General features: G+C 41.4%; 2 protein-coding genes and 1 long non-coding RNA gene across 3 annotated transcripts; 1 reads left to right on the top strand and 2 right to left on the bottom strand.

Moving 5' to 3' along the window:
- Nucleotides 1-15,330: 15,330 nt before the first annotated feature.
- On the bottom strand, nt 15,331-18,221 carry RGS2 (regulator of G protein signaling 2). The gene is made up of 5 exons (XM_053950333.1): nt 18,097-18,221; nt 17,838-17,939; nt 17,677-17,738; nt 16,671-16,837; nt 15,331-16,301 (listed from the first exon to the last, which is right to left on the bottom strand). The coding sequence occupies exons 1-5, from the start codon at nt 18,204-18,206 to the stop codon at nt 16,107-16,109; spliced, it is 636 nt and encodes a 211-aa protein (XP_053806308.1). The 5' UTR covers nt 18,207-18,221; the 3' UTR covers nt 15,331-16,106.
- An 8,028-nt stretch (nt 18,222-26,249) lies between these two features.
- On the top strand, nt 26,250-48,700 carry LOC128792153 (uncharacterized). Its single transcript, XR_008432327.1, has 4 exons — nt 26,250-26,742; nt 39,391-39,555; nt 41,375-41,421; nt 48,646-48,700. It is a non-coding gene; the product is annotated as an uncharacterized LOC128792153 (long non-coding RNA).
- A 9,514-nt stretch (nt 48,701-58,214) lies between these two features.
- Nucleotides 58,215-64,545, bottom strand: RGS13 (regulator of G protein signaling 13). Its single transcript, XM_053950468.1, is given in 5 exon segments — nt 58,215-58,397; nt 60,438-60,601; nt 61,846-61,907; nt 64,482-64,527; nt 64,530-64,545. Coding segments are annotated over 5 exon segments (471 nt in total).
- Between the last annotated feature and the right edge of the window lie 7,163 nt (nt 64,546-71,708).

Raw genomic sequence — 71,708 nt, forward strand, 5'->3', positions numbered from 1 at the left:
ATGGACAGCCACCAAGCTCTGCCATGTGTTCGTACACCAACCAAATGCTGATACTTGCGACACCTCCATGGAAAGAGATGCAAGAGCCTGCTCCCTTTCTGTGCCAGGAATGCCAGAACTGGCATCCTGATGGGGGTGAGGACGTGTGGGTGAAAGGGTAGCATTGCAGCACCCTAAATATAGATGGGAAGTCCCCAGCTACGCTGCTGTGGGACTGCATTCCAGTCTCTGACAATAGTGCATGATTGTCAGACTGCTTTTTTTGCGGCATAGTGCTGGGTTTGCCTCTTTTTAAAGTGCCTTGTGCTGTGCTCTTCAAGCCCTGGCTGTGCAAGCAACATTGTCATGATGTAGAAACACATCCCTGACATAAAACTGGGCAAGTACTTTCATGTTAGATTGTATGTCCTTGTCTGTGATGTTAAATAAGCTTGTCCTGGACTCCTACAGTGATAATTCAGAAAGAGAACTTTTAATCACACTGATTTTTTTACCCTTTGCGGATGGTTTCATTTTTGCCCCTTCCTTGCAGAATTCAGCAGCTGGCACCACCAGCTGTGTATGCTTATGAGAGTGTACAGGGGGGACATAGAAAATATGAAGCTCCTATGTCCTGGTTACAACCTCAGCAAAAGTCTTGAGAAGCTTTTCAACTTTGCTTTAACCTGTCCCTAGATCCACATGTCAGCTGATCCCTGTAACTCTTAGGGGGGCTCTGCACGGTGGCACAGATCTATGTTCCTTGTCTTCCTCAGCATAACTGAAGGGAGCAAAGACAAGGTGATCCCTCTCTCTTTGCGCTGTGGCAGCAAACCACTGCTTGGAGATTTGTTACAAGCAGGCCAACAGCTCTAGTAATCACTCAGCCTAATCATTTTTTCTTTCTCTCTCTTTTTTTTTTTTTTTTTTTTTTTTTTTTTTTTTTTTTAATCTAGCCAGTCATATCTTAAAGCTGTTGATACTTTCGACCTCTGGATGATCCAGAGTGTAATTACAGAATGTGCAAGGACGTGTTCCCTCTTGTTTGTTTTAGATCTGCCTCCCAGCAGATGCAGTTGGGTGCCAGACGCTTCCCGCATTGTGTGAAGCAGGGAGGGTTGGTTTGGTTGATTTTTTTTTAAACTCCTCTGCACTATTTGCAAAATTATAAACAGGCCCCTCTGCCACCTTTTTTCTTGGCTTAAAATATTAAACCCTGTCAAAACCGGCTGTTGGGGTACAAGGTGTGAAAGCCCTCTTGAGGACAGACCCTCTGCCAGCTCCCAGAGCAGTGCGGAGATGAACATCGGTCTGATTTCACAATCCGGGGCTTTCTGCTTTTTGTCCTGTTCCCATGGGCCTTTCTGTGGGAAGCAAATCTCTGAAAAGGAAAGTTGTGCACTGTGGTAATGGGATTTCTCTTAAGTGCTGGCTGCTGAGGGCAGGGGAGCACAGGGAAGCTAAAATTGCTTTTGAAACCTGTTCTAATGTCTCCTGGGCATTTCGTACGTCTCTCCATTTTCCACCTCCCCCCAGTAACATATGGCAATAAAATAAGATCTAGTGTTAGGAAACTGCTTTAGAGTTAGCTCAGGTTTGTCCAAGATTTAAAGTGATTCCTGAATGTTTGTGTTCCCGGAACCTTACTCCATATGAAAGTCCATTTTAGCTTAATGTATTTCCCTGAATAGGAAATTTCCCTAAGTAAGGAAATGACAGCTGGGTAACAGCACCTGAATATTTCTATCCTGGGCTGAATACTCTGGTTTATTTTATTTCACATTAACTATTCCAGCAAATTCTCTGATGAAAAAAAATGTTTAGTGGAACTGTAGAAAGAATTAAAGCCCTTTTTTTTTTTTTTCCAGTAAATCAAGTAATCACTGTAACCTCATTGAATTGCTTCATATTTTCCCAGACTAAGGGACTGAGAGGATATTTTGGATAGAAAAATCTGTTATGCTGATGTTTATAAATGCCAGTCTTTATACCAACCATCTCTTTTTAGCAAAATCCTATACTCCGTTTTAAAAGGCCTCATTTTAGTTTGAGAAGCAATAAAGATACATAAATAACTTCTCTTTTTGTAACAAGAGTGTGCCAGCCTTGTTGTAGGGCGGAGTCAAGTCAAAGCCAGGGTGTATTTTCTTATTTCTTTGTATTTGTCCCCAAAATGAGGTTTCTCATCTCCATTTCCCACATGCCCATGCAGATGACCGGGTACTCGGGAAGCTGAAAGATCTTTGTGTCACTCACCTTTTCCCCAGACTTTAATTATTAAACATGGTCACCATTTTTCAGGCACAAATACCTTTCTGGAGGAAAGCCCACAAATCTGTAGAGCTGGAAAGCTGATCTTGGCTGGTAACAGCAGGGAGAGTAAAGAGAAAAGCTTTTGGATTACCTGGGGCTGCTCCAGGACAGGAGGAAAGGTGCCTCTGCTGCCAGGGCTGTCCATCATCACACCACACTGGCTGTGAAAACATGACCAGCTTTTCTCCAAGAGGTGAAGTTTTAAGTGACAATTTTGAGTTTGCACATATGCCAAATTAACTCAAAATTAATGGCCCAGAACTTAGTACAAGAGTTGTGCTTAATGTTGCAAAACAAAACCTTCCCTTTTATGTCCAGGGTAATACGTTTTTTCCTAAAACAGTGTTGGCTGGTCTTGAATATAAAAGGATTGTAAGCATAAGTGTAATGTATGCATTTAAATTGATTTAGTTTCTTATGCCCCTTGTTGAGCCTTTCCTAACACCCAGTATTGCATTACTTCATTTTTTTTTGTCTTTACAGCATTAATTTTATAAATAAATAAATATAACTCCCTCTTCAATGTGTTTAGCTGCATGCTTATGAAATCCCTGTACAGATGCTCAGATGGAGCAATGAGAAATGATGGAGTTAATGCTTCTGTGGCTGATTCCTTGATTTGCATTTCAAGCTTTTCTGAAAGGCTAAACTTGAAGGGAATATTATTTATTCAAAAGAGTTGCTATCTCATATATGTTTTATTTTAATATTAATGAGCACTTGTATTTTAAACACAGTCTTTACAGATTGTAACTCCTCTCCAAGCACTAGCTGATAGATAGATGTATATGGTCAGTCACTGAAATGAGTGTAATGATTTCCCTTGGCACCAGACCTAGATAATTAAATTAATAATAAATTAATAACTTGGATTTATTACATAACACCTGTCAGAAAGAAAAATGCTTTAAATCACCTCCAGAGTGCTTCGGTATCTTGTAATGTAACTCCCTGTGCTTTATTTTGGGTCTAAATTAAAAGCTGTACCTGTTAGGCTTTTATGTCAGAGACTTTTTACAAGGGCATGTAGTGACAAGGGAAAATGGCTTTGAACTGAAAGAAAATAGGTTTAGATTAGATATCAGTGTGAGGGAGGGGAGGCCCTGGCACAGAGTGCCCAGAGAAGCTGTGGCTGCCCCTGGATTCCTGGAAGCGTTCAAGGCCAGGTTGCACTGGGTTTGGGGCAGCCTGGGATAGTGGAAGGTATACCTGCCCATGGCAGGGGGTGGGAATGAGATGGTCTTTAAGGTCTCAACCTAAACCATTCCATGGTTTTATGACAAATGAAGGAAAGTTTTGAATCTGAGACTTTCCAGCAGAGCTGTAGGTCTTGGAGCGCTTGATCCTCACCCTGGAAGAAAGCAAGTGGGCATTACTGCAGGTGTGATGTGACTGAAGTGATGTCAGCTGAGCTTCCAAAACCAGTTTCAGACAAAACCTGACTTTTTGTGAAAGGTTAATTGGGAAATGTAAATGCTGCCTGTGTAAGGAATCTATTTTGGAAAACACCAGATGCTCTCCCTGGGCGGAAGGTAGCGGCTGCTGAGGTTAATGGAAAGAAAGCTGTGCTGCAGCTCAAGATGTGCCCGTTAGCAACTGCCATCATTTGGTGACACGGAAAAGTTACATTTCAAAGACATTTCAAGCCAGAAACCTGGCTCCAAGGTGTCACAGTTATTTTCTGTATGTCAGATCCAGCTCTTAGTGACCAAGGACAGATTGGGCTCTTTCTTCATAAGATGATGGAGGGGAAAAGATATCTGATATTGCTGACTTCATTTACTCCTGCTAAGGGGAAAACGTGGGTGAAAAGGTTTCCCTGAGTTTTGTAATACTGCAGCTATGGCAGTAAATAGAAACGGTAGCTGGGGAAGACTGCAAGAGTAGAAATTATTATCATCAATCTTCAGGATCTGGGAATGGGAAATAATCGGCCATGTCAGCTTATCCAAGTCTTTTGGCATTCCTGAAACTGTATCAGGGATCAATCGCAGCATTGCCTTGCTTCATCCCCATTCTCAAGTAATGCATCCCTGCCTCTTTGGGAGAGACTAAAGTAGGAAATATTGGTTGGTTAGGAAGACACATGTGCTGTAAATAAAATTTCCTTGAAACTTGAGCAAATTTAGGTGCAAGTTGAAGCTGTTCAAGCAAGAGCAGTTAAAAGTCCTTGCTTCAATTAGAACTGTTTGGCCCCAGTCAAAATGTAACCAGTAACTACAGTCAATAATAACATCAGCTTCAGCTGCTGCTGCTGAGCTGTGCCTGCTGCCAGTAAACCACTTTCTGTGCTATGAGTAGTGCCTGAGAGAGGCAGAATAGTTATAAACTCTGCAGGAAGAAAGATGCAGCAACACAGTAAGTTAGAACTAACTCTCATCTCAAATATACTGGATCATTGAGTAGATCAGTATGACTCTAAATAGTTTGGGAAGGTATCACTGCTTGGTAAAAGCAGGGAAAAAAAGTTAGCTACTTAATCACTTAAAACAGTCTCCTGGCAGCAGATTTGTAGTCTGATATTTTCCTTATAAAAATCAATACACTGTAGGCAGTGTATCCTATTCCATAACAGCATGAGTTTTACTTGTTCTGGAAACTGCTCATCATCAGAAAGCCACTAAATAAATGAAGATGTACTGCTGGAAGATAGGAATTTCCATCAATGCTTTTCCAGCTCTGTTTGGAAGCTAGGTAGGCTGCTTTTGGAAAAGGATGGTGATGTTCTGAGTAGCTTTGTCCATTGACACTCTTGCCCATTTGAATTACACCAGTGACTCAGATCAGGTCACGTTACAAATGTACTAAAATTATTTCCAGGCCATAATTGAACCTTGTACCTCCCGACCAGGTTGTTAAGCATCAGTAAGTGCTCAGGTGATCTGTAACATGAAATTATTTATTGGATGTTAAACCAGCCAACCAGCCCTTCTCTTTCTTAATGAATGACCCAAGCTGTCCCTTCTCTGTTTGGACATAACCACATTCACAGTTTTGCTGGTGATATCATCCATTTCAGCTGCTCCCACAGTCTGTAAATATCTCCTGAGGTGCTGCCCTGTAACCAGTCTCCCTGGGTTATCAAGGAAGGAGGGGCAGAAAATCAAGAATGCCATTTCCAGATGGATGGCATTCCTTGTGAAGATGCACCAAAGCAAGGTGGAGGTGGAGTCTAAAGGGAAAAGTATGACAAAGCGGTGATGAGGGACTTGAACCTCAATGTCAGCCAGCCACACCTTCCTGTATCTCAGGCCATGCCTCACCAATGTGTCCCTCTCTTCCCTGTCACCCTTGTTTAGCACCTGGGTGGCTGCAGGCTAAGTTGGATCAGTGATCTGATTCTGTGGAAAACAAATCCACCAAAAAAAGAACAATTTCCTGCCTGACCAGCTCGTTCATCCAGCTCCACAGCAGCTGCACAGCTGCTAAATCAGATGCAAGGGCAGTGAGGGACAGGCAGGGAGCGGGGGTGTGACAGTGTGACCGTCCCGCTTCTCAGGAAAGCAGCTGCTCTTGTTGCGTCAGACCACAGCGTAACGGGGGACATATCCTTCGTTTGTCTGAGCAGAATTCCCTGAATCCATGCAGCTAGCAGCACCCAATGGAAAGCTCACTGAAGAATGCTGATGCTGTCCCAGCACAGGCATATCCTGTGCCCTGTCGGTCCCCTGGTGTGGTGGGACTGGGGAGGATGTGACCAAGCAGCTGTCACCCAGCTGGTGACCCAGCCAGAGGTCACTCCAGGTCCTCTGATACACATGTTAACAGCATGTTGAGATTTTAAACTGCCCCAATGTGGCTGGGGTAAACTGCTATTAAAATAACCCGTGTATTCTTTTGTGGTTATGTCAGTACTGCAAGTGACTTGTCCCCAGAAAAAGTAATTTAGGCTGTACTAAGCCCCACAGGCACAAGCTATGCTTTGTTGTCAGCAAAGAAGCAAAGCAGCTGCATTATTTCTACCCTTGGGGACTGCAAGCTCCCCTTGATCTGAAGGGGGGAATATTTCCTATCTGCTGGCAATCTGCTGTCAGCTACACCCACGCTTCCTTAGTGACAGTTCTTCCACTCACCTCTGTTGTCTGTGGCACTGAGACCCCATGCAAAACCTGCAGCTGATATGTTCTTTGCTTGTAAATAGTACTTTGTTCCCCTCATGTTTGCTTGTTTCTGGTAGCATTGATTCCTGGCCCTCTGGTTGTCATGAGCAGCACCTGCCTGAGCACAGCCCTCCCCCTGGGCAGCTGCAGAGCAATACTCCACCATCCTGTGCTTACTCAGAAGAGCTGCTGGTGTGTTTGGTCATTATTTCCTAACTTGTTGATTGCCATCATCGTTAGTCACTTACTATTTCCTAGTGGAAAACATGTTCCACAGGGACTCCTCTCCAAGTCCGTGCTAATTCTACCTGTTCCTGTGGAAACAAGGGATGACTCTCATCCTGAGCCTGACCCTGAAGCCTTCACTCAGTGGTAATTCATGGGGCTGAAGCAAATGCTTGGCAGGCTGTTCCCCTCACTAGTGGCCAGCCATCCTCTGCAATGTCCTGTTTTGACCATGCTGCCAGCCATGTGGCTGGCTTGATGGGAATGCTCTGTCTTCCCTAGGGAAGCCACTTCCTGTGCCAGGGGTGCTCCTCTTCAGTCCCAGTACTCCTGTAATTGGGCTAGGCTGCTGGGCTGGAGTCATACTCCTGTTCATAACAGTGTACCAGTGACTGCTGCAGGGGTGTTTCAGAGAGACTCACCATCCTCCGGGGTTTCTAGGTGCTATCTTAGGAGCTGGCTATTACAATCTGATTATGGGTATAATTCCTGCTTTGCTGTTTCAGTTATACTGCATTAATTGAGATTTTCTGGATGCTCTAGATTGGTATAATTGCCCGGCACAAAGCTGAGGATCTGTATTTAATATTTCCAAATATATCATTCTAGGTCTTATGTACATCCCTTAACTAACAATCAATGATTTGGTTTCCCTATCTCTATCACAGAGTGATGCCGTGGGGTGAACCAGAGATGTCCAGGCCCTTGCTCAGAGGAGGCTGGAGAAGGGCTCTGGTTATCCCTGGATGCAGGGATATCCCACTGGTGGTCAGCTGGGCAATGCTGAGCTGGTTTTCCCTCAGCAGACTTTTAACTCTGCACAGAGCAGGAGTTCCACTGCTCTGGGGTTATTTGGCACCAGATCCAACACTATGCTCAAACCCTTGATGAACACCATAAAAAGTAGACTTTGCTCAAGTAGGCTTTACGTAATAGTCTGGGTTAAATACAGCAGGCATGTTGCAGAACAGGTGCATTAGCCAGGATGTGGGCTGCAAATCATGTAGCTGCTTCTTGCTGCTCCTTTCGATACTAGGCGTTGTCATTATTTTGTTGCCCTGATAAATATTTGGTTTTCTCATAGGAATGAAATTACTGAAAGAGATTAACCGTGGTGCTCAACAGAGCTGATAAAGAAACTTATTTCTTCCTATTCCAGCCATGAAAAGGAAAGGCAGGTGAAAGCCCCTTTCAGGAGGTTCTCCCAAAATTAGCAACCTTGAAAAAAAAAAAAATACAAAGAGATTTGCTAAAGTTCTTGCATGTGAGGTGTAGGTACTTTCTCCAAAAGTTACAGGGCAGGAACAGACCAAGAAACCTTTCAGTGTGCAAAGGCTGCTTGTTCTAGAGCACAGCGGGGTTTATGCCACTGTGATTTTTTTTGTTTGTTTCTATAAGGAAACATACAAAAGGAGAAACTGTTTACAAATGTGTTTGTGTTTCAGAACACCACACTTCAGAAAAATTGTGGGCTCTCATATTTCCTCAAACAGCTACAAGACAGCCACCCAACCCCTTCTTACAGCCAGCTCTGTACAGCACTTTGTGTTTCCCTCTAAAAAGAGTGAAGCCAGGAGCCTTTGTTTGGAATATTCTGTTGTTCAGTAGTGTCCTATGCATTCACACAGGTCTTAGCCTGTTGGAACAAGCAAAATCTCCACAGCATCACAGAGATGCAGCCAGTGGGACTGTGTAACTATGTCACTGCACCCTGACCTCCACAGAGCTCTGTGACTCTCTGCTCCTGAAGTCACGGCTGAGCTCTCCCTCAGCTCTCAACTGTGACCCATTTATGCTGCACATTTATCTGGCATTTTCATCTTGAAGGGCTGCTGGCTGCCGAGCAAGCCGATCTCTCGTTTTGAAAACAGAAGGACCTGTTGGAAAAGCCAGCAGCCTACAGGGGGGACAAGGGACAAAAATGACATCTCGGTGTGCCAATGGCACCAAAGGCAGCCGAAGAGTACTGTCCTGCCTGGCAGGCACTCCCTGCTGTGTGCCGACACCTGGACCCAGCCCACAGCAGGTATCAGGGACAGCCCACAGCAGGAGCCAAGCACAGAAGATAGCTCAGCTCTGCCAACAGCCGTGCTCGGGCTGGGCAGGTGCCAGGCAGGGCTGCCACACCTGGCACAGAATCTCCCTGACGCAATACGGAGCCTGCTGAGAGCTGGGAACCCTCCAAGGTCTGTGCATGCCACAGCTGTGACGGACCCGGGACACTTGGGACGGCTCTCCCCCAGCGCCCCTTTGCCTCCCAGGCTCAGCCCCACCAGCTCCGGCTGGTCCCAGTGGACCCGGTAATCCCAAGGGCCTTTAAAAGCAATCGTCGAAACAAGAGGGTGCCAGCATAGCCCCTCTGCTGTGCTCCTGGTATTTCCATTTCCCTTGGACACCCACAAAGACAAATGGTGTCCAGCTCATTAAGCTGCCCACTCTGCTCCAGAATGTCTTTTCCATATTGGACAGCTGACTTTCCGAGCCCTGTAAAAATCATAGTGGTACCATGTCCCCTTGAAGCCCAAAGGCAGGCTCCCATCCAAAAAACCAGCAAGCTGCTCACTAGTCTAAATCTGTAACACAGAAACTCAACTTATTCCATGAGATCCCAAGTGGGAAAACTGGCTGGGAAACATAAGTACTAATTTATGTCAATTAGATTATCTTCAATGGAATATTTAATATTTTTAATGGAACATTTTTAAATTGATGCTCATGGGTACTTTGTAGCTGCTGGAAACTCTGATCTAAATGATTATTTTAATGAAAGATTGCCAAAGGACTCACATTTTAAACTCCTACATAGGTTAACAGTGAGACTGTTTTCCCTGGGCTGGCCAGCCCTCATTTCTCAGTCAGGGCACTCAGGGTAATGCCAATTAGCACAGCTACAGAACTCAGTGAGGCAAATTGCTGAGGGTGTTCACCACAAATCCAATTGTGGAGCCCCCTCAGAAACAGTCTGAGCTGATGGGCTCATATGGATGGCGCAGGAACTTTCAGAAAAGGACATCTCCATATTTGTGTCAGGACCCTGAGAGCACTGATGATTTAACTGCCCTGACCAGTCCCTCCTGTACTCCCCACCTGCTGCCCATTGGAGAGATCTCCATTTAAGCTCAGCCTTGAGATGCTTCTGTTTCCCCCTGAATGTTGCTGTAGGTACAGCCTCCTGTACAGCTCTTGCTCCCAGATGGATCAACACCCTGAGCTGCAGATAGGCAGGTGGGTCTGTCACCAGCTCTGTTTCTGGGCTGTCTCTGTGGTGCACCTTGCATTGATGTGGAAGCCTTGTGGCTCTCTGGCACATGTTAGCTGTGCCACCTGAAGGAAGCTGAATTTGGAATGCTGTCCCAGCTTCTGACCAGTTTTTCCCTCTTGAATCACAGTAAGTTAAATCTGGATCAAAAAAAAACAAACCCATGAAGATCCTAAAACTATTTCTAAAGGTCATGTTTCTTCTCTGTTCAAGTTGCCAAATTAGAAAGTCTCATTCCAGAAAACCTTCCACACACATACATGCATACCTCTGCAGCCCTTTAAACCATCATTAGTGTCCCTTTTTCCAAAGGGAGAGATGCAATTTCAAGTGGAGAAGCAGATTGATTGTATTTATAGTCTGGTTTTATCTTTCAGCCACAACACACAAATCCATGGAGCAAGATCCCTGCACTATCATTTGTTTACTGCATGGCATTGCTTTCCCATTCTCCTGGAGTGGTGAATCATCCTTGTTGCTGAGCTCGCCCTGCTCTCAGGGGCCCTCTCCAGTCTTTGCACCACAGAGCTCTTGATGAGGGTCAGCAGCCTTGGTGTTGTTCTTTAGAAGGTTAATTTACATGTTGCATCTTGGCAGCACAGAGGACTCTCCTTCAGTTTGCCCTGTGCTGTGGTGTCTAGGCAAGCCCTTCAAAACCCAAATTGTTGCTGGATGTGGTCAGTTGAAACTCCTGACCTAGTTTCTCAAAATGATGTGGTTGGCTAAAAAAATTAGATTTACTGCTTTTTAAAATGATTGTGTAGTCTTTGCTTCAAGTTCTTGTTTGAGGAATTGCTAGAGATACTCCAGTTGCAATTTTGAATTTCTCTTCATTGTCATAAAGGTGAGAGGTGTATTTTTATGTGATACATGAGTAGGGAAACTGCTTGTGTCTAGCAGCTAGGAAAAACACCAACTATTGTGACACTGTGATTTAAAAATAGTGATACGTGGATAATTAGAAGTTGCTGTTATTCCAGATTTGCTGAGTCTCAAAGGCAAAGAGTTCAAGATATTAAAGTCCGTGCTAAAAGCTTTCTAGCATAAAGTCCTGAGCAAAAGCTGCAGCAGCATCAGTAGCTTCTACCTGGCATAGAGTCCCTGGCATAGAGTCTAAAGTTCTGAGAAGGAGCAGCTGCAGCAGGTTTCTTTCTTCTTGATGGTGATGATGATGATGGAGGAGAAGAAGAAGAAGCAGAAGGAATAACAGCCATTTCTCTTCTTTCTTCTTCTTCTTGTTCTTCTTCATTCTCCTTGCACCCCATTACAGGGACATTTTATTCATAAAACATCCAATCAGATAAAAACATGATTCTAAAACATTCTTCCTAAACCAATCCAAGCATAATTCTAATGTACAAAAGTAGTACGAAAGTAATATGAAAGTGGTGTCAGTTATTACCTAAATTTTTCCGCATATAATTTTATCTATTTACACATATAGCTTTATCTGTTTATGTCAATAATTCTATCTATTCTATCTAGAAACACAAGCAATGTTCTGCTATGTTTTTGTTATGTCTGGAGCTAATCTACTGAACTTTAAACTAGTTTTAGGGCCTTACGAGCTAACACGGTCTCTTAAGGCACTTAAGATATATTTCTACTCACTTAAGACTATAACTTACACTTCCACTTACTTAAAACTTTAATTTACACTTCTACTTCATATCTATGTGACTTAATATATTTCAGCTTCTTTAAAGGGTCTAATTCAAACCCTACATTTCTTTATGTCTCTGAAGGACTCTGAGAGGCTTCTGTCTCATGCACTCCAACAGCAGGGGTATTTCAGCAATTCCAGATCCTCAGACCTATGTGCAGTTATCAGGTATGTTAGGATGGCATGGGCTGGCAGTGACTTGCTTGGGATCAATCTGGGCTCGCTGTGTGGCTGGAGGCAGCACCCAGGTGCTGGGGTGCCCTCCTGCAGATGCCCACTTCTCACTCCTCAGCTTTTTGCAGAAGGCTGTCTGTTCCCTATCAGTGCTAGGCTTGTTTACACATTTGTCCAGGCTCCATGCTCCTTTGCAGCTATTCACTGAGATCCTTCTTATTTTCTGCCTGGGCAGCTCCAGCCTGTATCCCAGATAGTGAATGTGGGCAGGAGCAGTTTTATAACCTGCTGGAGGCTAAAAAAATGGACAGTGCTCTGGCCAGCTGCTGAGCAGCGCCCAGACCTTGACCTAGAGGACCCCAGTTCTGTCACCCTCCCCTTGCCGTTCCCATGCCAGTCCTGTCCCCTTGCCAGTCCTATCCCTGGCATCACAGTGTGTTTAGCAGTGAGCAGCCTGGTGGAAGTGGAGGTGTGTGAATGTGGATGGGCTGTGTGGGAAGGAGTGGTTCGTTATTTCTTGCCATTGGATACTGATACCGGAGTACCAATTTGAACTGCAGCTGTAAGGCTGCCTGGAGTACAGAACCAGCATCTCTTAAAGCAATCGTTGGGGTTTTATTTCCATAGGAAATGTTCATAGCAATATCTTGGGCTGCAGCACTTCCAGTGTGCCTGTAGTACCTGGTTTTCTAGTGAAGCTTCCTCCTAGGAGTTGGAAAAACAGATTAAAAATGGAAAAGCAGCGATTGGAAGGAATGTTGTGTGTTGGATTTTACTAACAAGATGTTTTTAATTTTTTTTTCTGTTGATACACTAGGTTGTTTTGCTGCACAGCTTGGCTGTGGAGCCAGGCCTCTCTGTGCTGCAGACAGACTGTGCAAGGGACTTGGCATGGCTCGGTTGCTTTGCGAGCCCAGTGGCTTGCTCTGTGGTAGCTGCAGAGCTGCCTGCATGGCCTTCCTCATGCTTAATACTCACCAGTCAGATTTTAAAAATACCCCAGGGCAGCCTCAGGCAGGGATGCCAGGCATAACAGCTCCAGTTACTTTCCGCTATATACTGTGCTATAAGTTGTTCAGGCACCTGCTGAAACTAGAAATGTTTCTTTCCTTAAAACAAGACACCAGCAAATGTGGTTAATTACTACATCCCAAACTGGCACAGTTGAATCTTCATAGAATTATTCCTGCCCCAGGTCTGAGTCTTTAATAGGTATACTTCTGGCTATTTTTATTCTTTTGTTACATTACAAAGTCAATTATCAGCCCAAATCTGTTTTCCCTTGTTAGTAAAAAACCTCTGTTGCAGGAAATTAGGGATGATTTTTTCTTGTGCTTTCTTTATGTGGATTTAACTTTATATGGATTTGATCAGCAAATGTAGCTGCATGAGAGTCGGCTGTCACATCCCCAGCCACCTATAGCAAGAACACCGATGAGCTGTCCTGCATCCAAAAGTCCACCTCCATAATGACTGAACCTTCCAATCAGATAAGTCCCACTTCTTTTAATACCCTTCCTCAATACCTGTGGCCTCCCTGCCTCCCTCCCACTCTCCCTTTTTCCTTTCCATTGTCCTATTACCCCTTTTTTATGTTCCATAAATTCCTACCTCCATTTCCTCTTTTCCATGGCCTCCCTCCACTAATCCCTTTCCCCAGAGTTCCTTCATAATACCAGAGGGAGCGTGATTGGGAGGGAAAGAAAGGAAAGTTTCCCTAAAGTAACCATCTTTTTTTTAAAAGTTAATGATTTCTTCTTAGAGTTTCCAACAGGCACACCACCACCTACACTACCTCATACAAAGCCAATCACAGCCAACATCACTGCCACAGGTGGCAGAGAACCAGTCCCTGCTGAAAGAACCTTCCCCTGACTCAGTTTGCTGATGAACTGTACTAAGAAAACCCTGCATCCATCCTGCCAGCTCCAAGAAAATCTATTTGGACACTGGGGACTCAGAATTGTTAGCATTTTGAAAATTGTCTTATGGGTGCTTTTGATTGTTTTTGTCATTTTGTGTTGATTCAGTTGATCCTTCAGAGAAGCTTTCTTACTAATATTGAAATGGGGAGTTGTGGAGACCCTGGGGGGCATCCTCTGGGTTGGGGAGACACAAGAAGCTTCTCTCAAAAAGCTGTTAAAACCGCATTGGCTCCTTCCCCTGTTCCTGTATCTGTTCCCATGTCCTTGAGCTACTCTCTCCCTATTCCCTGATTGGCCCTTATCTTTGTACTGCCCTGAGACCAGGTTCACCCCCGGGGCCCCTTGGGAGAGAGAAACCTGGACCCTCCACGCGTGTGCTTTTGACTCTGAACATCTCACCCAAAACAACTGTGGATACCATGCAAAGGCCCTTTTTGCCTCTTTACCCTGGACTTTACTAGCAGCAGTTCAGGCTGCAACAGGGGCTGTATCAAATAAATTTCTGTGCACAGAGCCAGTATCATAGACACGTATAACTGTGGGTATGCATGCATTTACTATACATAGAATTTTCATGTAGTCATAGACTGATTGGGGTTGGAAGAAGCCCTAAAGATGATCTAGTTCCAGCCCCCCTCCCACGGGCAGGGAACCTCCCACCAGACCAGGCTGCTCAAAGCTCTGTCCAACCTGGCCTTGAACACTTCCAGAGATGGGGCAGCCACAGCTTCTCTGGGCTACCAGGTCCAATGCCTCTCCACCCTCACAGCAAAGCACTTCCTCCTAATATCTAATCTAAATCTGACCTACTCTGTTGGAATCCATTCCCCTTTTTCTTGTCACTCTGTGCTCCTGTGAAAAGTCCCTCTCTATCTTTCTTGTAGGCTCCTCTCCTACATTGCATATATACAGACCTGAAGGAGTTGCTTTTGAACAGCTTTTTGGATGTGTAATTGAAGTAGAAAAAACCATAGTTAGAATTTTCTTAATGCTTGGAAAAGCGTAGTGTTATAGAAGAGACTGCTGTGGATATACGTGAAATAAGCAATTACAGCTGAAAAACTGAGCATTAGAATAAAAATAGCTGCAGCCAGGACATAAACAGACCTGAAATGCAGATGCCACAAAGCTAACTAGAGACTGGTTTTGGGAAAAATAGTACATGGAATAACAATGACCAGTAACTTTCCCCCAAGCCACTGTCACCTAGCTGGGAGTCAAATGCCTTTTTTGTACTATTGCCTCTCCTGACTTTGTACAGGTTTTGTGATACTAAAGTCCTCCTAAACCCTTTCTGAAGCAGATGTCTTGGGCAGGAGCAAGTGCAGCACTCAGGGTGCCTGTGTTCCCAGCAGCATCCTGTGAGGTACAGCAGCACTGCTGCTCTGTTTGATCTGGCATCATGGGTAGCTGAATGTGTGTGTGCCTTGCGCATCTTAGAGGTTGTCTTCACAGACATGTTGGGACAGAAGATGTGGTTGAACACGTCTCCCTGTTAAGCTTTCAAGCTCTGAAGGTTTTTATTCTGTTGATAAAACCCAAACAGAAAACTCAATTCATAGATTAAGAACTAACTGCTTTAATATTAGCCCTATTAAGATCTCACCCAGGACCCACAGTTCCCATACTCTGGAGTCAAGTGCCAGACAGTGTTTATCTGTGTGTGCAACACATATTGGGCAACAAAAGAAGCTTTGTACCAAAATAGTTTATTAAAAACAGTAAAACTTCACTGAAGCTTGCTGTCTTCAAGACAGAATTATGACATTGCAGCATTCAACACAATCATAATCCACATATAAATATAGTACTATACAGCTCTTTTTCACCTTGGCCAAGTTCTGCCCTCAGTCTGGCCCCAACAGCCCTGCTGACAAAACCCAGCCCTGCATACTTTAGCTGCAGAACCTGTTCCTCTGGGAACTGAGTTATTCTATCCTTTCCTGCCCTCACAATGCTGTTACTGTGAAGAGGTTGCACAGAAACCCAGCACAGCTCTTGGCAGCTCAAGGCAGTAACAGAACCGGTGTGAGCACACAGAGCCACCGACAACAGCAACGCTGGGGGATGTTTAGGAAAAATAAATAGGCAACCAATTACTCAAGTTCCCAGCAGTGCCAAAGTGCAGAGAGCAGCTTCTGTTCCCAAGAAGGAAGCTCTGTCCGGATCTGTCACAACGCTCCTTGGCCGTGACAGAAGGGCTCCTGCACAGCCACCTCTCGCTGCAGCACTGCCAGAGAAGGGCAGCGCCGGCGGCTGGCAGCCACGCTTCTGCCATGTCCCCTGAACACCCTCCAACAGCGTCACTCTGGGCCATCAGCTCTGCACCGAAGTCAGTATTTGTCCTTGCACCGTGGCATACAGACTGAGTGCTCAGTGCCCCAATATGTTGGGTCAGGGTGCTGCTCATGAGCTGTGGCTTGGCTTCCTTGCTAGCCCAGAAGTTGCTTCTCCCTCCTCTCCATCACTCATGTGCCCTGGGCTGCTCTGCTGATAGGTGTCTTCTTGCACAGTTCCTGGTAGAATTCAGATTCCAAAAACCGCGGGTAGGAGTTATTCTCCATTAAGCTGTAAACTCTCTTCTGTGCCACACTGAAGCAGGTATGGGTGGCTTCCTGGATGTTCTGCTCAATCATGTTCTTGGTCTGGAAGTCTATGTTTATCTGAAATACAGAAAGAGGGACATTACTCCTTGGAGCAGAATTCAAGTAAGGGTTAATGCACAGTACAACTTCTGAAGAGGTGAAAAAGGCAAGACCCCGTTACTGCAGGGTCAAATTACTGGAGAATTTTCTTTAAGAAAATTCTTCTTTTGCACAAAACCAAAACTAATTCAGATATGTCTTTTCTCGGTTAGAATGGAAATTCTCTGCAACACTGCTTGTGCCATTTTCCAGCTTGGTGAAAAGGCACTTATATTCAGACCCAGACATTAACAGTGAGATTATGTACAAAGCAGTTTGACATCTGTATCTTGAGCTCAAAGAAATAATGGCTGTGACAACTCAAAGAGCAGAGCAGCTTTTCTTTACCTCTTTGGGAGCCTCCTTTTCAATGAAGTCATTGTAGATTTTCTTTGCTTTCGATGTCAGCTTTTGGGGTGATTTCGTTTTCTTGAAGTCCTCACAGGCCAACCAGAACTCAATGTTCTCTTCACAAAACTCAGACTTTAAAAAAGCTCGGAAAGCAGCAAGACCATCTAAGGAAAGAAAAAAAATATCACCATCAATTAACTATTTCAGGAACCTTGATTTTACCTATTGTTCATATCAGTTTCTACCAGAATGTTTTGTTGTAGGTCTATTTTTTTCATGGCAATAAAAAAATTCCATAATTTATGTTTGCAAGCAAGTTAATGCTTTAACAGCTTGGCAGATTTCCCTTCGCGTTTGTTATTTCTTAGGCAAACAAAAAATAAAACCATTTCTATGGTTTTGTTTCCTTCCGTGATACCTAAGAATGCATTAAAAAAAACCCATTTTTCTTTAGATAAGGTCTCCTCTGTTAACCTTTACACTGCAGTAGGTATGACTGCTACAGTACTCTGAAATAGTCTTTCAATGGAAAGAATGACTCAAGCTCAAAGAGCAAATAATAATATTATTTCTTAGTCTTTTTGCTTTGCTAGTGAATGCCACTTCTTGCGGAGATACAGTAAAACCCCAAGATCACTGAACCTGTGTTGCAGGATCCTTCCCACATTACTGGAAAGCATTTGCTTTGCTTATGCAGTGAGCTCAGGGAATAAATGCCCTTCTCCCATTTGACAAAGCCAAGCTAACAGGTATGATTTTAGCTACGGGGGTTTCAAGAAAGAAACAAAATCTACTGAGGTATTCTTTGTTTTATTATTAGTTTACATTAAAAAAAACCCCAAACACTCCCAAACACTGTTAAAGGGATTTAACTTGCAAAACCAGAATCAAAGCTCTTTATGTGAGGGGTACAATACCGACATGGAAGGAAACAAACTCTTACAGACATATAAACTTCTCCTTCCCTTTGCTCCCAAATGTTACTTTTTCAAGACAAACTTACATTTGTTAGCAAGCAGTTCATCAAAGGCTTCTGACCACAGCTGTGCTTCTTCAGGTGAAGGTCTGCAGAAAGAGAGGGAGAACATCAGACTACACCACTCAAGCTTTACTGCTTTTGAAAGACTCGAGTTATTTAAACATAGTCTCTTTCTCGTAACTTACCTGAAGTAATTGCGGTGTTTCCCTGCCTTCTTAGATTTCCTTTTGTTAGAATTGGAAGAGTTCTGCAGGAAGTAGCTCAGTCTTGTTTTCCAATCTTTAATGCTGGAAAAAAAGAAGAGGGAGATGCTCGTTAAAAATGACAGCTCGCAGAGCTTTCGACAGCAGCGCTTTCCCTGAGGCGGCTCCTGCAGCGGTAGTCACCCAGAGCCCCTGAAGGCAAGAAAAACGCTTCCCGTCCCTGCGGGCGAGGGGGACTCACATTGTTCTCTTCATCCTGCCCTTGTCAGGCTCCTCCGGCTCGCTGCGGCGGCGGCCGCCCCGCTCCATGCGCCCGCCGTGCCGCACCACCAGCAGCAGCGCGCTCGGCATCCCCGGCCGCTCCGGCCCCGCCCGCACCGCGCCCGCTCTTATGGCCCCGCGGGCGGGAGGGGCCGGGCTGAGGGCGGCTCCGAGCCAGCCACGGCTGCCTGTCTTTCCCAGCGTAGCAAAACTTGGCTCTCCTCCGCATCACGTCTGCTTTTCCCCCTTTATTTTGTTTTTCCTTACCCCCCCCCCCCCCTTGGAAATCTTTCGGCGTGTCACATCGCCAAAGGGCTGGCTGTCCTTTCCGTCAGTCAAAAACATACCCTGCTCTTCTGGAGGTGTTTGTTTTAAGGTTAGTCAGATTTTTGAGTGTGGCCAGTACACGAAAAAAAAAAGAAGGACGTAGCCATATTTCTTCAAAAATTGAAGTAGCTCTAAGTTTGAGCTTACGGTGCTTTTGGTGTCTCCCCTCTGCTAACCCAGGCTGTGGATCCCTTCCACCTCGTGTCTGCACAGGATTTAGCTCTGGGCAGTGTTGCCACCTACCAGTGAATTGTGTAAATTACTCCCAGCACTGGAAGCTGAAGTTGTAGCGCCTTACTCCAGCCCTTGGCTTGTTGAATAGGCCATGTAGTCCTTCTCAGCAGTATCCAGCTGGAGGGTATAATGTCCAAACAATTTGGATTTAGGAACCATGTGAGTTTCTCTTTACCCTCTCTCTGCTTTTCTGCTCTTTTCTGTGCATGTGTCTTCCTCTCCACAGTACCCTAGAGCCTGTCTTTCCTGCCAGAAAAAACAATGTCCAGAGAGACTGACTTCCAAAACACCATCTGACCTCAACACAGTCACGTAGCATAAATGTCTAATCCTTTTAGGTAATCACTGTGTCCTTAAAAGCTCTGCTTGCTGAACACTAACAAACTGCACTAAAGCATTTTGCTTTTAATGAGATGTCTTGGGAAAACGAATGCCAATTAATTTGTGACAGCATTTAAACAACTTTTCACTGCTTCTGGTTGTACTTTGCAGTATATATTGATGATCTGATAGGAGAATAAAGTTAAATCCTATAAATTTTAACAAATCACTTTAAATTATTTTTGCAACAGGTAGCTCTTAGTCCTGTATATGGTATCTACATAAAGCAAAATTATTGTGAGGGTGATTACCATGGCAGAAAGTATGGAAAGATGAGGGCTCTAAGTGCTATAAAAGCATCTGTTCCAGAAACTCTGTGAAGTTGCCAAAGCAAAGAGCGGGGCAGGCAGTGCCAGGATGACGGATGGGTGTGTGCTGATTGCCTTCCAGCGCTTCATTCGTCACGGGCGTGGAGAGCCAGGGCCAGGCGAGCTGTGAGGGCTCCGGGGCTGCGGTACAGCCCGTGACACGCGGGAACACCGCCCGGGGCTGCGGGACAGCCTGTGACATGCGGGAACACCTCCCGGGGCTGCGGGACAGCCCGTGACACGCGGGAACACGTGCGGGCCTGGCACAGGCAGGCTTGGAATAACACAGGGAAGCTCAGCCCTGGCCTTCTCCAGGCTGCATCCCCTGCAAAGGATCAAATGATCTGCAAAGGAGAACAGCACATCCTCACCTGCCACCCGACTGCAGGCTTCCGTGGTTTGAATGCTGGTTTTGAGTTTCTTTCACCTGATTCTCAAAGCTGAATGGGGGAAAATGTCCCAGCTATTGGGAAATGGGAAACTTCAGAGTCTAGCGAGCTACAGTAAGGTTTGGTCAAGCAATTATATTTTGGGAGACTACCCGTAGCACACTAGAGATCCAGCAGATGTTTAAAGCCTGACAAGATGTTTTCTTGTTGGTCCTAGAAGAGGATTGCAAGGGTAGAGCTGGGATATTCCCAGCATCTGCCAAGTTGTAAAGTTGGCAGTAGTCAGCATATGGAAAATTGCAGCATGAATCATGTATTTATCTGATACTTTCTATTTCAACCTTTTAATTGCTTCTTTTAGAAACCCATAAAATTGAAGTACCAGTTAAGCAAGGCAGTTATAACATGTGTAATATCTTTCAAGTGTAGAAAAAACAGGTAAAAAATTAAGTTGAATATGGAATTGTGGGCTTAGATGACCTTGTAAAAATTATTATTGTAACATTTGGTTTAAAAACTATTTAGATTAAAATTGTCAACTGTGTTAAGTATATTTTGGTTTATATATTTATTATACTTTAAAGCATGGATATTACTGCTTTTTCCAGTAAAAGAGACACTTTACAAAATTTCACTTCACCATGGTGAATTTTCCAGCTGGGACAGTTACCTTTGCCAGGACATAAATTACACATTATGCATGATAAAATGTGTTTTCCATTTATGTTCAAAGACCAAGAAAAAGCATTTGACCTCCCACAATGTCACCAGTGTGCTATGCAAGGACCCAGTCAGGGCTGGGATGGAAGGGAAGAGGCTGCTGGCAGGTGGCTGGCTAAGTTCTGCCCTTGAGAACTTCCCCAGGTGCTGTGGCCATGAAGTGACCCTGTGTGGCTGCACTGCCTACAAGAGTGTTTGGGCTCACTGAGCAGTTTTAAAGGTACCAAACCCAGGCATTACTTAATTTTATCAATTTCTGGTTTTTCAAATCAAGTTGGCAAAATTGTTTGGGTCGTTAGCTTACCTTTCTGAAGGGGAGTTGCTCTCACACCAGTGAATGCTATACACTATAGCACTATATACTATACACTGACTGGGCAAAGGAGATTTGGCATCTCAGCCCTGTCCTGCACTGTATCTTGCAACAGGATATTGAAATATTCCAGGAAAATTAGGAATTGGGGTTGTAAAGAAAAGCCCTGGGTTGGAAGTGCAGCACAGGTTCAGGTGTGTTGGCACAGCACAATATGGAGTGCTGCTGGAAAATCTATGTCTCCAAGGTGTGAATCCTTTCATTGGGAACGGGGCTGAGTGGCTCCAAGCAGTGGCCAGGGCAGCACTGCAGATCTGCCTGTGGGTGTGCTGACCTCTGCCCTTTGGAAAAAGGGAAGCTCTTGGTAGCTGAGGACAAATGCAAACACAGTGCTCAAGCTTTTCCTTTACGTCCTCCTTAAAGCTTCCATATATTTTTGTCCCAGTGATCTCATTGGCAAAGGGCAAGGCTGAGGGAAAGTGGTGGGAGGAGAGAGCCCAGAGCCCAAACTTTGCTATTGAAGTCAGTGACAAATTTGCCATCGCCTGCAGCAAAATCTGATGTCAGACATTTAATGCACAAGTGCTCACCCTGGAGATCACACTTTGCTTTTCAGAGCCTTTCTTGAGAATGTTCTGTTCTTTTTCTGCTTATACAATTCCTACGGGCACCAGGGATGGCTGGATGTACAGGGGACTGTAACACAGGCAATAAACACCCCAGGCAGAAGATTAGGATTTTTCCATCTCGGGTACATTCTATGTTGCAATAGCTACGCTGATCTTTTGAAGTTGTCAGTGAGTTGTTCTCACTGAATGATCCTTAAATCCGTGTCTGCATTTTGTGAAAATGCCAACCCTTGTTTCTTTCATTTACTTGGCTGGTAGGACACAGGAAAAGTGGTCCAGAGTTTATAGCTGAGTTTCATAAAGCCAGGAGGATAGAATATGCTTTTGCATGGTTGTTCACACTGCGCATGGGATTTGAGGGATGTCTTATTGAACCCTCAGCTATGACTAGCTGAAAAATCATATTCAAAAGAAAGAACAAGATGTTGAGCCATGTCTTTTTGTTTTGTAATGCAAATTGCAAACGACACAGGTGAACTTTCCTGTATTTTTATTGTTCTTGAATGTACAGCTGTACAATCCTGTGCTGTACCGTGAGATGATTCATGTAAGCATCAGAACAGGAGATCAGCAAAGCATTTTGACCCTCTGTTCTTACCTCCCTTTCAGGCTGTGTCTTCTCTGAAGTGCAAGGACTGATGTGCATCAGTGCAGAGGAGCACATATGTGCCCAGCTATAGTGCCAGTGAAGGCTTTGTGCTGTGCATCGCTGAATAACAGCAGCCAAGCTCAGGCTGTGTGATAGGGCACAAATTTCTAAATGAATATTATGGTTATGAATATTAAAATTGCCACTCTTTCTCATTTTTCTAATAAGTCAAGGAGTTCACTCAAATCCTAGGTCTAATACTAATCCTGTTCATTGCATTCTGCCTTTCTAGCTCCTGTTAGAATTTCAGTTACAGGTAGTATGGAGTGTTGTTTTCTTTGGATTTTTTTTTTGTTGGGCTTTAAAATTTTGTTTGTTTGTTTTGTGTTTTTTTAATTGCTTGGGGATTGACGAAGTCAAGTTGTTGCATTCTCTGATTCTGGCTCTGCAGGCTGTGTCTGACAGGCTGTTGTACTTCCCTCAGTATTATTTTCCAGCCATAAAGCTCAAAATATGCAAATCACCAGAAGCCGTTTCTGGATCTAAATTTAGCACTACTATGGATTAACACTGAACCAATCGTATGCTCAGTCTTTCCTAAATAAAAAATTAAATGTTTCTCATTACATATGGCTCTTGTTTCACTTAGCAGCAAAATCCTCTGAGTAACATACAAACTAGACAGAGTTCTCTGAGAGCTCATCAGTCCCAGCCCTCAGCCACCTTGTTTTACATAAACACTGACATTAGTTTATAGAAGTTCTAAAAATACAGCTGAAATTTGTCAAGTAGATCAGATGGGACTGTGTGTCTACATACAGAGTTGCTGTTGTGTGGATGTGTACATCTCTATTTTAGTGATGCTGTGAAAAGAATATGAATTTAGGCATTGAGCCTAAATTGTGATTCACCCTCTGCCCCTGGACATTTGGAAATGCTGGTTTTGAAGGAGATATTGGACAGCAGCAGGCAAGAATTGGAACAGCAGGTTTACTGGGAAGCAGGGATGGCTGTCCTGCTTGTGTCAGATCTCCTTTATCCCTTCTGCAAAAAAAAGCTTAAAGGAGACCTATTAATATAGTCTGCATTCTAAAGGACAGGACATTCTCAAATTCCTTATGCCTTTTGTCAATCCAGAAAGCAAGCAGCTTAGCAAGAAATAGGTTATTTTTAACAATGAAGTTTTCTTAGCAGATACAAGCTGGGTCACCATCTCAGGTGAAGAGAGATGATTAATCTTGTTTGAGGTTAGCCAGGTAATGCAGAACACTGGCTCCATCTCCTTTTCCAGTTGCAGCCTCTTTTGCCACCCCCCCCCCCCCCCACCCAAAGACTGTATTTGTTAACATGGGTGTGCAGAGGGACATTAAACAATCAAGTATGTTTTTTAATCTGGATGTGGGCACCATCTTTATCATGTTATCTGCATGTAACACAGTCAGCACTCAACCGTTCTGATGACTCTTTAATCCACGTTAATGAAAGTCTCTGCAAGTACCCTGAATAGTGTTAGTCAGAGATTGATCCAGAAAGTCTCTGTGGCTTAGATAATCACTCCCTTTTACAACTCCTGTCAGGAGCACAGCAGCAAGAAAGCTAGAGATCAGAGTATAGGAGTATAACCATTTGTGCACCACCTTAAAAGTTCAAATTTAAATAAGCATTGAAAATAAGAAGTAAAAACAAGTACTTCTTTTGAAATGAGATAAAATTTCTTTCTTGTTTTGCAATGGGCAAAAAAGTTTAAAAAAGCCCACTTCTTGGGACACCCTGATCTCCATGCTGGGTAGAACTAGCAGAAGTTTAATTACACATTTAGTGAAAAACAAAACCAGTAGCAAAATATCAAATTTTTCAGTGGAAATTTTTTAATTTCTTTAAAATTATTTTAGGGTGATATTTTCTTTTTATCACTTTCAGCGTTACCGCATAGGCTTTTGGTGAAATCTGCTTATCAAAGTCAGGAGGCATCTCAGGAAGGGCAGCCTTACACCTTTTTAGTCATCATACTGACAAAAATGACTTCCAAATTTGTAGGGTAAACTCTCTGGAGTCAGAAAAGGCCAGAATTATGGTTCCCTGTACAAGATTATTAATCCCACAGTGGCACCCTGTGGGCTACTCCCAGAGTGAAGGCTAGGAGAGAAAGGAAAGACAGGGTGAAATTTGTCCTCATCAAAGTGTGGAAATTTCTTCCTGGCTCTTTGAAGAGTACACTGAGGAGGTCAGACCATAACCAGGGTGTCTTTGGGGCAGTCTGGGAGACAGACATAGCCAAGTACCTTGACAGATTAGTCATTCCCTAAATGACAAATGTTGCAAAATAATGTCCCAACCCTCCAAGCCCTGTAGGCAGGTACACGGTTCCCCTAGAACTCTTTTTTTAATTAGTTCAGCATTATAACAGGACTTCAGAGCAGAACAATTCATAGCTGAATTTAGGTGAATCATTCCATGTGGAAAATACAGGTCCCAACCTATAAAAATATGTGGAGAGAATGATAAAATAATTTCTTCTGTCTGAATGAATGTTAGGTAAAATTCCACAGAAATTAGTAAAGCTGTCCTTGCTGATATTGCGGTGCTAGATATAGTCAGAACACTTATTGTCACAGCAAACAGCAGTGACAGGTAATTTTGCATTACAGGTTGCACTCAGAATTTTGAGAGGCTGTCAAAATAACTCATATAACTCATTGACAGAGTAACAGTCAATAACTCACTGACTGTTCTGACAAACTCCTTTTTTAAAGGGACTGTAGTCAGTGCCACACTGTGACACAGCCTCCAGTAAGGAGCTGTGATGAGATCTCTACATTAGGCACTTGGTATTTCTCAAGAAGACTCTTCAAGGATTGCTTGATGCATCACTGAAAAAAAAGAGAGCAAGAAACGTGAATTAACAAAAGAATCAACAAAAAATTACCATTTATTCGCTGGCTATAAGTACTAAAATGTACCAAATAGATAATTTAAAGGGAAAAAAAGGAAATCTTGCCAGTTCTTAAAGGATGGGACAGGTTAATTGGAGGTGACAGAGAGGAGAGTTGAACATGTCTCTTCAGCACTTCTCTCCTTGCAGGTTCATCTTTTCCAAGATGAACTAGTGCAGAGGAGGGGCTGCTCTGTGATGTTGGCTGTGATTTCACCTTCCAGGAAGCTTCTCTTAACTCTTTTTAAAAAGAAACCAACTGTGTGGCAGTTTGTAAACACACACTTCAAAACAGGATCTTTCAGTACTTTTTCTGATGCGTGTTGCTCTGAGGCATGACATATGAGCTGCAGTTCAAGCTCTGGAATGGTGAACTTATTTCACATTTAACATTAAACTGGTGTTTAGTTGCTATGGATTTTTTTTTTTTAATCAAGCTGTTTACCTAATGTCTTTGTTTTAAGTAAGTTTGTTTTTATGGTAGTTTTCCAACCAAAATGGTTGTTTGAAGACTGGGACAACATTTTTGGCAAATTTATAACTGAGAAAGAAGCCAGGGGACAAGAGGACTCACATCAGATCTCTGGGATATATGTGAACATATTAGGAATCATAGGAAGAAGAGGTAAATTGCAAGGGGTAATGAAAAGAAGAACAAAAATTATCTGGAGGAAATTACCTTCTGCTGTGTCCTATACCAATGTCCACTGAATAACTAATACCTGCTGTACTGATTATGTTCTGCTTGCTTTGCCTACAGAAGTGAGGACAATTTTTTTCTGTGTATTATGGAATTATTCCTCCTCTACATAAGTATTTTCTTTATTTCAGACAACTACTCCAATCCATACACAACAAGCAGTGAAGAGAGATTTGGAACTGGACACAGATTAAAGGATGTCGTGTGGTTCTCTGCTGTGCTTTTGGGTTTGCAGCAGGTATTACACAACTGCCCTGTGTGCATCATACAGGCAGGGTACTTTGAATATTTACTAAATCTTCTGTCTGCCAGTATTATTTAATTTGCTTCTATTAAAACAAATTGAAACTGAAGCAAGATGTTATTTTGTTGCAACTCAAAATGCACTCAAATTGAGCTACTTTTGTTTTCTTTGCCAGTTTGCATTGCATTACTGGCCAGCTTTTTTTTTTTTTTTTTTTTTTTTTTTTTTTTTTTTTTTTTTTTTTTTTTTTTTTTGTGGTGTTAAGTACAGCTGAGAAATCAACAGGTTTCTATTAAACTACATCCCCAGGTTTTTTTTCCTCCCTCATCGGAGGAAATCTAGTAAGACTGGGTTTTGCTTGCCTGTCTGCTTGCTTTTAAGTTTCTGAGTGAAGAATCAACATATATTTATAATGTTGTTTAGTGAGTCCTTTCTGACCTGGGGAAAGTGGATCTGTGTCCTGGTTTAGGGCAAATTTGGGAGAAAACCTCTTAAGGGGTTACTCTAGAAAGAAAATTCAAACGGCCCCTCCCCCCAGCTGGTTCGGGAAAAGATTTCTTTGGAGGAAAGTGGAAAAAAACTGCTTATTTAACAGGCAAAGCATTCACCAGCACAAAAATTGAACAATATTAAACAATAAAGCCTCTTGCCACTCCGAAAGAGATGACAAACTCAGGAAGTCCCTCTGTGGGCTGTGGCTCGGCTCACTCAGTCTCTGATCAGTCCCTCCGAGGCCCAGGCCCGGCCCGGTGGGCCACAGGTGCGAGCTGCCGGTGCTCTCCTGGTGTTCAGTCCAGAGCAGGTTTAAACAGCTCCAAAGAAAAGGAAAAACCACAGTCCAGGGAAATTCTCTGCCTCAGGTAGCTAAAAACTAACTAAAAGCAAAGGAGAGCTGTGTCCTGCTGTCTCTCCGTGCTGCAGACAACACAGTCCAGGAGCTGGAATGTGGAGGAGTGAGCGCAGTTTCTGGTAACAAACTCCGCGCTACTTCTCCCCCCACTTTGCTCTGGGAACCAGTCTCAAAGGTGCAAAACTTATTATCCAGCATAAACAGAAGAGCCGATTGAGGATACAAGCTTCATATAGCCAACCCAGGGCAACCAGGAAAGAATAGGTACAGTCAGACCTGCAGCATGTTTGCTGTAGTTTGGGCTGGCTGTCTTGTCGATGGAGCTGGGTTACCATGATGGCTGTAGTGATGAAAAGCAGTATTTCTCAGCTGTGGCACATGTGTTTGTGTAGCTTTCCTTCGGGATCTGACCTGGCCACCTGGCACCTCTGGCAAAACTCCTGTTATGGCTGGACCCCCTCTGAGTAGAGCAGCCCTCAGAAGCATGCAGATTGTTCCTTGTTCTCTGTGAACCTCCATTTTCCCTGGAATGACTGAAAATCTACATTGCAAATGTGTACTCAAACACAGTCATTGCCAGAAAGAGAAGAGGTTGTAAGGTGGGGTGAGAAAGGAGCATTTGCCACTGTGGGTCTGTGCTGCCTGCTCCTGCAGCCAGCCCAGGAGCACCTTCTGTGTGGAACAGCCTGGTGCCATGTCCTGCACAGCTGGGCTGAGTCCCGGCAGCCCTGGATCCAGCCCACTCTTGCTCACAGCTGACTGTCACTCTGCAAGGGCTGTGTCACTGTCCGAGGGCAGAGCTGGGCAGTGCCAGCCCTGCAAGGTTGGGAGCTCCCTTTGGGGACGCTGTCCCCTTCCCAGACAGGTGTTCACTCATGGCTTCTCTTCTGTAGAGGAATCAATCTGTGGCTTCTTTCTTCCTGTGTATGAACCCCCCTGGGCTCAGCAAGAGCTTTGAAGCGGTGCTGGCAGCTGGAAAGTGCCTTCTGAATAATGAGGCTGAATGTTTCCCTCTCTGTATTTTTATTTTTATTATTTTACTTTTTATGTTTTCTCTCCACTCTGAGAACTGTGCATTCTGTGCTGCTCTGATGATAATTATTTTTTTCTTTTTTTCAAACCCTCAGTGAAATAGCAATATTGGCCCAATGTTTTAAGCTTTAAAAGCAGCGAGTTATTCTCATTAGCAATTGCTCAAGTTTAAGGGCATATTTATTTATAAATATTTACCCAAAGGATAATGAGACAAGGAGCTGAGTGCGTTTTCCCCAGTCCCCCATGGTACTTGGTCATGCGGTACCATTTAGCAGATTTACAGCAATTTTCCAGCTCTGTGAGCTCTCCTAGGTAAGAAAGCTGCCAACAAACAGCTCCAAGATTTCCCTTCAGCCTATAAATACACTGGGAAAAATGGAAAGGTATGAAGCATCCTGAACATTTCTGGGTGCCTATATTGGTTATTCTAACCTGTGCTGTAGCTTTATCCTCACCTACTTTGCTCTGCATAAACTGCACGTAGCTGAAAGTGTGATCTGAGGACTGGATCAGTAAGATTAAGTAGTAATTGAGGTTTCATTGCATTAACAAATTATATACTGTTTTGCAAGAGTATAAAAAGTAGATAATGTAAATGCCAGCAGACTTTTTTTTTGCAAAATTAATTAATTTTAAAACTGTTGTGCTTTACCAACTCTTGAGTTAAAATAGTCCTGTCTGGAATGTAACCTCTTCTGGAGTACATAAAGGAGAGTTGAGTTAGATTTCTACTTTTTTTCAGAAATCTAAAAGAAACTGTTATCTGCAAAGAATCCTGTTATTTTTACAGCCACAGAGGACAGTTAGATTTTGCAATCTCAAAAGTTTCTATATTGGCCTGTATTTTGCCCTGCTATTTGCCTCCCCCTTCCTAAAGGGTAGTGATTAGCTCTGACTCAAACCACAGAATACTGGGATGCATTTGAGGAACATGGCGAAGTTTTAAACTCATGGTGAACAATGCAGAAGAAAGTGCATTGTACTAACTCATGCAGGTGCCTTGACCTGCATCACTTTTTGGAGAAGTAGTGATTGTTTTCTGACTTTTGTCATTAATTAGGAACGGTTTACATGCTCAGGGACTTCTTTTCCTGAAGATACATGGAACCTTTGAATGTTCTCAGCCAGCAATGTAATTACCTTGAGCTTCCTGCTTAATCCATTTGAGGGTTTTAAATATATATATATATTTTTAAACAACATTTCACAAAGCAGACTCAAATGCATGTGAAATTATCCTCATCTACAGCCAAGTTCAATTTGACCTGGAATGTTCTCAGAGTGTGATAACAGCATTTTGTGCTCTTTGGAATTTAGGGTAGTTTTAGGGAGAGAGAGATTGAGAGCCTTCAATGATTTTTTTTCTGTAACCATTTTGAGGTGAAATCCTCTCTAGGTAGAGACATCCATTTGTGTTGTTTACTTTGCCACAGTCAGCCTTTGCTCAGTCATAACCAGGCTGAGTTTTCATCAGCTCCTGGATAAACTGAGCTTCTTTTCTGCCAGCTCCTTAGTTGCTCCAATGCCATTTTCAGGGCTGCACAAGGCACTCTTCATTTTCTAGACATGCATTTTCATATGCATTTTGTGAACTACTGAAGCATTACTTTTGCTCCTGTTGCCTTTTTTAATTTTTCCTAACCAGATTTTAGTCAGTAGTTGAATGTACATGTGCTCAAGAAATGTTGCGAGTGCTCAAGATGCAAGATAAAAAACATTACCAGATAATTAGTGTTTGACGCTTAATTGCTGCCCTTTTTGAATTGTCCTATTCAGAGCCACTAGAAAAATGTGGTGATGGTAAATCTTCCAAGGTTTTTTTGTTATTTCTTGCCTTAGTTCTTGCTGGGAGCAGGCTGGGATGTTCATGGGCAATAGGTCTGTAAATGGGTACTAAAGGACAGTTGTTTTGGCCTTATCTAACATGAGGAAGGAGACAGAGCAAAGAAGGGAAATTACAATGACCAAAGAGGTGAAACTACATTTAGGGGAGGATCACTTGATACAAGCAGTAAGAGAGCAATTAGAATAATAGCAAACCTGTCTTCAGCTAGCAGGTAGTGACCATCTGGAACTGGCTTCCATGGGAGGCTGTGGGGATGGGCCAGTCAGTGGCTTCAAATAAATTCATGGACAACAGATCCACAAAAAGATGCTGAAAAGGATGGGGATGCTCTAAAATCCCTATTGTAATAGATGTGAATGCAGAACCACTGTGAGGGGAACAGAGCAATTAAACAGTTGGATTTTTGTGCTTTCCCTACCTGCTTACTTCACCACGACTGGAGACTGACTGCAGAGCTAGAGACGGCAGTGCTCTGCCCCACTGTGGCATTTTCTGTGCCCTTATAAGTTTTATTTATTGCTCAGACCACCATAAAATTAGGGCTTAAAAAAGCATTTACTCTTGAAAACTGTACAAGTAAGGAACTTGTATGTGTGCAAGATTTTGCTAGACTCAGACCCTATACTTTATTTGGTTAAATAGGGCCATGAACAGTCACACAGCTGTATAAATAATCATGTCCAGTTAGTCCTGTCAGCTGAGCCAAAAGAGAGATTTTAAGTGCCAAGGACTTTGAGCCAGGGTAAAATTAGAAAAAGATGTTCTAAGTATGTTTAGAAGATGAGGCATAGATAAAATCAGATAAGCAAAATTATTTAGTATCCTGTCACTTGTAAAATGTTTATCAGTTAAAAATAAAAGAGGTGAGAAAAATAAGTTGATATTTTACAAGAAACAAAACCACATCTAATGGCTGGGTTAGGAGCCTGTGTTTAATAAGCAGCAGGGGATGATTACAAATAGTCCACAGCGGCTGCTGACAGACATCCTGTTTTTGGCAGTTTGTGTACAGCTCATCAAGAGATGCTAACTGCAGAGGTAGAAAATCTCAATGTGTTGTCTTAGCTGGAGGTAATTAGCTGGAAGATGGGTAGAAAAACATGAATGACTCAGCTGGATACTGGAGCTGTTTTGGTTTTCTGGTAGAAAAGGCTGATTGTTTCAAAGGATAACATCTTGCTATGATATGTAATTTCAATAAGAATGTCTTTTGTGCTGTGCCCAGACTATTCCTCCACTTTGCCAGGCTCTCTGGCAGTCACCAGGCAGGTGGTACAGAGGTGAGCTCTTCCCAACTTCCTCTGCTGGATTTTCAGTGGCTCCTGGCTGGTCTTGCAGCCAGTGACCATATCTGTCCTTCCAGCCACATCAGCTGACTCTGTTGGCTGTCCAAGTCTACCATTGCAGATGATATTTTTTCATATGTTTGAAATATTTTTGCAGGCTGCATAAAAAAATCTTCCAGGCAGCTGCATTAATACACAAAGAGCCTGGAGGCAAGAGAAGCCCTTAGAGAAAATACAGAAGATTTTTTTTTCTCCTGCAAGAAAAATGTCAGTAGGTTCTTGTTTATTGATTTGGACATCAAGAGAGATTTTCAGTGTTTTTCTGAAATATTGCCAGCTGACCTTGGATTATTCCTGCCTTAGCAGTGCACTAATATCTAATGGCATATGCTAAGCTTCACCCTTATTTTGTTTTTGAAAGAGGACTTGTGGCACAAAGGATGCTGAGGAAGGTGCCTATGCAAAAAATCTATTAGTGAGTGTCATAGTTTATGGCACATATCAAATCTAATGATTCATGCTACTTGTGGGGAGACAGGAGCAGAAAAGAGAAAAGAAAAAGCATCAGCAGCTGTCTAAGAAGAGGAAAAAGCACTGCCATGGCACCTCAAGTGGGAAGGAGGTGACAGTAGGGCAAGCAGGGACGTGCCCCAGGAAGGCACCTTGCAACACCAGGCTGCTGCATTTCCTCTTTGCCAAATCTGCTCATCACTTTCAATACCTCATTTTTTATCAAACGCTCCTCTTAAAAAACCACAGGATCCTGACTAAAGGCACATCATAGGTTTGGATGATTTCAAGTGTTTTCTGAACCTAAAATGTCACTTGAGCTGAGTGTTTTACTGCTTTTACAACTATGAGTATCACTGGATTGACAGGGCAGGAGCACCCAACTCTGTGTCCTTCACTGGGAAACAGTTCCTTATTGCAGTTATAACATTTGTAACTTTTTTGGCTCCGAGGTGTACAAGTTCTCCATCAGAGAAATTTATTTTGCGCTTGGTAATTTATATCTTTGTGTCATGGATGTCAAAACTTTGCAACATATGAGGCAATGAAAATGCTGAGCTCAGCAAGTTATATTCCGGGGGAAAAAGATTGGAAGACATGTCAGCCATGGACTTGCCATTCCTGGAAAGTAAGGCAAGATTTTACCTCAAGGTGAAACAAAGAAGTCACTTATGTTTGTTTATCACAGTGTAATTTACTCTGAGGGTGGAAAGTTTGGATTAATCTTTGTCTTTCCCATATGAAAACTACTATACTAATAAGGAAGGAAGAAGAAAAATGGGGCAATTGCTTGACAATTAATTCTTGCAAAATAGAAGAAATATGTTTACAGATTAGTGTTTCTGTTATGTGATAGAACAACCATTTGTGACTTCAAACATGAGCCATTTCAGCCTCTATAACTCCCAGATGTTCCTGCTGTAGGAGGCCAGCTCAGCTTTACTCCCTGTGCATCTGAAAAAGGGATGTGGAGGGCTGGGGTTTCACCTGACAGCTAAACACACCAAATGGTGATTTGTTTCTGCAGGGGATGGTCTTGCTTCTCTGTGTCTGACCCTCATGTAGCCTCTGGGTGTGATCCAGCTGGCTACTCCAGTGCCAAACTGATGCTCTTGTCCCTTTCCCAGTCACTGCATCTGACCTGCAAGCACTAATGAGAAGAGGGTTCAGGGAAAAGCTCCTGTCAGTGCATCTTTATGTCTTGCACTGCCTTTGCTGGATGACATCATACCCTAAGAAATGTAGAGATTACTCCTGTGCAAATTCCTTGCCTGGAGTTTGGGACACCTACAAATTATATTCTGAGGGACAGACATTCAGAAGGAAATATAGGTATTTTGTTGATCGAGTGACTTCTCCTTTTTGGTGATAATCAATGCAATAAGACTGAAGCCAGTTTTCAGAAGCGCATTTTGTAACAATGAAAAACAGAGCTGGGTTGAAAGATTCACAGTGGTCCCATGGCACAATGTTTAGTCTGCCTCTGGAATCATGACTTTTCCCTTTGTTTTCCTTGGGACTCTGTAATTATTGAAAGAAGAAAGAAGTTCAACATTGCATCTGGATTAAGGAAACATTTCCAAAAATTGCTCTGCCCTGTGAAACATTTCCTTTTAACCCTGAACTGATGGACATTGGAGAAGCTGGTTATTATTTCTTTCCTTTACAAGCAGAAAACACCAGTCTTTCCATATTTCTGATCAGCAAATTTCACCACGGATACAGATGACATAAAATATTCTTTTTTCTTTTCATTACGTGCACCATTAAAATACACTTGGCACAGTTCAGAGTACTTGTGAGATGGCTAGGTTTTAGCCTTCAAATAAAAATATGCCCGTGTTTCTGATTCATTTTTCCTATTTATTCACTTTTTTTTTTCCAAGATAACAAACTAGCTCTTGGGAATAAAGCAATGTCAGAAGTGCTGTGGCAGGAATCCCAGTGCAGTGCAGCCTATACAGATGTCCCAAGAGCAGCTGTCAGCCTCAGCTGGGGCTGAGCAGAGGGTCAGCACAGGCAGGCAACAGCACTGCTTAGATGGATCCTGGCTGCCAGAGCAGGTGGTGGTGGTGACCTCAGCTGCGTTTTATTAAGAGATGGAGCTGAGGACAGGGGCTGTAAATATTATTGAAGGACTTGGCATGGCCCAAAGGCTTGGCTAACAGGGTCGAATATGAAAGGAATGTTGTTGTGTGCATGTTATATGGGCTGAGCACTACAGACAGGATTGCACGTACATTTCAGAAAGCAGGGGTTTCAACAGCACATCCCACCTCTGGTGCAGGGTTTGGGCTTGTCATGGGTCCTGCTGTGGTCAGGTTGCAGTGGCAGTGGCTTAGTGTTTTAGTGCTGGTTTATTATAATGTTTATTATATGCAGGGCACAGCCAGTTGTATTTGGGGTGCTTGTTAAAAATAAAAGCAATCCAGTTGTGCAGTGAAGATTTCAGTTCTGAAGCTCTCACATTCCTGCAGTCCCTGGGAAGGAACAGGAGAGGCATAAGCTCCAAGAGGCACATACATCTTACATTTTTAGAAGATACTTTGGAGAACATTAGTATTATTTTGATTGCATGCATTCCAAAATCAAAAAGGGATAAGGAGTCTCACTGCAGGAAGATGCTAAAATAATCCAATCTCATATGTAAAAAATGGAAAACAAACTTCCCAGTATGATATTTAAAGGCTCTTAGGGCTGCTTGAATTAAATGTTCTTGTCTCTTGCAGTGCAGTATTGAAAGGATCGACCACAGGTATATTAAAATAGCAGAAAAAGGAAGGCAGCCATAGCTCATTTTCCAGCAAAGGTTCTTCTTGGAAGTTTGATGGGAAAGAAGCAAGTAATAATAGCAAGAGTGTTGTTTTAATTACTTTTCTCCAAATATGTTCTAAGAATGATGTGAAAAATATTCCTTCTCTAACCAGGCAGTGAGGGTGCTCTTGCGTCTCCAGGCTCATTGTGAGAATTGCTACAACTCGAGTAAGATCAACTCCTTGTCTGGGTTTTTTTAAACTAGAAATTCCTCATTAGAAGAACAACTTGACACCAAATGTGCTACCCAATATTTTGTGGAAGTGCCAGCTTTGTGGGATGTGTGTAGAAGTTGTAAGAATATGATCGGTCCTCTAGAATTACTGCTTCCTAATTTTAATAAGGCAGCAAGTGTCTCAGAAGGTATCAACAACTACCTGCAGATATTCATGCAGGAAAGTTTTAGTGACTGCAAGAGTGTAAACAGCACTGTATAATCTGTTTTCTACTGACTATGTATTTTAGCTTGGCTTTGGTGGTATAAACATGGGAGTTGGTTTCCTGTAAATGGATGTCATGGGGATGCTGAAAATTCAAAAATGCCCAGTTTCTGTCACGTGTCATTTTCTTCTCATTGTGTAGGATCACTAACAGTCAAACCTATCTTGCTGTACAGCTTGGCTGCTTAGAGTTATTAAATATTAGTGGCAAAGTTGCTTAAGGAATACAGGAGGGCCTTCTCCTAACATGAGCCAACCTCAAGGACTAGATTTCCAGTTCTCAGGAAAAGATAACTATTGTCTTAATTCCAAAACTTTTGTCTTCCATTTCACCTATGATTGTGTGGTACTTCTATGTAGGAATATAAAAAGGTAAAAGACACTTTCTAAAGCTGAGAAAGGCTGGGAAATTTCTGAACCTTCTCATGGGAAGCTAGGAAGTTAAGAACCAAGTGAATACATTTATATTTATCATAAGAAACAAGAAAGAACAAGAACTTATTGATAGCTCAAGATGTGAAAAGTCCTAGATACATGCTTTGCAAAGACAGAAAAAGTTTCCATGTTAAATAATGAATTGTTGTGTATTGTTTGAGGTTCATATTAGTCCTTTTGTTAATGTTAAACCCACGTGGTTCCTTTTCTAATTGGTTAGAGTATAATGACTTTACACCTTTTCTTTTATGCTATTGGTTCAAAGAATATGTAGAAAAAGGCTTTGCATGGGCTGCCATCTTGTCTCTGATCTGTGTTTGCATGGATGTTGTTGTTTTCCTGTGTCTCTTGCTTTCTGCTTGTATGATACAGACAGATAACAAATCCTAAGTCTGCAACCACTCAGGGTCCCGTCCCGTTTGTGAGACACGGACCGATCCGGCAGACTTCTAGGAAACATTCTGTGTCCTGAATATCAGCTCTTCTTGTAACCAGACAGAAGAGGCTTTATAAAACCCTCTTCCAGTGAGATGTTTTTTGAATAACAGCCCTCTGATACTGGACTAAAGTTTAAGACTAAAAGCTTTGTTTAGTTTAGTTTACTTTCGGATAGTTGTTTAAGATGGAAAAGTAATACACTTTTGTGCAAAATCACAGTGTTGACCAGAAGATTTAAGATGGTCCCACTTAACATCTGTGTAGTTTGTCTGTAAACAGGGGAAGCAAAGGAAAAATTATGAGGAGTCATCGGCTGGTTTTCTTCATACAGCTCTAGGTTCAGTGTCAGAGACATCTTCCTTTCTGAAACCCAGGGAAGGCTTTTTGGACATGATAAATGTTACATTGCATAAAATTAATATTTTGCATTATTAACCAAAATGTTTATTTAATCCTCAGTTCATAGGGATGAGACTAAGAATCTTACACAGAAGGTGCATTCAAGGTCTGAGTGACTTCCTCTAGCATGTGTGACTAGCTTTACTAGCAAACTCATGACAAGAACATGGAACTGCTGCAGCCCTGTCAAAGTCTGTGAAAAAAGTCCTTAAAATGCAGCTGAAGAGCAGAGACCTCATTCTCTGGATGAATATAGCAGTTTCTGCCTTCAGCTGTCTGCAGGGATGAGAACTCAGCTGCCAGCACCCAAGACCCTATCAAGATGTGCAGCATATCAGGTCAAGATAAACTAAAATTGCTGGCTTAGGCTGTGACGTTTTAGCAGTTGTTTCATTATCAGCTGAGTAATCCCTTCAATAGGAAAGGAAAGCTGAAAGAATAAGTTAAGTAGCAGGACACAAAATGGTCCTTCTAATAGGGGAAAGATAAAATTTGGAGGTAATTTATTTTGAGAACATAACTGCAGGACAGCAGAACGGTAGCAGAAAAATGTAAGAGGCAGAAAAAGGAAAAGAGACATTGAGGACATCAGGAAAGATGCTGGTTAAAATGTGGGCTGCAGAGTGCCATAACTTCTTTGCAAGTGTGTGCATGTTTAGAGTGGAACAGGAGATGGGAGGCTGGTGTTGGTCTAGTAAATTTGGCATGCAGTTCCTTTGAGAATGAATTGGTTAGTTTTATAATGCCCGTACTTACAGCCAGGGTTTGCTGCAGAGTTTTGAGCTGTACATATAAAAGGAAGGCTGTAGGGCTTATGTAGCAATGTATCTGAACAACTTAGACTACAGGGTGCACCAGCCATTTCGCTTATAAATGTTCTTATCAGAATTTTCTCAGGGCTCTCTGGAATTCATCAAGGTTACTAAGACATAAACTGTGCTAAAGTAAGAAAGAAGGTAAGAAACTGAATTCCAAGATCACAAGAAGGAGATAACAGAGAGCTGTGAGCCACCTGGACTATAACCAATCACATATTCTGAGAAGTGGATACAGAACGTGTGGACAAGCAAACGCACCACTAAGAACTGTGTGATCACTGTGTGCAGTAGGCTTAGAATGTATAAATAACTCTGTAATGTAAACAGTAAACAGCTTCTGCTTAATCATATTGGTTAGTCATACAGGAGTCCTGATTTCCCACAGGCTTAGTGTGCTCTTGCAAAGGAATTTCTTTTTTCTCCACAGAAACGTTTTCTCTTCCTTTTGTGAAATAAAAGGGAGCTTAAGGAATAGGGGCAGTATTTGTGATTTGCACAAAATATTATAAATGCTACAAATACTGAAGACTGGACTAAGTGAAAGATAAGCAGGAGAGAGTATACAAAATTCTGTTTGTCCCTCTCCATTGAGCTCAGACTGTAGGTGAGACAGTTCCTTTGTGTAGGACACTCTTGAGCTGAGCAGAAATTGCAATAAATCTGAAAAAGCTGCAGTACAAACTGAATGTACTGAACCACAAAATTTATGAAAACTAGCGTTATCTCATGTTCTCTTGTAAGTTCAGACTGTTTCTTAGCCTGATGCCAGAATTTAGTTAACAAGATGTATTTTAGAGACTAATTGGATTTGGAAAGAAAATATTTTCATGGGCATCATATGCACTTTTGTTTCATCTCCTTTCTTAAAACTGATATTGAGGATGTACTACTATTACTGGAAATTAATACACCATTTTTAGACAAACTATATTAACATTTGGCAAGACATACAGTAGCAGTCACGCGTGATGTGAAAATCATAGCAGCTCCTTAAAATCACTTTATTACCAGCCAGTATTGACTCAACCATGTACACACTTGTCAATTAGCTGCTGAACTCCAGTTTTTTTGGCAAAGGGCTGCTCCTGCTGAAATGATTTCTTATGCTACATTAGGGGTTTAGTTATCTGTTGTTAGCTTGGGGAGGTTTATGTTTCACTCTGCCTCCCTAAAAGCTTCCAGCTTTGTGTATGAGCATGCAAGGAAATGGCTGGAATTCAGGAAAGAGCAGAGTGACCAAACATCTAATTAAAACCTTGTGCAATTGTGACTCCTGCCTCTAAACCAAAACCCGTTGGAGCTAATCAAATATGGGTTATACAACTATAAACATAGACAAGAATCTAACTTTTGGCAGCCTGTTTTTGGAGAAGTTTGGCACAGTTTTCTTGAAGTGAAGTGTATAAACCATTGCTACTTGATGGATTCTCCAGACAGGACTTGTGATGGCTGCCCTGTGATGAAACTTGTATAAAGAAAACAAGGACAGGCTCAGATCATCACATTTTAATCTCCTGCTCTGTATTGTCTCTGAACTGAGAAGGAATTTGGCCAGGGCTTTCTACCAGTCCATCTTTACTGAAAATTTGTGCTGAATTAAGTGGCATGCTCTGTAATGCTTCTCTACTTTTGCTGATAGTGATTACAAATCAGTAGAGAAGTGACTACAAATCATTGCAATAGCAACCTACAGATCTACAGATTACTACAGATTGCTCAGCTGCTTTACAAGAAGAGCAGAGAGCTGTTCTCCTGGAGAGACTGCAAAAAGAGCAGAGAGCTGTTCTCCTGGAGAGACTGCAAGCAGGAAGTTCTCCTTTAGTTAAAGGTCCCTACTGGAAGGGCTGGTTCAGGTTTCTCTAGTATTCCAAGTACTTTGTTATGTCAAGGGGTCTTACAAACCCAAGCTTAACAGCGTATTTTCTTTGCACACCAAGGATATGTACTTGCAAACAAAATGCAGTTCTTCAAACTAGACAGAAATATGTGTTGGAGAACACCACAGACAGGAAATGCCAGGAAAAATATGCCATAATTTTGTGAGGATGTACTGACATCCAAAATTAGCTGTATAGGTAGTTTGAATAAGGCTAGCCTAATTTGGAACAAATTTAACCCCACAGCAGGTGGGGATAAGCAGTTCATTTAGCAGCTGCTGCTGCTCAGTGTCTTCATTCCCCATCAGTTTTGGGCTGTCCTAAATGATAAACAGGCGATTTGATAACTGCTCATTGAACAATTAACTGTTGTTATATAAAGATGCTGAAGATAGAGGAGGTTTTGTGTGGTAGATGTATTTAGAAAATAAGAAATTTTGTAAGTTTTAATATAAAGGGTTAACTTAAGCTATTGATATAAAATACATAGCAGAGTGTTTTAAAATTTGAAAGCTGTACTGAATTAGTTTTCTAATTCACTAAGAGGGTATTTGCATCAAATCATCTGAGCAGCTGAGCCTGGAGCATTCCTACAGGAAGCTCCTCCAGTACAGAAGGCTGGGTATAAAACCTGCAGGTGAGTTCCATGGCATTCTAGTGCCATGGCTTTAAATAAATATGTTGAGTAGTAAAATACAATTTATGTAAACAGCTAAAGTAAGTGATTAATTGAATAATCATTGCCACGTCTCGTCCCCAGTTCGCAAGAGCAGATCACCTGCCAGCCCCGGCTCACTCTCCTCGGGGTGACAGGGCAGCGAGAGGCACTCCCTGCTGAACCCAGCTGGGCTTTAGAGAGTGCCTGCGTGGCTCCGGGGACACGGCTGATCCCACCGGCAAGGAAGGAGGAGACACTCTTCTGGGGGTAAGGCCAAGATTTATTGTGACTCCGAGGAGAGCCCCACAGCACTCAGAGAGGTCCCAGAAGAGAGGGAGCTCTGGGCCTGGATCAGGCCCTGATATAGGGTGGGTGGAAACCCGATCAGCCAAAGGGAGAGAGATGGGCATGGCCCTCGAGGGAAGGACAGCCAGGGTATCCACTGAGCAGGGAGCAGGGGAGGGACCCCAGGCCATTGTCCAGTCACCCAGCGACCCCCGCAGAAGCTTCCAGACAGAGGGGGAGGATGGACAAGTCACCTGGCGGGGGGTCAGGGGCCTGAGTCAGGGTTTTTGGGATTGATGGAGACACAGGTGCTGATGGGAAAACCTGGGATGAACCAAAAAGGCACAAGGGGGGTACAGAGGGATAAAGCATTTTGAACATACATACAGTGGAACCTAAAAACACGACTCCACAAATCATTCAGAAGTTCCCTGCAGTGTGGACTTGAACCCGTTCAGGGAGAAGTAAACACGAACCTGATTTTTGTTTCCTACACCCCCAGTGGATGTCATGTCCCTCAACCCTGAGGGAAGCTGAACTTACAACAAAGCTTGTGAACCCAGTTCAGCCCATTGGAGGTTCAGAGCAGCAGAGTCTAGGGAGCGCTGAGGTGACATTGGAGTGGGCATTTCAGTGCCTGGAAAAGTAGCACTGGTGGCAGGCAGAATCCACCTGTCTCTGCCAATGTGCTGAGCTGCTGGCAAAGGGCCTTACACAGGCTCCTTGGGTTCAGTGGGTCTGGGCCTGCTGAGGGCCATGAGTCTGTCTTTAGTTGTTGCTTTATAACTTGTACATCTTCTAGCATAGGCAACTTGTGTCTGCTTTGGTAATGAGCCAGTCAAGCTTATTTTTGCTTGCAAAGTACTGTACGGTTCAATACTTAAGGCTCAGTACAATCTGTAGGCACAATAGAAGGCTAAAGTATGTCCAGCCAGAGCATGCAAAAGATATGTCTTAGCAGTTCTGTTTCCTTTCTGTATCTTTATTCTCTTTTAATAAAGTTTTAATTATAATGCTTCCCATAACCACTGAGAAATTAACTTGGTGGGCAGGGGTATGGATTTGAGCTACTACCAGGGCGACAGGAGGTACTCACTGCTCAGTAACTTATTAAAGATAGTTAACAAGTTAATTAATTAGCTAATTGAGCTCAGGAGGGTTTAAAAAGCTGATGCTTTGAGTCTGCCTAGCAGCATTTTCCAGCACTATACAGACCTGTTTTAAACTTGTCTTTGTGCTGTTTCTGGGGAAAGCGCTTTTTGCCAAGTTTGATATGCGTTGCTTTCTGCTGTGTGCCCTGCACCCAGGGACGTTCAGCAGAAGACAATGACACCGGATCTGAGCCCAGACCTGCTCTGGGAGCTCCCAGAAGTGTCCCTTTGCTCCTTGGCTCTTAGTGAGCTGTACTGGCTGCTTACCTGTGGAAGGGCTTATGTTCCTGAAGCTGTTTACCTGGACCCTGTCAAAACCAGAAGTAATAGAAAACAAAGCCAGGGGAAATGTTGGTTTTTCACTTTTATTATCTAATATGCTTTCAAAATCCACTTCAGAATTTGGAAGGGTCTCACTTAAGAGCATTTTGATTGCATTGCAGTCTACATGCAATGATGCCTAACATAAAATGGAACACCTGCTTTAGACTGAATTAGGGATAGGTTTGCTACAGATGCCACTAAATTCATCACAAGGCAGTGGGAATGTTATGTCATTGTGTGATCTGTTATTTCTGCAACTTTGCACAGTAGGAGCATCTGCCTTTGGGAAAAATGCCGTTAATATTCTTGTTTCTTATATTTTTTAGCTCTGCTTTCCAGACTTGATTGTCTTCAAATTTGTGCATCACAACAGGTAAGTCAGGTTTTTCACTGAAATAAGTCACATTTATCGAAAAAGTGCACCACCTGCCAATGTGAGTAAGCCATGTTATGTGTTCTTTATTTCTGTCCTCCTTTGCGTTTAGTGTTTGCATTTTGTAGCCATAAAAGAGAGGGGAGAAGGGAAAGAGAGCCGGTTACATCACATATTTTCTTGCATAAAAATTGGGGTTTGAATGACTTTAAAAATCTTTTTACAGATTACACAGTAAAAAAAAAAAAGTCATTGGGATATGCTATTTAGAAGTACGAGGGCCTTTAGTTGTGAAAAATCACCAATGAAAATGCTGACATTTTCACTAAGTTTTTTCTTGAAGAAAATTGATGTTGGAGCACATTTCTGTACTTTAATCTGAAACATTTTATTGGAAAGAATGGTAGAAAGGGGATGTAGACTAAATGTTTTTTGATACTAGAAATGTATACAAAAGGAGCTTGTGGTTTTGTTTTATGTCACAGAAACCTACCTGGGCTTAATCAATTACCCCTTCTAATTAACTTTCCTTGAGGGAATTTGGCACTTGTTTCATAAGGTTTTGCATAGTTATGTTTTTTGCGGAAATATCTGTAAAGAAAAAGGGAAAAAAAAGTAAGTGCCACAGAGGATTAATGTCCCGATCATAAATCTGCAAGCAAATCTGAATTTGTTCTAAACTATTTTGTGCTTTTGACATTGACAAAAAAGCAATGTTGGTAAATTGGAGCAAGTTTTGTGTTTGTGAGATTTTTTTTTTGTGTGTTACATCTGGCAAGATCTCTGTGGCCTGCAGTTGGTACAGCTTTGCTTGTCAGGACCAGGTTACTGGGAAGCCAATTGCTGGATTTACTCTCTTCTGGAGACTAGGCTTGGCATTCCCATCCTGTCCTCTGTGTGGATTTGTGTAAAAGTTCTCTCATGAACTCATTTAATTTCTTTGTTTACAACATAAACCCCAAATATTCTTAATCTGCCAGGAGTCTGGAAGGATTTAGATCAGTAGTGGCTGTTAGTACTGTGTCCTGGGTCAAGGTGGCTAAAACCTATTTATCTCTTAATTATGTCTTTCTGAATGGCATCACTCACCCTTTCAAACAAATTTTCCTTTTCTAAAATATCTTCAAATATATTTTTTAAGTCTTTCTTTTCAGAAGCTAGAAGGAAAGCATGGTTTTAAATGTGACCAAAATCAATTGATTGCAGGGGAAAACCCCTGTCTTATTCAATCTTGTCTTATTTCAATTTTACTGTGGTTTTGGTGTCTTAATCTGACATGCATTGTAGCTTGGGCAGAGTAGTCAAGGCCCTGTCTTTCCCAGCTCCTGCTCTTCCTGGGGTATTTCTGGGCAAAAAGGTGAGGTGGATGTCTCTTATTCAGGGGGCTTTGTCTGCCTTAGGGCCACGAGCTGCAGCTGGGCTGCTGGGCTCTTTCATGGGGAAAATAGGCAAAAACTTACACAGCAGAGTTTTTCCTGAGGATGCAATGCTGGTGTGGAGTTGGGTGTAATTTTTTACGTTATTATTCCTGCATTATTTTACATCTTATTGCAGAAGCTATCAGCCTCTTGTTCCTTTCCCTAGTAAGAGGTTTTCTGAATGGCCAAGCCTTTTGGGTCTCACTGGGTAGCAAGTGCTCTTTCTCCTGCAGCCCAGGCTTCAGGGGAGACAAAAAAAAAAAAAAAAAGCCAAACAGAAGACCTGAAAGGGATCACATGGATGGTGTTCTGAGGAAACCATTGAATAAATGTTTGTGACAGAGTTCTTTAAATGTGCAGTGCTTTTCCAAGTACCCTGGGAGGCAGCATGCCTCATTGACTGGGGACATTCATGGCTCTATTGAAAGATTGGGAGAATGAATAAACAACACTTTATTTAAACAAACAAAACAAGAAAAAAGCAAAACCCACCTCCTGGGAACTAGGAAGCAATGGTGTTTGCTTTGATCCTTTATTTGCACAGTGGGTAGACATTTTAATCTCTCTTATTCCACTTACAGAGGCAAGTACATGTTGCCCATTTCACTTTTGTTTCTGGGTTTTCTGTTCCAAGTATTGTAATTCATGTAGGATTGCCTGGAAATGCAAAGTTTGTTCTTGATTTAACTAACTGTGCTCTCAGTTGCTTTTGGGTAAGGCTTTGGCCTGTATCTGATGGAAGGGATAGAACACCCCTGTGGTGTGCTGTGCATGATGAGGAGATAACAGGAGTAATATTTACATCTCGTCTAAAGCCTCTGGCTGAGGATTCTTGTAGTTCAGCATCCTTGAGATTAAACTTGTGAGGGTGGATTTATTTCAATTAAATCTGTAATCTGATCTGTGCTTCTAAATGAGTGTGATGATGCCATGTAGTAATGGTGCTCTTTTTTTTCCCCACTTTGGGGGGACTCGATGATATAAGGATTTGAAGCTTAACAGCGTGAGACCATTCACCAGATCCACATGATAAGTAATGGAACAACTTACTAGGGGCAAATATCACTTGGAGATATGTGGCAATTGGAGATGTACCTGATGAACCTCAGCTTTCTTGCCTTTCCTTCCCTCCTCGGTCTCCAACCCTGCTAATAAGCAAGATCAGTAAGTTTGATTTCCTGTGTTATTCTGCTTCTCTGGCATAAACATATCCACAAGGCAACATTCATATGGATGTCTTCATTACTTGCTTGCATTCTTATCAGAAGTGGAAATCTTTGCTCAGCTGAGCCCTTCAGTTGCCCTGGCTACAGGCACTTTGTATATTAATGCTTTCTCCTTATCAGCACCTGTCAGTAACTTTCTTTTGAAAGAAGAAAATGGCAATTTCACTAGTCTTCTTGGTTTTGATAAAAATCAGTGGTATCTGAGCTGCTGCTGGTAAAGATTTCTTAGCTCTTGTGGTGAAATTTGTTTTCTAGAGTTGAAAGGAAAACACTTTTAAAGCTTGTTGCCTGGACACTGATGGCATGAACCCCCAATGTCCTCCATTTGTTTTTCAGGTCTGTCTAAAATAACAGATTCCTGGCTGTCTCAGCTCCCTTCTGTTCAGCTGTGTGTAACCAAATTTAACAGGGGCTTTTTCTTCCACATGGCAGCTGAGGGCGAAATTATCAATTCACCGAGGATTTGTTGGGCTCTGGAAGCTCCCTGTGGCATAATGCAAAGCTGTGTATTGTGGGGATTTAAGACATCAACCTCTGGCTTTGAGTGAGCACAGGATGGACTGGTAGCTTGTTATTTCATGTGACTGGCTCCTGGAAACACAAATGGGCATCCAAAACTGATGGATGTCATTCCCAGCCTGTACTCAACCTCAATTAACACTGTTTCAGTATTTTTAAATGCTTTCTTAATGAAATTTGGCTGTTAGTGGTTGCACCTGATGAGATCACCTGGAGAGCTCGTGCTTGCAGGAGAAATCTTTCTGCCACTAACAAGGGGATTGCAGGGCTCACCATGGATGAAAGGAGGGGTGTTTCCATCAGTCTGGGGGTTGGGAGGGGCTGGAGGAAACTACTGGGGAGTTTTTGAGGGCCTTCCAGAGATGAGCCCTGGAAGCCATGCAGCTCCAGCCACTGCCAGCATCCTCAGCAAGGTGCATTTTATCGGATTTTGAAAAAGCTGATTATTTTTTGAGGGCTACAGAAAAACTCTGCTTTGTAAATGCTAACTTGTTTGTTTGATGCTAAAAATCCTGGATCTGTCTTGGATTACTGCCTCATAGACCACAACTTTGAAGCCAGTGTATCATAACAAATTAATTGAAACATCTGCTTTGTAATAGTCACACTTTATTTCTTGGAGTGATGAGCCACCACTATGCAATTTCAATTTATTTGGGGATATGTTGCCATTTAGTATTTTGATAACTTGCCAAGGGTTAGGTGACTGAGTTTTCCAGCAGCATTAGCACATGAAACTCTGAATTCCTTGGGTTTGTTCCTTTGAACTGTTATTCCATATCACTGGCACACTGAGTCAGCTGCAGCTATTTGGCAGTATCCCTGGAATATGGTATGAACAGTTTATTCTGAGAAGTTGCAAACTAACCGTGATGTATTCTTACTCTGCAGTCCTACTTCTCCAACACATTACAGCTTATTCCAGCTGGCTCCAGAGGCCACATGCTTTTTGCTCTTTTTTTTTCCCTGGGAAGTTTTTGGTGAAATATGTCAGTTCTCCAACCTGTGGTACCAGCACATCTCTCAAGAGGTGTTGTCAAGAGGCCCTGCAAAGTTTCATGAGGAAAACCTGCTCTGTTCAGACATCTGAATAAGGAAAGGGATCTTTGATGACAGTAGAGCAAAGGTTAACCTTCTCAAAAATGGCACACACTAGAGCCAGGGATGAAAAATGAGATTTACAAGACTGTGGATGCATTAAAAGTGAAACATTTCACATATAGAAAAGTCACTGTATTTACTGACAGAGCTCCCAGCGATGTGCAGAGACACCAATAAGGAATGCTTTTAGTTTTACAAAGCATATTTTGGCTGGGTTTTTTATCCTGCCCCTGCTTCCTGTGAGCAAGAGTGATTGACTATGGGAAAAGCTATGGAGTGGGAATTCCTTAGATGAAAATTGTTTGGTGGCAACAACTTTTGCCAAATTAGATCCCTGAGTTTTATATACCCTCTAAAGGGATATTTAAGTGTCTCTCTTTAAATCATAACCAGCATATTGTGGCAGTGAAAGGCATTATTTTAGGATCAGCTAGTTCTAAGCCTATGTGCTTTTTGGAAGACGTAACCTCTGGGAAGGAAGGGATTACTTCTGAAAATACCTCCAAGGCTGCTATCAGGACAGAAAAGTGCTTCCAGGCTCCTTGCCAAGCTCTGGAGTTGCCTCTGTCCCTTTAGAGTATGTTTTGTTAATGCTAGGGAGATGCGTGCTCTTGTATGTGTTGTCTCTTCTAACTGGAGTAAGAGAAGTGACCTTTCAAAGGATAATTAATTGCATTTTCCTTCCTATTTTGTTTATTGGTTTCCTACTGAACCTAAGCTGCAAGTGCAGATATCTGCTGGCTCTGTCAAACTGTACCTTCATCTCCTCAAGGCAGCAAGTTACAAATTTAAAAGATATAATATCTATTGATCATAAATGAGGGGCTAAGTGGAAAGTTATTTTTCCAAAATACCTAGGTATCATGCACTTGTGGAGAAGTTCTGAGTAATAAACAAACTTATAATTGCAGAATTTCTGTACCCAGTATATAATCAGGCAATAGCAAAATCTGAGGGCTCATTTTCAGGTCATTTTTATGTGGAATACTTTTTTTCTTCTTTGTTTATTCTGGCAGCAATGGATGGAACTGGGGAGAGGCCAGGAATTCAGGTTCCATTCCAGGCACTAAAATATGCTTTCCCCATATGACAATGGAACAAGCTGGTTTTTGTAGTGGGTAATTGGAGCACTTAGGAGAGCAGGCAGCCAGTGGTGCGAGTGCTCAGAGGAGCTGGGAATTCTCAGAGGAGATCTGGTGCCACTGTTTGCAGGAGCAGTGAGAAGGGCTGGAATAGCTGGGTCAGAAACACAGTAGAGCTTCATGGGGGAGGAAATGGGCACAATTGCCATGCAAGGAATAACTGGAAGAAAAATCCACGGAACATTCAGCTGACAAGTGATCCAAATGGAAATTATAATGGTCATGGAAAGAAGGCCCTAAACATCTAGGGAACTTGCATGGGAATTTTGAAAAGTTTGCTTCCAAGTTCCTCCCTTCAGATATGGGCCCTAAATTGTCTTAATATGCTCATCAGTTTGGGGTGTTATTTCTTTTTGATGCTGCCATTTTCTATATGACTTTTCAATTTCTTCAGAGAGTCAAGGAAATGTATCAATACTTCATGGAGGAGCAGAATTTCAGTCTGTGTTTATAGAAAATTTCAGTATATGCCATTTTAGACACAACACTACTCTGACTCTTACTGAGCTTTCTTTATGTTTGAACTTAAAAGTTTTTCCCTTTTGCACTTAGATATCTGTATTAATATATTTATTTATGAGTAATAGCTGGCAAGTTTCCAGCACGTGGAAGTGTCTGAAGAAACCTTATGCAGAGCTACATTTTCTACAGCGGTGGGAAGGCAGAGATAAACTGCACTTCTGATAACAGCACCTTTTCTAGGAATTACTAAAAGAGAACACAAGTGACACATCTTTGTATTTATTTGTGTTAGAACTGAATGACGTGCTTGATTGGCTGCTGAGCATTCTGCGGTGTGTACCCATTAGGGCTTTGGCAATGTCAGCTGTGAGCTATGTCACCTTCCTCTTGCTGAACAAACTTCCTACAATCTTCTCAAAGGGAAGGTAAACACAAGTTCCGTTCCAAACAGATTGGTCTAGCTGCCTTATATGGATTAAACTGTGACAAAACCAAGGACAAGCTGAGCTTTTGGCAGTATACAGTCTAAGTGGGAATGAGGAAAAAAAAAAAAAAGAAATTGGATTATAAGAGTTTTAGGAGTCCATTGTCAATTACTGGAAACAATTCCTATAATGAAGCTGTGGAGGTTTAACAGATTTTAGGTGTTCAATGAGAGTCTATGGGCAGGTCTAAGAATTAGACTTAGATGATTGCTTGGAGAGTATCTCCAAACAGTTTTGGCTTGGTTCATTAACTGAGCCCTGCACAGTCCTCCAACTTCAATTAAAAAGCAGAGACATCAAACATGCCTATAATATTTGAAGACTTCTGCCATGCAGAATATTATGTAGTTGTAACAAAATGCAGACCATTCCCTGTGCTTTTCTTGCTTAACATAAATATTTGTGTAGTCACTGTATGACACATTATAAATATTAAGCATATTAAAAATCAATCTTACTAACAATGCCTAACAGCTCTTATTCATGCTTTGAAGACTGACAGTTAATTGTCTATTATTTAAGCAGCAGTTGAACCATCTTAGCATGCTGAGACCTTATGTGCTACATACTTGTAATGACAAAGCTGCACTGATCTTCAAAGCGGATGGCAGGGATAAATGGGCTCTCTTGAAATTTGAACACTGTATAAAATATCAGATTTTTCTCCAGGCAGGTAAAAGTAACTTCACAAAAAAATAAGGCAAAAGACATGACTACTCATATTGAGAATCTAGAGAGGCATGCACAGCAACAAAACAGTGTAAATCAGCTTGAATTAACTGGAATATTCAGGACTTTTTTTTCTGAAGACAGATGCTTCTAATGGTGGGGAGTAGAAAAACCAAACCAGAAAACAAAAACTTTCCCCTAGGTCCTTGAGATGTACCGGTGGATGGAGAAGTTGATGCAGTAAGAATTTGAAAGGTAAAGGAAGTGTGTGGGCTTACTGCTTTTCTTTTTGGTTTTGTTTTGATTTTTTTTTTTCCCCTCCCACAGACAGTACCTATTATACATGGCATTCTGGACACAGTTCTGGGAATGCTTTGACATCATCTTCATTAGATGGAATTGTTTTCTTGCTTTATTATGTTATATTACTCACAGGTAGAGGCAAAAAAGGTTACAGCAGCAGGTTGTGCAGGTGTGGTCTGGTTGTAAAGATACAACTATACTTGAAGTAAAACTTCTCCCATGGAATATGCTGGATTTGAAACTAAATTAGGAGTTGTAATTAAACAAGGAATGTTGCATGTCTTTAAATGTGATCTTCAACAAGGAATGACAGGAGAAACAGGAAAATTGTGTTGAAACAAATACAGAAGCAAATAATGGTTTAAGAAACAACTGTTTGTCTAAGCTAACTAAATCTTTTTATACACCAAAAAGACTGTGATTTTTGTCAATGCTCTTGGTGAAATGACTCGTTTTGGGATTCCAGTTGGGATTTTTGTGTATGTGAAATTAGCCACATGTTCCCTGAGAACTGCTGTGACAGCTGTAGTCCTGCTTTAAGCAGCGCTGGGTAATTTCTTTCTGGGAGCTGGTTGGGCCTTCTAAGTGCCTTTGGGGGTGTTCAAACACATTTCTGACAGTAGTGTTACTTTTAAATCATGAACTAGAAAGGGAGGGAAAGGAAGCACAAGACCCACAGCTCTGTGACACAAATCATGAGCTGTGTGCAGCTGTTGGCTTTCCCTTCTCTCTGGGCAGTTTGGGCTGAACAGCAATGACTACAGCAGCTTCCAACTAGACTTAATATCAAAGCAGCTGAGAGGCATAACTGGTCCTTTTTGCATGTTGCAATCAATGCAGCTTTGCAGAGGCTGGAAAGGAGAAGTGTGAAAGGGAATAATTTGCCTGTTTCCTGGTCTTTTCCCTAAATACTGTTCTCTTTGTGAAGCTACCATTGAAATCTTGCTTCTGTATCACAGGGAAATTCTTCTTTTGCTCCACCACTCCATGTCCAGGTGCAATTTCTTAACCATGCCCTTTCCTGATCAGTATGGATCAGTACCAGTGCAGGACTGATACAAGAATAAAATATAGATGTATGAATCATAAAATTGCTACAATATATAAAATCACCTAAGACAAAGCTCTGCTCTGCCTGTCCAGGCAGGTCTGCTTTGTACATCCATCAACAGAGCTCTTTGGCCAAGGAAAAGAAAGAAGAATGGTCCTTCAAACAGACTAAAAATAGCAACAGTGGAAAACAGACCAAAAGCAATTTTACTTCATTGAAAACCAAAGGAATGCTGAGTTTCTATAATGGTATTTTCCATTGGATTCAAATTGCCCCCTTTACAGCATTGGTCATAAATACTGTTTTCATTACTTCAGTGATATTATTGTACATCTGGACTAAAGGTGATCATTCTTAGATATTACTGGTGGAATGTGTGCTGGTGCATTTGCAGGAATGGATTGTGCACAAGCTGGGAGGGAGAAGCAAACTTCAAACTACCACATTAGAAACTACATGTGGTAGTTTTTAAATTGTTTGAAAAAGTTTTCTGTTAGGCTAAATGGGAAGCCAGGTATATTTATAGTTTTGTTTCTCTGCTTTCTTAGCTCTTCTTTCTGGTCTTGCAGGAGTGGTGTCCTAATTAAAACATTCTGCCTTCTGAAGCCTGTTGAACATATGTCAATTGTATTTTTAAATGAAAAAAAGGTCAAATAAAATGGAATGAAGAAAGTCTGTTGGAAACTTTAAATTTCTGCTTTATGTTTAGATGTTTGGTGCAGTTTGTTTCTCTAAATGCCTCTGTATAATTAAATTATTAACTGTTTTGTGTGTTTTAAGCTGTATGCATTAAAAATAATTTTCTAGTATAAAAATACAGAATTATACACTCTTATTGAAACAGAAACTGTAATTTAAGATGGCTTGATGTGGTAATGTGGATATTCTGTTTTAGATGGAAATCTTCGAAAAATCTGTCTTAATAAAGAGCTGAAGTTTATGTGTCCTAATTGTTAACCTTGTTTCTTTGAACATTAACAATTACCATTAATGTCATGGGAGTAAGCTCAAGCTTTCCTGTAGCTGATGGAGTCACTAAGTGCAAGACTTTGGTTGCCCTTTCTTGTGGGTGCAGTGCTTGTCTGGTTGGTTGTAGCAGGTAAAGAGCCCCTGCTGTGGTGGCTTTTCCATTTCCATTGCCTTGTGAGTGCTGATGGCAACTCATCCAGGTGTCCTGCAGCTCCTAAGATATCTGGAGGAGCTCAAGTGTTTGTTGTGGCTTGGAGTGTGCTGTCTGAAGGTGTGGCCCTGGCCAAAAAGGAAGGTGGAGGGGAGGAGGTCAGGTTGGGATGAGCTGGCCCTCACCCTGACTCCTTTCTGCTGTTTATTTGGGACAGTGTTCCCCTAGGAAACCAGGAAACCTGAAATGCCCCTGTGTCTCATTGTTTCTTACCTCTTTCGACTCTTCCACGTGTTGGATTTTTTTTTTTTTTAAAGCAGCATGTACTAATACCCTGGGGTTTTCCATGAGGACTACCAGCATTAACATAATGTAAATACATGACAGTCAAGTCCTCTCTGTCCAGAAATCCTTCAAGTTACATCACTGCTAAAGCCTGACAGCCTCAGAGTCATGAGTGCTTTAATCAAAGCAGCTGCTCAGCAGTGGTTGTAAACTTGTTCTAGTGGGGTCAGGTAGCTCTTGGCACTGGAAATGATCTTTCTTCTGCTTATGTGAAGTGCAGGTGGAGTAGATTAATACCTTCCTACAGGTGTACTCCAGCTGGCTGGCTTCGCTTGTAAACCACTGGATGCTGGGTAGAAAATCTCTTTTAATAGCCAAAATGGCTGGCAGACCCAGTGCAGGTACAAAAATTTGAAGAATTCTTTCAAGATCTGTGAAGGAACTACTATCTGGATCACTTAGACAATGAGCTTCACGCACCACTGCACAGTAATCAGTAATTCCAGGCTAAGCTGCTAAAGGCAAAATTATTAGCATAATCTGTTAAACATTTACCTATTAAAATAAAGTCTTTGCTAGAATTCATCTTCACTGTTTGAGCTCCTAAAAAACTCCCTGAAGATTTTGCAATGCCATACTTTGCAAGTATATTAGAGGAGCAGGGCTAGACAGAGCATAATTATCTTAGTAACTTATTTTGCAACTTCCCACTTCTGTAATTGACACTGGAGGTAGATTTCTCCCACTCTTCCATACTTAGCAATGAAAAATACCTGGTTTAAATGTCAGTGAATTGACATTTAACCATCCAGTGTACTGCAATTGCAAATACAATACAGGTTTATCATCCTCTGAGCAATTTTATTCTGCTCTAGCACAGATTGTGCTGAAGGGAGGTAATTGCCATACTGAAGTAGCAGCAACAGAAGCTTCACTAGAGCTGCTCCACTGTAAATTTGGTTGGAGGAGCTGTGGAACTGAGGGCTTTGCTGTGCACTGTTTTAGTGGTGCTTTAGGATACGTTACCCAGCCTGATTATGAGGAGAATGTGGTGATGTTGGAAGGATCTGTAGGGATAGAATGGAGAGAGGTCTTTAAAGTAGCAACAGGTTACTCCTGAGAGAGTATGAACTCATCCAAAAGAGCTGTTATAGATGTTCATTTGGAACCGATGCCAAGTGCACAATATAAATCTTGAGTTATTTAAAACAAACATCAAAGCCTTTAAAATCCTGAAATATGTGACTGTTAAATATGCTTTTAAAAAGAATGCAAAAAATATAGAAAACAGAATGGGAAGGAATTTGCAGATACTGAGATAAATATATAAAGAAAATATGTTCTAGGAAACAAGAGCCAGGTGCCTGCCAGCAGAAACTGTTGCAAAGGTACAGCTAAAATGAAAAACAGTGAGAGTGTGAAGAAGGTAATGAGGAATAAACAAGTAATGTCTGCACTGGTATCTGAAGTGAAATGAGATTACATGTGTTAGTTATAAAATCCTCTTTCATTATTAAAAAGATCATTTCAGCAACAGACACAACTTTGAGTAAAGAAAACGTCGACAATGTTTCACAAGCTAGGTATTTTGTCCTTTTGAAGTTTTTTAATTAAGTGCAGAGTTTTTTGAATTATTATATTAAAAACTAAGTAGTTATTCACAGGCAAAGTAATTAATAGAAAATGTGAATGGTTACTGCTGTTGAGAATTAATGTAATCTGCCATGGTCCTGAAAGACTCATTAGGAACTGACTAGGTCATGTATTGTAAATGATAAATCTTTAAGAATTGCAAATGTCTGGAAACTGCTTTTACAAATTTTGGGAGTTCTTTCCTTGAAATTTATGCAGGTAAAGTTACAGCCCTGTTCCCTTTTTCTTTTCAAAGGCAAAGGAGGTCATGTCAGGAAGGAAATAACTCCATGAAATAATTGAGTATATAACAATTTCTTCAGGGTGGGGGGGGGAATCTCGTTCTTGTTTACTCACCTGTTTGTTTCTGAGGTGATTACTGGAATCAACACTTGCACGTGAGGGGTGTGGGAGGAAAAACTATTTGCCATGGCTGGTGCTGTGTGTAGTGACAGCCCTCATGATGGATGTTCTGGGCACGTTTTGACGTCGTAGCCTGAGACTTGAGAGACAGGCAAGCCAGGACACAAGACAGAGGTTGTAAACTAAGTCTGTGAGGAGCTGAATGCCATGTTCCTTCAGGAGCTAGCAGGTGCAGAGGCAGTTTGCATTTCACAAGCACCAGGAATGCCAGCAATCAGAAATGCAATCTCCAGCTGGGGTTTGGTGTTGTGCCTCAGCCTGGCAGGGCTGATGCTCTCAGCAGCTGGGCCGGAAGGCAGTGCTCACATCAAGTCTTTGATACCCTCTTTTAGGGTTTGGCTTCTGAGTTGGTTCCCACTGAGAAGTACAGGCTATGGATCTGTGGCATCCTGCAACTTACAGGAGGGTGGGGCTGTGGAAGAAGAACTGCAGCCTTGTTCTTGGCCTCATGTAAAGCCTCGGGATTTCCCCCTTATCCTCAGGTCTGTGCACCTAATGCCAACATCCAGAGAGAGGACATGGCATTGGAGAGCTCTGGTTGGGAAGGAGGGCTGTAGCTCATTGGTGGAGGTTTGTCATGGTTGAAACGCCCTATTTGGGTGATCTCCACAATGTGGACCTACCCCATTTCCCAGTTTTGTGAGGTGCATGTCCTTGCAGTGAGGAGTGGCTCCTAGTCTCTGCATAGTTGTGTCATATTTTGAGTTGAGCAAAATCTGAGGTACAGGAATCTTGAGGTAATTGTCACGGCCGTTCTGGAGAGAAAAAGAAGTTTATAGATGAACCATTTATTGAAAGGCTGTTGTAAGATGTCAGTGGTGAGTAAAGGCTGGCAAATGTGAAACCTTCAGCTGGTAGATTTAAGAAGCAGACTTGATTCAGTTGTGTAAGCACGGGCCTCTTCTCCTACAGAGATGCTCTAGGATCCCCTGTGGCATCCACTTACCAGCAGGGCGTGGATGGGATGTCCAGTGACCTGTGGCAGATGTCCTGGTCCCGGGAGAAGCCCCACACATCTCAAGGGGTTCACACACTATGAAGGGTTCATGCAGCTCAGCCAAGGCAGAATGTGTGTGCTCATAATGCTGAGCAGCTGCAGAACACTTCACAACATCCCATTCCATGTCACAGCTCTCAGAAAGACATGCAGACACGTGAAAGTCAACAGAAAGGCACTGCCTAGGATCCAGGATATGACATGATTGTGCTCTTAATAATTTGCATTCCTTTCTGAAGAACCCTTTGCATAATTTGGATGCAAGTGGCTGAGATCTTGTTTCGGGTGTAATGAGAATTCACAGTTCTTAGAATCTGTGTACATATGATGTGTAGTATCTCAAAGAGTGCTGGACTGCATGATTTGCTTCCTCAGTAGCAAAAATAGTTTGCTCCTCTTGCATCTTTTTATCTTTCTTTGTTTCACTGATTTCTTTTTTCCTTTTTGATTAAAAAAGAGTTAGAATCTTTTGTGTATTCTAATCAGACCCTGATTCGGGTCTGCTATTTTAAATTTGAATTTTTAAGTTTATATTTTCCAAAGCCTTTTTAAAATTTGAGATTTAAGATTTTAATAGCAAAGCTTCTTAAAACTACTGACATAAATTAAATGGGTAATTCTACTGAGATGAGCACCTCTGAGAGGCTGCATTTTAGGAGATTGTAGGTAAACCTGTGTTGGGATGCAGTCTTTGCCCAAAACCAGCTATGTTCTGTAGCCATCAGCACATGCAGCAAAATGTTCTTTTTTGGAGAACTTCTTCCACTGCTCTCTGTTTAGTGAACATTGGATCAAACATTGGTTTCTGAAGGGCCCTGTGATTGCAACAGTACTGTACATTTGGTAATACTTGGAAATGCTGCAGTCATTTCCCTTTCCTGTGAAGATGTAAGTTCCCAAACATCCTCATCTGGCCTTTAACTGGTGATAAACATCTCTGTTCACAATTTGTTTAGATCGCTTGTCTACTGTACCAAGTTCTGTGTAAGGGCTCATTGCTGCACGTAGGGTGAGACAGCCTAACATTCATTTCTTGGGAGTTGAAAGACAGAATATCTAGAGTCAGTATGGAAGTACAAAAATAATGAGAACTTGAGAGATAAGCCTCCCAACAACTTATTCTCTGAAATCATTGGAATGCACAGTGGAGAGACATTCTATGTTCTCTTTTATTACCCATCTGTACCAAAAAAAAAAAAAAAAATAGGCTAGGTTATTTCTAAAGTTTTATTATGAGTGACTCTAACTATAAGCAGATTTTTACTTTGTTTTATAGACCTGATCTACAATCTGCATTTTTAATTCTACGCTTAACCATCTATACACAAAGAGTTGATGTAAAATTCATGGAAATAACAGTACAATGATAGATTATAAATTTCACAGCTGTTATTAAGAAAGTAGGCCAACGTAGCTCATATTTACAAAGGAAAAGGGATCCAATTGTCAGCTCTTTTGAAAACAAAACCCAAAAAAGCCCCAGACCATCTGTCCAGTATGGGTTGTTTTTTATGGTTTTTTTAAGGGAGCCTCCATAGGTCAACAGTTTCCAGGGTTGAATGCATTTAATTGCTGTAGTGGTTTTATTAATCTGCATTTGAGTCTTGCCAAACTTAATATTTGAAGAATCACTCCTTTGATTTTTTTTTTTTTAATTCTTAAATAAATGAGAGAAGAAGGAGAATTCTGCCAATTTAGCTATTTCCAAGTTTTTTATCTTTTTTAACAGTAGCTTTGAATGATTAATGTGAACAAATGCCTTTTAGGTTTGTCTGCTAGTGGAAAAGTATACCTGAGCTCGTTGAAGTGCTGTTAATGAAAATTACAAAAGCAGTGATTTGTTACTGCAGCTGCCACTAGTTACTGTTTTATAAATCATATGACCTGATGAAATACTGTGTTATTGCCCTGCATCTGGTAACCCAAAAGAAAAGTCAAGCAAGAGAAAGATCTCTAGCAGTTAACAATAAATCTATTTTGGGAAAAGGACCCTCTTTTTTTCCCCAACTGGAGAATGTGGAATAGACATGGGGGAGAGGAAACTAAGCCCCAAACCCCAACATTTTATTTATTTCTAGAAGGAAATATAAAATTAATAAGCCCACCAAGAATAAAGGTTGGTAGACTCATGATCTGTAAAATACTCACTAAACATTTTGTGCCATGAAAACTTGTTTGTGAGTCCCTCTGTGATTTCCTTCAGTATTTTCTGTGGGCAGGTTTTTTCCTCCTTCTGGATCCTCTCCTTTCTGCAGGGAGGAAGGGTCTCTATCAGCCTAGGACCTGAGCAGCCCTTTGAGTGACCCCTTTGGAAGGCTGTGCATGCTGGACCTAGCTGGGTATGCAAAGTTGTTATTCCTGGTCACCACAAGGCTCTTCCACTTAGACACAGATATCAACGTCTTCTCAATTTCTAAGTCAAACAGAAATGGGAAGACTTTCCTTAATGTGATCCTTGGTTTATTTATTGTGTGTATTTTGTTGGATTTTTTTAACTTCTGCTCAGGTTGGCTTTTGTCACCGATTTGCTTCCCTGCAAGAGTTGCTTTCTTTAAGAGATCCTATTTTTTTTTTCCTTTGCTGTGGCATCTTGCAAGCCTAATCAAACTGAAGTCCAATACTCTGTACACCCATCAGGAATTAACAGCAGCAAAACTGTGCTATCCCTAGCTGGATTTCCTGGGGAGTCTTTTCTTGCTGAATGGTTTTATGAGCTGTATAATCACATATTTGTGTGGTAATCCCTTTTATATGGGGTCACTGCAAAAGGAAAGGATTATCTGTTATAGTAGCACCCCTTTTCTTACAGCACCTAATTCTCTTAAAACTTTCTGTTCTGGTGGAGGTTATGCTCAGACTTGCTTTGTATTCTGCTATGGACATATACATGAATTCTAGCTTAAGAATTCAATAAAAAATGATGGATGAAAAGAATTTTTGAGGCCTTAGATAACTGATAAGTTGAACATATCCAGTTCCCTCACTCATTGTCATTGCCACGTTGTCATTAGGGCCCACATATAATTGCAATTTACCAATATAACCTCCCACAAAGCCAGACATCTTATTGTACATTTGATACTTATTGATCAGCATACTTATCTGTCATCAGTAAATCACTGTGTCTCCGCAGGAGTAGCCTGTGCTGTGCACCACAATAATAGTGCTGCTTAGAGTCCAATTTTAATGAGGTTTGAGATTAACAGATTAGTTACTGATGTAAACCAGGGTACTGTAATAATTGATTAACAAATCAACAAGTTGCTTTCGACAGTTTATGGATGAGAGAGACCTGTCTGTGCTGCAGGAGGATGTTCAAGGGTCAGGCTTGCTCGTATCTAATTCTCATGGAGTCTGAAGGGAAAGTAATGTGTTTGTATGTCCATACTCAGAAAAACAAGCCAAAATACCAATGCATTTTATTTCTGAAGAAAAACTCAGAAGACACTGGTAATATTTTAGTATACTGTAGATCAAGTGCCTTCATAGCACATGTTTTACATGGTAATCAGCATAAACTTGACCCTAGACCAATGAATACACATGAATACTATACTCCATAGTTTAGGCAAACAGCTGTATTTCAAATTTATCTTTTTACATTGAAAGACTGTAAAACTAAAACAACAGCAAATGCAGCAATGCAGATATTTTTTTTTTTTTTCTCATGTATTGCATAGTCAAATAAACATTTATTTCCCAACAGCAAAATGCTTTTTAGAAAATACTTTTAGTTTTCCCTAAACCCTAGTTTTTAGGGGTTTATTGTGGGGAGAGGAAAACAAAACAAGGAGTCTTCCTTGGGGAGAGGGAAGATAGTGCATTGTGAATTCTAACATCAACAGAACAGTTAAACATAAAAATAATAGTATTCCTCTGTTGGCTGATTTCTGCTCTCTTCCTTAAATCTTAAACACTTGTGTGCCAGAAGAAACCTTTTTACATTTTCACCCATTCTCTTCAATTTCCCATTGAATTGTTGCCATTAGTTTGAAGACTGTGTTTGAGCTTTTGGTAGACCTGTGATTCAAGAAATTGTGGGTAGGAATTTCTTTCCATGTGCCTGCAGAGTATTCTCTGTGCTTCATCAAAGGAGGACTGTGTCCTTATAAATGCTTTCCTTGCAGGACTGTCAATGTTTATCTGAAACACAAATGGGAAAGCCAGTCCTGACTACTGTGATTAGTGGAGGCCAAGAGCAGCAGTGAAGTCTGTGTTGCTGGGCCTGTATGCAGAATATGGCAAGGCTCCAAATGTGAGGGAGTTTGGCCGGATGAGTTTGCTTTGGTCACTACTTCTAGGAAGAATAAGAGAACAGGGACAATTCAGACAGGAGTTGTCCTGCCAACATGGCTTGGATGGAGTGGCTGCAGTGGAAGGAGTAGCTGGTATCCAACACTGCTTTTCTCTGCAAAGAATTGTTCCTAGAGCTACAGTTAGGTTCCAGAAAAACCCTGATGAGTACAAGTGCCTGGAGGTGCACAGTACCAATGGGGGAAAAAAAAAAAAAAAGGCTGAAAGTTTTATGGCCTGAGATAAAATTGAGCCAATATATCAACCTTGTTTAGAAAAAGTTTTTGTTCCTAGAGTTTTCCTGCTGCAATTCATGGTTTGTAGCAGATAAACTGAAGCTCTGCAGGTATGAAACAGCAGAAAGGTCTGGTGGTCAGCAAAAACACCAGATAAAAGGAACCCTTTGAAAGCCCATCAGCTTATGATGAGTTCCATTGGTTGTGTTCAGCTTGACTTGTCCGTTAGTGTGGAGAGGAGACCTCTAAAGATTTGGTTGGTGCTGATGTCTTTCATGGGTTGAGATCTTCCTCCTCCAGAGGAGTCATTTGAGTGGCCCTTTTTAAATGCTGCTGTAATTTGAATATAAATTGTGTTTCATATCCTCATGAGCATCTAGTTTTTTAGAGTGGTACATAGTTCTTGTGTTAATAGTAAATATCAAGAAAATGTGAAATTGGGCTGTCCTGAAGCTCTAGAAACCAGACAGCCAGTAGAAAGATTCAAATAGACATTAATTTAGAAAAAATAGCACAGCTTATTTATAACTGTCCTGATCTAAGCCCTTACATTTGATTAATGAATTTGTGTTTGGCAATATTGACATTTCTCTTTTGTAAGTGCAAATGTGTTGCTGAGTTCCCTATAGCTGCATATACTAAAAAAAAAAAAAAAAACAAAAAAACCCCCCAAAAAACACCACTGAGAAAAAAAGGACAAGAATGCGTTGTTGTGCCAATTGGCATTTAAAACCAACAGAGGGAGCTTTACAATTTGCTCAAGATTTGGATTAGAGGGAGTGGTTTAGTAATTTAAAGCAGCAACTGCTCTCAGCCAACATTTGGAAAGCCAACTGATTTGGATTTGGCTTCTCCTCCAGTGCCAGCAGGGAGGCTGCAATTTGAGACTCTATAATAATTTCATTGTTACACATAAACCAGACAATAATGTAGCATGATTCTTTAGTTATGTCAGCCTGCCAGAGGCAGTGGCAGTAAAAGATAGTGTTGGCTTAGTTTTTCAAGAAGAGTAATAAGCAGGAATGTTTAAAGGTCATAGAGCATGTCTGGCTGAGCAGGAATTACTTTTTTCTATAGCCATTTGTCAGGGGAAAAAAATCAGATACTTTACATACAAATTTGCTGTTTTCCTTAACAAAAAAAAAAAAACCAAAAAAAAAAAAAAAACCAAAAAAAAAAAAAAAAAAGTAATGTGTCTTGGAATCTTTCTTTTCACCCATTTTGCAAAGGGGACAGCACTGGGTAGAGTGTTTTACTTTGCTCAGTTATATTTACTCTTGCAAAGGCCAGACTGAGATACAGATATACAGATACATATATGTAGCAATGGGATAATCCAAAATATAGCGAAGTGACATGAATAGTCTCTGGATCTGATGTTAAAAAGAAAAAAAAAGAGAACAGATCCATGAATTTGGTTCTTAACTGACTTGTGCATTTTGCTTGTGTTCTTGGTGGATGTACTTGAAAGATTCGCCTATTGATGAGATGTGGATTCAAATATTAAAATTCTGTGTGGAAAAGAGTTTGGAGGGAGGATGAATAGAAGTTTTCGCTCCCTTTGGTACAGGAGGATCTAGGCATTTGTTGTTGGTCTGCTGCGTGACATTTCAGGCATTTCTATAAAATAAAGAGCTCATGGTCTTGTAGTCACCTTGTTGGGAGCCTGGGGTTGGATGTAACTTGTAAAGAGCTTCCTGGCCATGGAAATCCTTTTCCTCTGTGATTTTATCTTATAAGCTTCACAGGCAAGCCAGAATTCTATGTTTTCATCACTGTGTTCTGTCTTCAAGTAGGTCTTATAGATTATAGGCCCATCTGTAAATATTTCAGAAGCCAAATTTATATTGCCTGTCTACATGCATTACCTTTAGAGTGCTTTGGAAGTAATACTTATAAAGTAGTGTCTTGGCCCTACACTTCAACTTTGCATTTTTCTGCACATGCAGGGCTCCTTAGTAAATCTAATCCCACAGTAAATCTAAGGTAGGCAAACGCTTTGCCCATGTTTCCTAAAGAGCTGCAAATCCACTAGGTTTAGAGTATCTGGCTTTTTATGTGAGTCCACCTTTCCATTTTGGGTGTCATAAAGCTTTTAAATTAATTAAAATTCAATGAGTAGTGTTTTTAAGTGCAGTGGAAGAGGCATTTTAAGAAGGACATCATTCTGACTCCTGCTGGAAGCTTGAAGTGTTTTATTTAAAGCAAACTTTGTTGCTGGTGCAGCATTCTAGCCTTTCAAATTTCTGAAGACATTGAGCACAGCCTGCCATCTGGCAGAGGTGATGATCACATATGTGCCTGCTGCTTCTGCTGTCATTTTGTCTCTTTGAACAGTTTTCTGTTGAGCAGTTTCTCCCTGTGCTGTAAAATACTAGGTTGTTTAAAATTTTAATGGCAATTTTTTTCAGTTACAAATGCTGTTAGTCTTCTTGCTCTTTGTAATTTTTCTGCAGTTTGAAAGTAATGCCAGTCCTCAGGAGTAATTTTTAAAGGTTTGTGCTGTGACTTTTTCAGCACCATTTTAAAAAATGTAATTCAGCAGTGATGTTCTGCACTGCTGCCCATACGAGAAATTTGGGAGAGCTCTGAGCCCTATATGAAGCAGAGGGGGATGGAGTGGGAAAGTTCAGAATTCCTACTGCATCTACAGTTCTTCCCATCCCTAAATATTGGAGCTACCTTCCATGGCATTCCCCTGAATAGATATGTCATTATATGGTCTCTTTGGTGTTTGCAGGATTTCCCAAGTGAACCTTGTCACTTTTCTGCTAATATAAGGTGCTATTCTGTACTCTTAAGTTGGGATGTGGCAGACAAACCATGCCCTCATTACGTGTCTGTAAAGGAATTACACATGATTGCAGAAATGGCAAGTTTGGGAAAGCATTTGCAGCATGCTGTGTTTATTTCCAGTGTGATGTGTGCTAGGCATGTCACAAAGTTGGTTGTCATTAGTTGTGTATAAGGCAGCATATATTAATGCAGCATGAGTTGCTGATTTTGCTTTGTGGGAACTTTTCTCAGCAATCCATCTGGGACACAAGCACACAATTACTTACATTTGCTTGTTACCAGATTTTCAAAAGACTGGGACCACTGTAGCACTTCCTCCAAAGACACCCTTTAGAAAAAAGGAGGTCATTATTGCAGGATTAGCCGTGGCTGAAAGTATAAAAAACTTAAATTACCTTGTTGAAAATCTGTCCCTAATTTAAATATGAGCTTTATGAATCTTACGTTTTAAAAGGCTTTCTTGTGTCTTCCAGATCTTGTGCTTATTATGCCAAGACAAATATTTTTCTTGCTGTAACAAATGCAGTTCCATTTCAAGGTGCTCCCTGTAATTCCTCTAGAAATGGCATTCACTTATTTAAACTGTGCTTAGGAGAAACACAAGAAAAGTACTGTCTTTCTAGACAGCAACTTCTTTGGAGACAGGAATCATCATAGAATTCAGGAAATATTGATGTTTGTATTTAGTAGCAAAGTCTTTGGGGCACAAGATCTTATTGTAATGTTTCAAGGCCTTTAACTATCAAAGTTGACTTATCAGCTTATCATCTGAGGGCTGAATATAAGCTCCAAGCATAAGGTAAATAATGAAAGGTTAATGCAATCTTAGCTGGAAGAGACTTCCATCTCTCACCAGTTGTTTACAATGCAGTGTGACACATTATTATTAATCTGCACAGCCCTTGGAAGTGGCTAAAATCAGATTTTACTTTCACGTTCGCTATTCTTAAACAGTAAGTTCATAAGCTTGTCTCATGCCTGATTCTGGGAAAGAACATGGAAGTAGTGAGGTGAGAGACTAAACAATTTAAGGAAAAACAAATGTTTGAGAGCAGTATCTCCATTTAAGTGCATGTAGCTCCATTTACACCAACATATTTTCAAGCATTGCAGTTTTAGGACACTAATGCTGGTAACTTGGAAGAGATTCTTATGCTTACGTTAGTAAAAGAAAGGACAGGGGATGTATTCCAGTGGGTGCTTTCCATTATACATCAGCCAAATTTGGAGTAAGATCCCCTCTTACTGAATATTTGCTTTTCATGGCAGCTATAATTTTGTTGACAACTATTTAGTATGACAGGGCTTTTTAAAATTTAAATCAAAATTGGCTTTGATGTGAGTGCTGCATGATGCTTTACAGATTTCTGCTGCAGAACATTACCTGCTCTGTAGCTTTTTTAATTGGTAATGATTTATAATTTATTTATACCTTGATACAACTCTCTCTTTCTCTGAAAATGTACGTGACTAGGCAATTACTTTCTCAGGCTTGTGATCAGTCTGACATGGTCAAAAAATATAGAGTAAGAGAAATGCTACCACTATTGAACTGTGGTATCAGTAACTCTCTAGTAACTCTTGCCACTAAAGGATTCTTTTTTTCCTTCTCATGAGCTATTAGTCTTGTCTCTATAAAAACCCATAAAGCATGTGTTTATGGGGACTGCGAATCTCTAGTTCTTTGAATGATTTTTTTTTTCTCCTTAAAAACTACTTGAGTCATATTTGCTGTTCCTGATTCAGATAGTTTTTTACCTGATGCAGATAATTTTTCACCTGTCAGTATATAGCACTTGTATAGTATGAGTGACAATCTTGTCTGTCTCACTGAACATCATCAGGAGAGCCATCTTATTTCCATTTCTGATTATTTGTCTTTAGCATTAATTTGTGAAGCAGAAAAAAACCTGCCTGATGGGGCAGCTGACACAGAGGAAAACCTTTTTACCTTTTTACTTTCCTTTAACAATCAGGAAAACATGAAGGGTAGTAAGGAAATAGGTTATGGTGATCTGTATTAATACCCCTTATTAATATTTATTATTATTAATCTGTTCTGAGAGTAAATGTCTTGCTGCACTGATTTGCAACATGATTGGATTTGCTGAAGTACATATATTACACTGAAAAAAAACAATCTCCAAAAATAACTAAGGCTTTATAGCTGGGACTCAAAAATTTAAATTGTAGTGTCTTGTGGGAGCTATTTCTCACTTATTGTACACCCTCTGCTGTGAGTGGCTCCCCTCATCACCATGGTGCAGAAATCCTTATCCAGTAGCTGGAAACTCTGTCTGATTTCTACTCCTGATTTCACCCAAATGGCAGTTTCAGGGGTCATCAGGTGCCCCTTAGTATTGCTGTGGGGGATGTGTCTCAATAAATCAGTTCTGTGTCTGATCTGATACCTGCAGAAGGCATTTTGGATGGAAGCACTCCACCATCCCAATGGGATATGTCCCCCAAATTCCTGGCAGTTCTTGGCCCCCACAGAGCCCGATGGCACTCGAGGACTTGCAGGAGCTGCTTGGCCATGTCTCTTATGCACCACATGAATACTCAGCTTTGCCAACAGCCTGAATTATTTTAAAAGGTGGACCCAAAATATTTGGCTTTCTGATTCCTCCCAGGTCCAAATCTGCACTTAATCCAGGGGTGAGTTTGGGCCCATGCCTGTGTAGCATGAAGGGAGTCCCCAGGGGGATATGCCAGTGTACATCCGTGTGCTGTTGAGGAAGGGGCTGCCAGAAGGTGCTTGGCTGGGGCAGCTGTGAAGGTGTTGCCCTCTTTTGCATGATCTTAAGCTTACAATGAAAACTTCCACTGTGAATTTTGAGGGGTTTGTTTCTCCTACTCAGCTGTGTGGACTGCAGAACATAAGATTCTTATCCTTACTTACTTAGAACTTATCCCATTTTCTTCTGCTCAGAATATCTTGCAAAGCAGCAAGTATTTGGACTCATTCTCCTAAACATGGAAAATATGAGAGTTTTTAATCTACTATGCTGAGCTCTGACTTTCTTAAATAAAAACTTATAATTTATACGTATAGCAGTGCAATCAGTTCTAACAGTATTCTTATTTTGTACATCTGATCTTTATCTATGAGTCATTTCCGAAGCATTTGACAAAAATATATTTTGTAAGATATGAGAACTTAAAAAAAAAGGCAAATTACCAGGCAATCCAGTGGATATCTCTCAGGGAAGAATAGAAATGTTAATAATTTTCCCTCTTTGCTTCTCCAAATATGAAAGAAGATTGGAGGTTGAGCCTGACCCAAAGCAAAATGAAACTAGAAGTATTTTTTTTTCCATGAAAGCTCAGGATGACCAGGATCAAAGATCAGAGCTCAATGTAAAGTGGACAATGCTGAATAAATTGTTAAGTGTCTGAGATTAACATTGATATATGTCCAGCGTGTATCTCAAAGTCAATAAAAGTCATATAAAACTTGCATTTATATAGATATGACATCCATAAGAGAGGGTGTAGTTTATTAGGATGAGGCAGTTGTAAATGTTTTTCTAAAAAAGACAAAATAAAAAAATCTCTTGTGACATGGGGTATGTTTAGTGCTTCTCCTTTGGCTTTCAATCAATGCCAAATGCTGAGTTTACATTGGACTGTAAGTTTGTATTGGCCTGCCTGAAATCAAAATAGCCTTATTTATTTAAACTTGGAGTTTCTTTCAGATTTGAGGTTGACTGGCACATGTTATACCTATGACCAATTTTTTCCTTCCAGATGAAGCACACAGTCAAACACAGGACAAGGTTCTATCTCCCAGCTTTCTGAAGCTGTGAAATGCTTCCTTTGCCTTCAGTGTTGTTTTCATGGTTCCTTGAGGCCTGTATTCAATTTTATATCAAACGAGAGTCTTGCCCAGTACATTTCCTGCAGGGTATTGAAATGTCATAACTTTGCCCAACTGCTACACTGCAACTCCTGCTCACATTCCCTGGCAGCAGGCCAGTTGCTGCTGCCTGCTTCAGAATTCTCTCAACTATGTTCTCTGCTAGGTCTCCATGACTTTTGAATTGTTACACTAGAATTTACTCATCTTACCCTCTGCCTGAAAGTAACTGTCTAAAACTACGCAATATTCCATATTTAAGATGAAATTATGCATTAAATTCTGGCATATGGTTATTATTTATCACTTTATTTTAGGCTATATTGCCCAATGCCCTCTATTTTGGGTGTTTTCATGTTGCAGTCATTCATCTTCTATCCACTGAAATGTAAATGAAATGCAGCCTTTGTGGCTTTTTTGAAACTGAGAGAAACTCATGTAGGTTTCTTACTATACAGAGATTCTCAAGAAACATTAGATGAAGCAATATTAAATAATCTAGTTCAGCTACTTCCATCTGAATTCGAAGTGCCAATTATTAATTTTTTCTTCAGATGACAGCTGCACAAAGTGACTTTTGTGTAAGGAAATATTATTGTTCTGTGGAGCCATTTTAATTTGAATTAGAAGCTTTAAACTTGTTGAGAACACACATTTTCCAAGCATACACATCCAGGGCTCTGTGGTTCTCTCTTCTTTTTAAGTCAGACTAATTTCCTAATAGACCAAGGAACAGAGCATGCTGATTTTATCTTTACCAGTGCTGATTTGGAACATCTTTCCACTGAGGCATAGTCTATGTTTCATTAGTCTGACATTGTGTGTTTCTGCTGACAATGGTCTTTACCCTAGAACAAGACAGGAGCAGTACAAAAGCCACAGCACACCCTGGAGCAGGGTGCTAGTTTTGGATGATCAGACTCCCACAAGAGCAGCCTGTTGCCTGTGACAGTGTCCTATTAGTGCCCTGTCATCTGTTGTAAATGGTAAATTACATCTTAACTACTGCTTACAGCTTTGCAGTGTTCACATAACTTGACTTGGATCATGGAACTCTTTTCACCCAATATTTATGAAGCCTAGTGTCCTTTCTCTTTGCTTGTTCTAAGATATTATTGCAACAATGCCACAAGCTTTCTAATGTGTAGGAGCTGTGTGTTGCCTGCAGGACTGGTAATCAAACAAAAAGCCACATGGCTACAACTCTTTTGCAGAAGGAATTGCCTGACTGATGATAAATTAATATAAGTGCTGGAGTTATTCATGTCTGTAAAAGATATAAGCAGTGCTGATCTGGAAATGACTGTTTAACTGTTTTTATATTTTATATTATATTTTACATGGAAAAATATCAGGAAAACTGATTTGGTACATCAAAGAAAATTATCTATTTACCTTTCAAATTGCAACACACATTTTGATTTCTGAGCACCCTTATTCTTTGCCAATTAATCTGTAAATGATCAAATACCAGAGCTTTTAGTGCACAGCATAACTTTCATCAGAGAGAAACTGCTATATAAAAGTTTTAACTGATTGCCCATGTAGTGTTCACACAGAATTCAAAGAATGACTGGGTTGGAAGAGATCTTAAAGATCAAGTCCAACCCATGCCCTAACACCTCAACTAAACCATGGCACCGAGTGCCACGTCCAGTCTTTTCTTAAACACGTCCAGGGATGGTGACTCCACCACCTCCCCGGGCAGCCATGCCAGAACTTTAACTCTTTGAGTGAAAAACTTCTTCCTAATGTCCAACCTGTATTTCCCTTGGTGCAGCTCGAGGCTGTGTCCTCTGGTTCTGTCAGTGTTGCCTGGAGAAAGAGCCCAACCCCAGCTGAGCACAGCCACCTTTCAGGGAGTTGTAGAGAGTGATAAGGTCACCTCTGAGTCTCCTTTTCTCCAGGCTAAACACCCCCAACTCCCTCAGCTGTTCCTCACAGGGCTTGTGTTCCAAGCCCCTCTCCAGCCTCATTGCCTCCTCTGGAGGTGCCCGAGCGTCTCCACGTCCTTCCCAAACTGAGGGGCCAGAACTGGACACAGCACGCAAGGTGCGACCTCACCAGTTATTCAGATTATTTTGCACTGACTATTACACAGAATATTCACCTATGTAGGGCTAATGCTGGGTAAACGTCAGAAACATTTCTAACATGAATGCTTTGCAGTGCTGAGAACTTTATATGCCAAGAGAAAAAACAGGTGTTCCCTCACCTATGCTACATTTTCCTGATAATATTTCAAAGTGCAAAATCTCATACTTACAGAAACTTCTTTTGGGTTGTTGTTTCCTTTAATTAAAAAGCTTCATTTAGTAGTTGCATTTGCCAGGGTAGCTTTCCAAATTTCTTGACCTGCTTTTTTGTTTTGTTATTTTCTCTTAGTGGGGATGGTCTGTCCGTGTCTGTGCTGCTCATAATAGTGCCTGGCTCCTCTTTTATACATATCACAGGCAAACATTGTCTGTGGTTTCCATCAGAAAAAGTTCCTTTGGGCTCTGATGCTCCACTGATAGAGCCTGTTTACACTGAAATTATCTTGACGTCTCTACTGATCAGCTGTAATGACATGAAGCTGTACTTTACTTCATTGAAATATTCCATGTACTCTCCAAGTCCTGTGACCAATGTTTTCCATTCCTTTATCAAAGGTCTTTTTATGAAATCTGCAGTCCATGTTGAAATGAGACAAAGAGCACAAGCACCCTTGCACTGCAACCAACTTTCTTCTAATAGGCAGCATTATGACAGCACTTTGGAGTGCTCTGGGAGAGCCTTTTTCTGCTCAGACCCATCAGTGTCAGGCTTTTGTGTACTCCTACCTGGCCAACTTGCTACTGCACAGCATCTGAGGAATATTAAAACTTTTTACCCTTGTGTGAGGTCCTCTGTCATTTTTCTTATGGCTTCATTTTCAGTTGGGACATATCTGTGTTTTGCTCGTTCTTCTCTAGCCAAGTGTTTGAAAGGAGCCGTGCAGTGCAATAGCACTGAAGTTGCTGTTTGTCAGTGGGAGACTGATCTGACTGACAGGTTTTATAGTGATGCTGGGGCTTTGAGACCAAGCACTGACTTAGCTGCTTGCTGCAAATTAGTCACAGCAGGGGATCTTTCTGGAGGGCTTTCTGTCCTTCCTGGGGTGGTTGTGACTTGGGATGTCTGGGAATTTGCCATTGGCTACAAGGCACAGAGTGACCCTGTTGGGAGGGGAAGGTTGGTCATGTCCCTGCTCCCTCTGACAGCCCAACTCTGTGCTGTGATATCTTTCAGTCCTACCTCTCTGCTTTAGCTTGTCTTTCTTTCCTCTTACAGAGGCTCCCAGGCAGAGCATGAACTGTGTAGGATTGGGATTTAAACTGAGGTTTGAGCCTCCAACAATGCAGTACACTCATTTATTTTATTGTAGCTCACCCTACTGGTACACAGGCTTTGTGTATGAGATGTGCATCCCTTTTCCCACAGCACTGGTTCTGCTGGGGAGGAAATGTGTGTGGTGTGCTCACCTCCAGCAGAACCTGGTGGCAGAGCAGGGCAGCATCACATGAGACCTTGGCCTGTGCTTAGGGAAGGGCAAATATCACTGTGATCTATTTTCTATTGATTGCTATTTCATTAAATCTTATTCTGTATTCATTGCAACTTTACACAGGATTTTGGCGTATTTTGTTCCATTTCTCTAATGGGAATGGGCAGGAGCAAATTAACTTGAGCTGATTGTTCACATAATCACAACAGTGAGATGCTTCAAGTTTGTTCTGTGCCTCCTCATACTTCTAATGCTTCATATGCAGGCAGTTATATGCTAAAGAATCTGAGGGCCAGAACTTGACATGTTAAAATATGTCTATAAAGAATCTCATTTGTAGAACTCCTTAAATATAAAACAAGAAAAAAGAACATTATTAATAACTGTGACTCTGGAAAAATTACAGAATGAAAATCCCAATTATGCTAATAGTCTCTCATGATTTGTACCAGTATTTGACTATTTGATCTACATATATTTGGAAAAACCTTACATGGGCTTAAGCACATTCTTTTGCAAAAGCCTAATTATATCTTATTTTTTACTCTAAACTTTATTTGCATTAAAGGAAAACTCATCTAAAATCTCATTTTAAAATTAACAGTAATGAACTATTTAGGTTTTTTCCCTATCAGCTGATGTTCAGGGGACCACATATAAGATCATATCTTTGTGAAGTTAAATTGTGCAGTGACTGAGAATCGGTAACCAATGACTTTGTGTTCAAACATTTTCTTTTCTGTATTACAGGCATTAAAAAACGCTGTAATACTGCTTAAAATTGAAATAAACTCATCCTGGGATTTTCTCTCTAAGTTTGTTTTTACTGTTAAACTGAAGAAAATACTTCTGCAAACCTCTAGTGCCTTGTACAGTGGGAGGTATTTAGGTGCAGGATTTGTTGCAAATTTCATGTTTTGTTGTATCCTTGACCATGCTCTAAAGAAAAATTTGAACTTAATGGGTTGCAAAAATGATTGAACAATGTGTTTCTCTGTGTCAGCTCTTTCCACTATGGTCACTTATTGCTTGGTACCCAGAAACTTACCCATCTACTTCCCTTTCTAGAATATTTGCAATGCGTAAGAGTGGATAGTTTAGTTGTTAACCAGGTGTGCTGCTGCGCTGTAAAATTACACGATTTAACCTAAATCCCACCCTTCCTAGTGTTGCATACAAATTCCACTAGATGTCATCTGGTGTCACCCTGAAGGAGAAGGTTTGAACCACCGTGTCCATCAGCTCAGCCTGGCCTTGGGGAGGGTGGGTGTGGGGGCAGGCTCTGGATGGGGATATTGTAGTGCCACCTTTACAAATGGTCCCTTCTAGCATGAAGGACTCTTGGTGGGACTCTGAGACCTGCAGGTAATTTCTGATGGGGCCTTTTCCCTTTGCATTCCTGTGCAGGGCACAGAACAGCCCTAGGATCATGAAAGCATGTGCTACACAGGAATCAGTTGTTGCTTGGTTTATTCAGTGGTTGAGCTGGATGTGCTTTCCAGAAAGAAAATAAGGGAAATGGAGAAGTATCAAAACTGAGAAAATGCTTTCTTGCTATATATTTGAAAATAACCTCATAAAAAGTTAGGTTCTCTGTGCAACAAAGTTTTGCTCACAGGATTGCAGGGAACAGTGTTCACAGCTTCAGTCTTTGCAGTAGGTCAAAACAACCAGTAAGTTGTCTGCAGATATAGTGATGATGAAGTGATTTTTGTTTCTGGGTAGAAGCTGGCATTGCCCGCTGCCTGAGGAATTTGAATAATTTCTATATTCATGGCTTTAGGTTTTATCAGTACGGCTGGACAAATCTTACATTCTGACCCATTTCTGTAAACTGTTTACAGAGCTTACAAACCATTGTCCTGCTGAGTGAGAGCAGACTGGAGTCTAGATAGCACTTCTAGAAATCTGACCTCAGTTGTACTCTGTGACTTTTTTTGTTCCTTTTTTTATTTCTGAAAACTGTCGTGTCATTGTGTGAGGCTGATATTCTGCTGCCATCTCAGTAGGAAAGAAAATCATGCCATGAGAAGCTTGGACTAGTTTTTACAGGAACTTTCACCCTACCCCTTCAGTCAGGCTTCTCAGAGGTGTGCTGTGGTTTGGATTCAAAGCACCGTGTGCTGTGAGACTCTGCATTCACACTTCCACCAATGCTCAGCGGTGAACAGAGCTTCTTACATCCCTTGCAGGTGTGTCCTCCTTTGGAAGATACCAGTTCTTCATCTTGTCATAGCTCAGTGTCAAATAGTTGATTATAGTGTGGGCCAAGTCAGAATGTTTGACTGTTAGTCCAGGGCTCCCCTTTCCTCCAGATGTTTGTTCCAGTGCCTGGAGAGTTCCTGGCTGGACTTCGGGCTTTGTTTGAACACCCAGAGTGTATCCACAGTTTCATTTAGACTGGCATAAACAACGAGCATGTTTCCAAACTCATGGCTGGTCAAATTCTGTTCAATATTGAGTCTCTTCTTTGTATCTAAAGCTGCCTTCTTGACCTTCATGGCTGACAAACCATTTACCACAGTAAATACATTACAGACCTTTTCCATAGGTAGTACAGAAATCGTGGGTTACTGGGTTATTAGTGTTATGCAAAGAGTGTTTATCTTGTTTTATTTTTAAAGTTAGCCCTCTAATAGCAGAAACCTCTGGTCACAGTGACCTGAAAAAAAAACCAAAAAACCTGTTATGACTCCATTGATGTCAAGTTTCTAGGCATCTGTTGCTGACACTTTAGTACTTTG

This window comes from Vidua chalybeata, chromosome 9 (assembly GCF_026979565.1).
Source record: "Vidua chalybeata isolate OUT-0048 chromosome 9, bVidCha1 merged haplotype, whole genome shotgun sequence".
In the NCBI taxonomy this organism is placed as follows: domain Eukaryota; kingdom Metazoa; phylum Chordata; class Aves; order Passeriformes; family Viduidae; genus Vidua; species Vidua chalybeata.

What these genes read in the sequence shown, in the direction of transcription:
- RGS2 (XM_053950333.1), bottom strand. Translation starts at nt 18,206, where the DNA reads ATGCCGAGCGCGCTGCTGCTGGTGGTGCGGCACGGCGGGCGCATGGAG. An exon ending in TGAACTGCTTGCTAACAAAT is followed by an intron (nt 16,838 to 17,676) that starts GTAAGTTTGTCT and finishes TTCTTTCCTTAG; the next exon opens with ATGGTCTTGCTGCTTTCCGA. An exon ending in AAAAGGAGGCTCCCAAAGAG is followed by an intron (nt 16,302 to 16,670) that starts GTAAAGAAAAGC and finishes TCTGTATTTCAG; the next exon opens with ATAAACATAGACTTCCAGAC.